Source organism: Euphorbia lathyris, chromosome 2, assembly GCF_963576675.1.
Source record: "Euphorbia lathyris chromosome 2, ddEupLath1.1, whole genome shotgun sequence".
Taxonomy (NCBI): domain Eukaryota; kingdom Viridiplantae; phylum Streptophyta; class Magnoliopsida; order Malpighiales; family Euphorbiaceae; genus Euphorbia; species Euphorbia lathyris.
Window position 1 is genome coordinate 140,714,509 of NC_088911.1, and position 72,089 is coordinate 140,786,597.

Below are 72,089 nucleotides of genomic sequence, written 5' to 3' on the forward strand. Positions count from 1 at the left end.
ACAAGAGCAACTCAGCATAAGAGAAGATAAGCCATCTTCAGAACAACAGCTTCAGGATGAAGCTGATCAAAGAAGCTGAGTGAAACAAAGCTCAACACAAAAGAAGTCTGCTTCAAAAAATAGATCCTACAGAACGAAGCTGACCACGGAAGCTGAGTGGAAAAAGAACTCAATATGAGAATTGGTGACTATCAAAGACAATGATTATTGAAGTGAAGCTGAGTGATCTTCAGGACAGCATGAATGACTCGTTAGCTAAAAGACAAATTCGACAACTGTCTGCACCAATAATAGAAGTCTTAAATTACGCAAAAGCCAAATTCCAAGATGCATGGGTCAACTGTTCGATGTTATAAGACAAACTGCCGCAAGAAGACAAAGTCTGTAGGAAGAAGACAAGTCTGACATCTGAAGAATTCAGAAGACAGGATTGGCCTGCACATCTGAAGCTGACCAGAAGTTTGTCCCCCCCAAAAGAGTCGTTTTAGACTCAACGGACAAATCAATTTCAAATGATTTGTTCCTCACATTTCAACTATAAAAGGGACAAAGATATCATTTGGAAGATTGCTGATTTTACAGAAAATTACAAGTGAGAAAGATACAAATTCAAAGCACTAAAAAACAAGAAAGAAAGCTTACACCAACCTTCTATTCTTTATGTAAATGCTAGATTGATTGTCTGTAATCATCTAAAGTGTTCTTTATATTAAAAGGAACAAGTTTGTGATCAATTGTAATATTGAGAGTGTGTGTGATGAGTACTTGGTATTAAGTACTTAGTGGTAGAGAAATCTAAGTGCTGGGTTATAGCGCTTAGTAGGAGTTGAGTAGACGAATAGAGGAAGGTACTCTTGCATATTCAACTGCCTATAATCGGTTTGTGCTCTACCCTTAAAGAGCTCAGTATTGGATTCTAAAAGCCCGGAGGATTCTAGGGATTGGATGTAGGCGGAGAGACCAAACCAAGATAAGTGATACCGAGTAATTTCTAACTCTCTCAAATATATACATAAGTGCTTGTGTTGCTTGTTTTATTTACTTAGCATATAAACTGTTTGAAGCTGACACTGAGTAAATTGGAGTGCTGAGTTGGAAGCTGGCCACACAAGTGTCAATTCCCAACTCTCAAGTGAAACAGTCTTAGTCAGCATCTGACTAAAGTTGTCTTACATTAAGATCGGCCAAGCTGACCAAAGCTGAGTTAATAAACTCACCAAAATTATTAAGTCAGCAAGATTGTTTAAACAAAAAAGTTATATTAGTTTCTAACCCCCCCTTGGAACTAATCACACGGGACCAACAAGTGGTATCAGAGCCTAAGCTCACTACTCAAAAATATAACTATCTTGAGCTGATCCCGATAAATGGCTAAGAACAGCACTCGTTTCCTTCCCGGGAACCAAACAACACAGATACTCCCTGAGGGATTATCAATTAGTCGGCCTCCCCTATTCTTTGGATCCAATTATACATTCTGGAAGAATAGGATGAAGAACTTTATTCAAGCCACAAACATGAGTGCATGGCTTGCAATAATTCAAGGCCCATACGTGCCATATAAAACTGTTAACAATGAGAAAGTTGTTAAGAGTGAAACTGAGTGGTCAGAAGATGACCTTAGAAAACTTCAAAACAATGCTTCGACTATCAATATGCTTCATTGTGCTTTAGATGTTGCAGAATACAATAAGATTTCAAGTTATGAGTCAGCACAGGAGATTTGGAAAAAGCTTGAAGTGGCCTACGAAGGCACAAGCAAGGTCAAGGAATCAAAAGTAAATCAGCATATGAGATTATACGAGCTATTCGAGATGAATGATAATGAGGACATCTCGGGAATGAATGCTAGATTTACCAACATTATAAATGAGTTGAAAATACTTGGAAAGAACTTCACTAAAGAAGAACAGGTGAAGAAGATCTTAAGAAGTCTTCCCAAAAGCTGGCAGGCTAAAAAGACTGCAGTGGAGGAAGCTCAGGACCTGACTACGTACAAGTACAATGAGCTGATCGGATCGTTGCTGACTCATGAGATATCAATGAAAAACTTTGAAGAAAAAGAGAAGTCAGAGGACAAGAAACAAAAATCACTTGTCATGAAAGCTGACTCCACCAAAGCTGACTCATCAGATGATGAGGAAATGGCAATGTTCACCAGGAAAATGAAGAAGCTGTTCAGGAAGAATGATAGGAACAGCAAAAGGTCATTCAGAAGAAATGACAAATACAAAACTGAGCCCAGTGACAACAAGTATAAGAAGGACAGCTCAAAGACTGTCACCTGCTTCGAGTGCCACCAAACTGGGCACATCAAGTCAAGTTGTCCCATGCCGAAGAAGGACAAGAAGGGCAGCAAAAAGGCTATGGTAGCCACATGGAGTGATAATGATGAGTCAACCTCATCAGAAGCTGATGCAAATGAAACAGCAAATATATGCTTCATGGCCGATGATGCTGACCGCACTTTTTCTGAGCAATCTGACCTCTCTGATGAAACTGACCAGGAGGAACACAGTAATGAGGTAACATCCTTACTTTTGCTTAGAAATGAGATGATAAACGCCTTGAGTGACTTAAATGCACTAACTAAAAAGTGCAATAAGAAAGTAAAGGCACTCAGTAGGCGATGTGATGAGATTGTAGAGGTCAAGCTGAGTGACCTCTGATATCTTCTCCAAGACAACTCAACTTTGCATAGCAACATGGAAATTATGCACAAGTTTGTCTCGGAGGTCCAATCAGATTCAAAGAAACTGAAAAAGGACGTCACTACCCTACAAAGCCAAATAAGAGGCTCAAATAAAAATAAATCCCATGCTGAGTACTCAAGTACTAGTCAGCATAAACAGTTCACACAGTGTGACTGTTGCGGGAAAAAGGGGCACACAAGAGAAGTATGTTGGTACAATAAGCGGACTGTCCAATGTGACTTCTGCGGAAAGAAAGGACATACCACTAAGGTATGCTGGCATGCTCAGCACAATAATGCTGACCACACTCAACATCACCCTGAAAGGGTAATTCATTGTGACTTCTGTGGTAAAAGTGGCCACACTATCAAAGTATGCCGTCACAAATTAAAATATGACTTTGCACCTGTTTATGCTAACAAACGAGGACCCAAAAAGAATTGGGTACCTAAAGATGAATAGTCTAAAATGCAGGTGAGCCTGAGATGCGTGGAGAAATCAAAACTGTGGTATATAGACAGTGCATGCTTGAGGCACATGACTGGTGATGAAACTCAGTTCATCACACTAGAGCTTAAACGAGGAGGAAGTGTAAGCTTTGGAGACAATAAGAAGGGTAAGATAGTCGGCTCAGGTACTATCGGAGGTAACCCAACTATTGAGTCAGTCTCCTTAGTTAAAGGTCTCAAATACAATCTGCTGAGTGTAGCTCAGCTTTGCAATAGCGACAGAAAGGTTGTATTTGATGATACTCAGTGTCAAATAATCGAGGGAAAAACAAACGAATTGATTTTAACTGCCCCTCATGTGGACAATGTATACATGCTGAGTTTAGAAAAACAGTTTTCTAAAAATATATGCTTAGTGTCTAAAGAGGATAACTCCTGGCTGTGGCATAGAAGACTTGGTCATGTAAGCATGGACCTTCTTGCCAAATTAGCTAGAAAGCAACTAGTTGAGGGTTTGCCCAAACTTAAATTTGAAAAAGATCAATTGTGTAATGCTTGTCAGCAAGGTAAACAAACTAAGAAGTCATTTCAAAGTAAAAATATTGTCTCAACCAAGAGACCGTTGGAATTACTACACTTGGATATTTTCGGACCTGTCCAGCCACTCAGCTTAGGAGGTAAGAAATTTTCCTTAGTCATTGTAGACGATTTCTCTCGGTACACTTGGATCATCTTGCTGAGTAGCAAGGATGAAACATTTGAGATGTTCACAACATTGATTAAGAAACTTGAAAATGACAAAGACCTAAGAGTAGCTCATATCAGAAGTGACAATGGTGGAGAATTCAAAAACCAACAGTTTGATGAATTCTGTGAAACCAGTGGTATTGACCACAATTTCTCTGCTCCTAGAACACCTCAACAGAATGGGGTTGTTGAAAGGAAGAACAGAACAATTGTCGAAATAGCTAGGACAATGTTGAGTGAAAATAGGCTTCCAAAGTATTTCTGGGGTGAAGTTGTCCACACTGCATGCTACATTCTCAATAGGGCTTTAGTTAGACCTATTATTAAGAAAACCCCATATGAACTTTGGAAAGGACGAAAGCCCAACATTGGCTACTTTCATGCTTTTGGGTGTAAATGTTTTATACTCAACACAAAAGATAATCTTGCAAAATTTGATGCCAAAGCTGACGAAGCGATCTTTTTAGGGTACTCAACTAACAGCAAAGCATATAGGGTATATAATAAACGAACTCAGATTGTAGAAGAGTCTGTCCATATTGAGTTCGATGAAGCTGACCCTGCAGGAAAGTCAACTCAGCTCAATGAAGATGAACCAAGCTCAGCTTCCGCTGATCAAAATGGAGCCTCTGAGTCATCAATACAAGGGCTGACCAAAGGTAAGCAAGAAATTGAAATAACCTTTGCTGATCAATCTATTCCTGCAGAGATTGTAGAAACACCTGTCCCAAACAACTCAACACTGCCCAAAGAAATAAAAATTCCAAGAGGACATTCGGAGAAGTCCATTCTTGATGCTGCTGACAACAAATTGATGACAAGAGATCAGCTTAGGAAGTATCTCAGCAATGTTGCCTTCGTCTCAGTGCATGAGCCAAAGAATTTTGCTGATGCTGAGCACGATGAATATTGGATCAATGCTATGCAAGAAGAGCTTGATCAATTCACAAGAAATGAGGTATGGGATTTAGTACCTAAACCTAGGAATCAAAAGACCATATGAACTAAGTGGCTCTTTAGAAATAAATTAGATGAGCAAGGCAACGTAGTCACAAATAAAGCCCGACTTGTAGCCCAAGGCTATAGTCAGCAAGAGGGCATTGACTATGGTGAAACCTTTCCACCCGTCGCTAGGTTAGAAGCTATATGCATACTGTGTGCCTATGCAAGTTTTATGAACTTTAAATTAGATCAAATGGATGTTAAGAGTGCATTTCTTAATGGCTTTATAAACGAAGAGGTATATGTTAGTCAGCCTCCAGGGTTTGAAGATCCAAAATTTCCAAACCACGTTTATAAACTCAAAAAGGCCCTATACGGCCTAAAGCAAGCTCCAAGAGCTTGGTATGAGAGGTTGACCACCTTCCTGCTAACCAGGAATTATGTCAGAGGCAAAGCTGACACAACCGTGTTTATTAAGAAAAAGGGTAAAAATACCCTACTTGCACAAATTTACGTAGATGACATAATTTTTGGTGCTACTGACGATTCTATGTGCAAAGAGTTTAGCAAACAGATGCAAACTGAGTTCGAAATGTCTATGATGGGAGAACTCAACTTCTTCCTTGGACTTCAAATCAAGCAAGGTAAGAATGGCATCTTCATAAGTCAGTCTAAGTACGCCAAAGAAATGCTAAAGAAGTTTGATATGGAGGAATGTAAACCCATATCAACCCCAATGGGTACTGACACTGTCCTTTGTGCTGACGAAAAAGGTAAGTCTGTAGACAGCAGGTTATATCGAGGTATGATAGGCTCTCTACTTTATCTTACTGCCAGTAGACCTGACATTCAGTACTCAGTATGTTATTGCGCAAGATATCAAGCTGACCCCAGGGAATCTCACTTAATAACTGTAAAAAGAATTTTCAGATATTTGCAGAGCTCAGTTAATGCAGGTTTATGGTATCTAAATACAAGTGACTTCACACTGATTGGATATACTGATGCTGACTATGGACGAGATAAGCTAGAACGAAAAAGCACTTCAGGAGGATGTCAATTCCTAGGAAGCTGTCTGGTTTCGTGGTTTAGTAAAAAGTAGTCATCAGTGGCCTTGTCTACAACTGAAGCTGAGTACGTTGCTGCTGGAAGCTGTGTGGCCCAAGTCCTATGGATTAAGCAACAGCTTGAGGATTATGGCGTCAAAACAGAAACAATAGAAGTCAAATGTGACAACAAGAGTGCCATTAACTTATCTAAGAATCCAATTCAACACAGCACGATGAAGCATGTCAGCATAAGGCATCACTTCATCAGAGATCATGTACTCAAGGGTGAGATCAAGCTGACCTACGTATCAACAAATGAACAGCTTGCGGATATCTTTACGAAGCCCTTGGCTCGTGAGCAATTTAACATACTAAGGGAAGCTATCGGTATATCTAATCCTCTTCAATAATTCTATGTGCTAAATTGAATGTTGAGTGATTACCATGCTGAGTGATTTGTGATAAATTAGTAATTGTTGCATGCTGAGTTAAAAATGATATAAAATCACCATATGCTGAGTAGATATACATGCTGAGTGATTATCTTAGGCTGAGTTACTAAGTCCACATAAAACTATCCTACGTAAAACTGACTACTCGGAATCTCAAACGCTTGACATTCTCAAAGCCGAGTAAAACCCATTTAAAGCATTAAATGCTGGCATGCGCATTAATTAGCTACCTAGGATGACGCAATCAATAATTAGAAAACCCATGCGCCGAACGTGTCATAAATGCCAGAATCTCTGTCGGTTGATAATCTCGAGGTTAAACGGCTAGTTCACGAATAGGATCAATTAGCACCTCTATAAATAGTGGAAGTATCCCCACTTATCACTCTTTACACTCGAAATCCTTGGCATTCAAATCCTTCTCTCTGAATCCCAAAATCCTCTCAAAGAAATCATAATCATGGTAAAATCCCAAAATCCTTCTAGTGGCGGTAACAACAACGACCACACCGATGAAAACCCTAAGTCACCTCCTCAACAAGGTCAGCATGACCTAACTCCAAACAAAAACCCCAAAACTGACCTAGCAACCTCTTCAAAGAAGAAGAAGAAGGACAAGCAGCCAAATGAGAAATTCTTCGTTAAGGTATACCCAAGTGTCAAGAATCATGAAGTTCTCAGATGTAGATGGTTCTCTCCAAGCTTCATAACACATGAGCAACCATTTTGTGAATGGATTGCGAAAAACGAATGGGCTGGACTCTTTTCGCTTGCTGGAAGAACCTATCCTAGGTTAGTACGTGAATTTTACTCCAACCTCTGTGTTGATGGAAGTGATGCTGACCATCTAGTAACTCACGTTAAAGGTAAGAAGCTCACCATTACCCCTTCCTATCTCGCAACGTTGCTAAACCTTCCAAACACCGGAATGGAATTCAGGACCACTAAGGAAAAGCTTGACCACGTAGCCACTTTCTGTAAACCTGCGGGACACAAGGGGGAAATACTCAGCACGTGCATGGGACAAAACCAAAAGATGGCGCACTATATACTAACCAACTTTATCTTCCCAAAATTCAACGCAGCATCATCCGCTTCAAACTTCGAGCAGTGCTTCATCTGGCACATACTGACCTACAGCCCCCTCAATATGCCCATATTTCTGGTAGGAGCACTCCAACGAAGCACTATCAAGCTCAGGCCGGGTTCCCTCATAACTAGAATCCTAGAAGATCATCAAATCGACTTGATAAATGAGACAGAAACCATGGGAACTGAAATTACGGCTGCGTTATTGTTTGGGTTAGTATATAACCAACCTATCAAGCCCAAGAAGGGAAAAGGGGTCATCGAGGAAGCTCAGGGGGAAGCTCAGGGGGAAGCTGAGGAGGAAGCTGATGATGAGCAACCTCAGGAAGAAAATATCGCTGTAGTCAAAGCTGCTATGCAAACTAAGCGCGACAAGAAATGCAAAGCAATCCAAACCAGCTCAAAGGATGTTGATGTTGTCCCCAAGAAAATTCGGGTTGTCTCAAAGGGGAAGAAAGTTGATGCTGGTCAGGGTAAGTCAGCAGAGAAAAGAAAAAGGCAAGATGAGCCTGACGAACAGGAAAGTGAGGAAACCCCTCTGAAGAAGAAGAAGAGAACTTCTGAGCTGAGTCTAGTAGAAGCTGTCCCTCTTGGCTTTGCTGTTCCTGATGATTCTCACTTCATCAGAAGACAAGAGATTGACCTTGAGCAAATTCCTGCCGATCAAGAAGCAGAAGAACAAAGCAACAATGAAGGTCAGCATGATCATGATGAGGATGTTGAGCAACATCAAGAAGCTTATGCTGAGCAAGAACAAACAGAGAATGTTGAGGAAGTTGAAAGTCCAGCTGTAAAGAATGAGACAGTTGATGATGAGCTCTCAGAACAAGAAATGGACAATGAAGGACTCAACACTGATCTCGGTGTAGAATCATCTCTTGATTCGATTCCTGCTGATCCGTCTCCCCCAAAGACCAAAAAGTGGAAATGGCTTAAGAAGAAGGCCTACAGATCTCCAGTTATTGACCTCCTGGATGATTCGCCTCTGAGGGATGAAATCACAGACCTTACGGATACTCAATTTAGGTTCTTTACATCGCATCCTGAGCTCTCTACACAGGAAAAATAAGCCTCTGTTACTCATACCGAGCAACATGCCAAGACTCCAGACAATCCAAACCAAGCCGAGCAAGAGCTCGAAGTCCTAGCTGCTCAAGGAGACAAGCAAGCTAAGGAAAATTCTGCTCAACCTGAGGTGCCTCTCCCTGCACCAACTCAAGTCCATGTTGAGCAGGTAACTATCTCTGCAGATCCACCTCCTTCCCATCCTATTTTGCAGAACATTGAGCAGTCAGCTCCTGCTGCTCATCAACATCAAAGTCCAGCTGCTGACCATACTGGCACTTCTACTCAAGGACATCACCAAACACCTCCTCACTCAGGTGCTACTAGAATTCTGGCCACTGAGTTAAATCCTGAGGCACAATTTGCCTATCTTCATGCAACTGAGTCCGGACGTCGCATCATTGACTCGGCTCAACATCTTCTCCAGGATATAAACACTTCTCATGCCAATGCAGCTGGGTCTGCAAATGCTGAATCACAAGAGTTTTCGTCTGTCACTCAGCTTCTCAATGAGATCAAGAATCTCAAAGATTTAGTAAGTGTCATGACCTCAGTCTAAACCCAGCAACCTAAGCAAGAATCCTTTGTCAAGCTGACTGAGCTAATATTGATGATGGTGAATCACATGAATTCACTTCAAGGACAGATCAATGCTTTACCAACAGTCAACACGGGCTACGCTACCTCTGCCGATTTAGATCATTGTTTTACCAAGTTATCTTCTGAGCTGACTGGTACTCGTGACCTTCTCTCTTCATCTTCCCAATGTACGATGGATGAAATCAGTGAAGTTGTCCATCTTCTGAATCTGAGTAAAGAGGAGATGGAAACCGATGTGGTCAAAACCAATACCATCCTCCAAACCACTCAAAGCCTCTTTCGCCATGTGCGTCACACAAACGCTCAGCGTGACATTTACGACAAAGTTATACTTCGAATGTACCATCAATCTTATGCCCAGCTCGCGGAAGCAATGTCATGGCTAGCTAAGTCACAGGAATACATGCTCAGCATGATCAGCTCATCTATTCGCGTCCCAGGTACAGTACTGGATGATGGAGTTCCTGTGCTTGATGGGTTATTTGAAAGCACAAAACGTCTCAAGGCATATTCAGTCAAGTTGACTCGTGCTGCTGTCAATGATACCTTCATCCCTCCTCCGCCTGATGGTGGCAAAACGGGGGAGAAAGCACAAGTTGATGGAACTCAGCAAGACACATGTGAAGCTTCAGGCAGTAAGCAGCGGAAAGAAAAAGGCAAAGGAAAATTGTATCAGGCTGCTCATCAAGCACAAGTTAATAGGAAGCAATAGCTTAGTCAACTTAGGACTTAGCTTATTCTGTATTTATGCTTGATGACTCGAATATATATGTTAAGTATCCCTTCATTCAAATTGACTTAACTATATGCGATGCTTATTAATTTATGATATATGCTGATCTGTCTAAAAATTGAACAAACAAATAACCTCAAATTAAAAATACTCAGTACACACTAACTCTGATACCAAAACTATTCATGTATCAAACTGAGTAAACATTAAACTCTTCTGAAAATTGACCTAGGTTCATCTGAAGTGGATCTTAGAAAGTCTAGGATTGAACTAAGTCGGTTTAAACATGTCTTCTCTAATTACTCAGAAGGTTTAGAGTTAAGTTAAGACAATATATGCAACCTTTACGGGGGAGTAATTTCAGAAGAATAAAATGTAATTCAATCATGGAAAATTTCAATACTGAGTTCCATAAATTAAATATTTTGCCAACATCAAAATGGGGGAGTTTGTTGAAACACTTTTCCACAAGATTTTGATTTGACAAAATCATTTAAGTTTAATTCATGATTAAGAGACAATTAAATTTAAGTGCTTTGATTTAATTGTACTAATCCGTTTGTTCAATATTGAGTATAAATATAAATGCAAAAAGAAATAAAGATTAAGACAGGACAAAGTCAGCATGAGAACACAACACAAGAGCAACTCAGCATAAGAGAAGATAAGCCATCTTCAGAACAACAGCTTCAGGATGAAGCTGATCAAAGAAGCTGAGTGAAACAAAGCTCAACACAAAAGAAGTCTGCTTCAAAAAATAGATCCTACAGAACGAAGCTGACCACGGAAGCTGAGTGGAAAAAGAACTCAGTATGAGAATTGGTGACTATCAAAGACAATGATTATTGAAGTGAAGCTGAGTGATCTTCAGGACAGCATGAATGATCCGTTAGCTAAAAGACAAATTCGACAACTGTCTGCACCAATAATAGAAGTCTTGAATTACGCAAAAGCCAAATTCCAAGATGCATGGGTCAACTGTTCGATGCTATAAGACAAACTACCGCAAGAAGACAAAGTCTGTAGGAAGAAGACAAGTCTGACATCTGAAGAATTCAGAAGACAGGATTGGCCTGCACATCTGAAGCTGACTAGAAGTTTGTCCCCCCCAAAAGAGCCGTTTTGGACTCAACGGACAAATCAATTTCAAATGATTTGTTCCTCACATTTCAACTATAAAAGGGACAAAGATATCACTTGGAAGATTGCCGATTTTACAGAAAATTACAAGTGAGAAAGATACAAATTCAAAACACTCAAAAACAAGAAAGAAAGCTTACACCAACCTTCTATTCTTTGTGTAAATGCTAGATTGATTGTCTGTAATCATCTAAAGTGTTCTTTATCTTAAAAGGAACAAGTTTGTGATCAATTGTAATATTGAGAGTGTGTATGCTGAGTACTTGGTATTAAGTACTTAGTGGTAGAGAAATCTAAGTGTTGGGTTATAGCGCTTAGTAGGAGTTGAGTAGACGAATAGAGGAAGGTACTCTTGCATATTCAACTGCCTGTAATCGGTTTGTGCTCTACCCTTAAAGAGCTCAGTATTGGATTCTAAAATCCCAGAGGATTCTGGGGACTGGACGTAGGCAGAGAGGCCGAACCAGGATAAGTGATACTGAGTAACTTCTAACTCTCTCAAATATATACATAAGTGCTTGTGTTGCTTGTTTTATTTACTCAGCATATAAACTGTTTGAAGCTGACACTGAGTAAATTGGAGTGCTGAGTTGGAAGCTGACCACACAAGTGTCAATTCCCAACTCTCAAGTGAAACAGTCTTAGTCAGCATCTGACTAAAGTTGTCTTACATTAAGATCGGCCAAGCTGACCAAAGCTGAGTTAATAAACTCACCAAAATTATTAAGTCAGCAAGATTGTTTAAACAAAAAAGTTATATTAGTTCCTAACCCCCCCCCCCCCCCTTGGAACTAATCACACGGGACCAACAACTACATCCCAATAACACTGGTAAAAACACGGGTTGAAACCATCCGGACCTGGGCTCTTGTCAGGATGCATGCTAAACATAGCCGCCTTCACCTCTTCAGCACAGAAAGGAAGTAACAACTCTTCATTTATTTCAGGTGTTATTTTTGGGGAGACACAGTCCAGTATGCTATCATCATCAGTAACACCTGCAGTAAAAATCTCAGAGAAGTAATTGAATAACAACTCGTCAAGGCCTGTATCCCAGTCATGCCAATTACTCGCCCCATCCTTTAGCTTCTGAATGTTATTTTTCTTTCGACGACCAGATGCCGCTGCATGGAAATATTTAGAATTCAAATCCCCAGCTTGTAACCATAGTTGTCGTGATCTCTGCTTCCAATAGCTCTCTTGTTGGAGAAGCAACACCTCAAGTCTCTGCCTTGCTGCCAGAAACTCAGCCTGCGCCTGATAATTAGACGCCATCTTCCATTTGCGGATATCCACCCTACACAGCCTTAGTTTCCTGCTAAATTGCTTGCGCAAATTATTTTCCCAGCTCAGTAATGTCTCGCTGCACGCCTGTAATCGGGGTAGCAGCTCGGTCGGTTCAGCCTCCCTCCAGGCCGAGATAACGGTCTCCTTAAAACCCTCCCCCCCTCGCCACGATGACTCAAATCAGAATCGACTATTCCTCATACTGCTGGCGTGAGCTACCGATAAGAAAAGAGCAGCGTGATCCGATCTAGCCGCATCTTCATGCTGAACCATAGCCTCAGGGAAGCACGCAAGCCAAGCAGCGGAAGCGAAGCCCCAGTCGAGCTTCTCCTCGATACACCTATCAGTGTCCCGACTTTTCTCCCAGGTAAATCTATGACCCACGGTTTTCACCTCAATCAGTCCACAAACATCGATGGTTTCCCGGAACCCCCTAAGAGGAGATAGCAGATGTCTTTGACCCCCAACTTTGTCCGATTGCAGTAACATATCATTGAACTCTCCAACTATAACCCACGGTAACTGATACTTATTAGGAAGAGATTTTAACAATTGCCAAGATTCCATACGACGACTCCGTTCCGGGAAACCGTAAAAAACTGGTTAATCGATACTCCAGCAAACCTGACATAGTAACTCTGATATCAATAAAATTTGAAAAAAAACCAAGAAGATGAGCATAACCAGGGGACTTCCACAAAAGCGCTAAACCGCCCCCATAATTTATTGGATCAACATAAAAGAGGCTAGCATAATTAAGCTTTCGTTTTATTGCTTCAATCTTAACACGATTACACTTCGTCTCAATAAGAAAAATAAAATCAGGGTGAAAATTGGACACAAAATCTGTTAACATACGAACTGTCCGGGTATTGCCCATTCCCCGGCAGTTCCAGCTTAATACGCTCATTGATGCTCGCAGGTCTGGTCCCTAGAGCCTGCTTGATTAATGTCTGTCACATTGGTGTTCTGTGGACCGCCCTCCTGGCGTCTCCTATTTGCCTCAGTTATCACCACCCCATCGGAATCCATCTGTTCGTTATTCATCATTTGTTCGTTATTCATCTATACATCCCCACTCTGAGTTTCTGTATACTGATTAGTGCTACTACCCGCTGAACCAGTTATCAGTTTTGGGTCTACTGCAGGGTGGCACTGATAACAGGAACTTCGACGGCGGAGGAAGAGCAGTGCAGCGGTTCTGAACCTTCATCCATGGTCTGTACGCTTTAATAGCTTTATTTGGTTCAGACAGCTCCAGGAGATCAACACAAAATTTGTCTGCGTGACCTATCTTACCACAGTAGTAACAGAAGGTAGGCAAACGTTCGTATTTGAACTGCACCCATGAAAACTCCTCACCTTGCTTACCAATCTTCATATTTCTCTTCTGAGGCTTCAACACATCCATTAGGACCCGTATACGCATATAGGTCCTGCCTGTTCCGCTAAAATTATTAGCATCCGCACTCACAAAACGGCCCACAAAGTTACCGGTGCTCTCCGCCACACGAGCAGACATAAAGCCCACACGTAAATCGAACACCTGAATCCAGAACTCTGTCGCAATCAATGGCATATTGTTTGGGCAATCATCTCCCTCCACACAGTTAAGAATCAGCAGGTGTTGTTCGTAGGTCCAAAGGCCCCCTTAGATCACACGGTCCCGTTCTAGAGGGTGATAAAAATCAAAACGAAACCTATTTGTCCCCAGTTCCTCAATAAACATACCTTTGGAAGGCCGCCACAACTCAGCAAATGTGTGTTTCATCATCGGGGTGCGAAAGCTGCAATCCGTGAGCAGACGTCCGACTAAGCTCCAGGGCTTAGGTCTCTGTTTCACTACCACATCCTCAGCCGCCACCTCAAGGCACGACGATCCTTCTTCTTCCAACGTAACGTGATTCTGAAAAGCTGCTTCAAGATCCATGGAGTAAAGCTAGTGTGTTTTTTGGATGTTAGGGAGAGATTTGGTTGAAGAGCGCCGCAAACGGCAAGAAAACGATATGAAAAAACAAGGCAAGCAAGGAGAAACTAGGGTTCACTCGTCAATAGCGAGACAGAACAACCGCTCGTCAATAGCGAGATATTTCCAGAGAAGATTTAGAGAGGGAATGTTTATTTGGACTTTAATGTGACATAAAGTAAACTTCAAAGATTTCTTCTCCCCACATATTATTCTTCCTTAATAGTAACAATTAAAAATATATATACTCATCACCTATTTAATACAACACTAAATTCATGTTTGAGTTTGGGTCAATTTCGTATCAACCAAAAAACAACCCATCACCTAAATTCATGTTTGAGTTCTCATCAATATCAATTTCGTATCAACCCAAAAACAACCCATCACCTATTTAATACAATACAACACTAATCCATAGTGAATTTTGAATTCAAACAGTGACGAATCTAGAATTCACGGTCCCTCGTGATTTATGAGTGCTGAAATGATATTTTTGGCATTTTTAGATAAAAAAATTAAAAACTCAGTACACAATTTTCATAAAAAAAAAAAATTAGTATTTTCTGACGACCAGTAGGTACTCAAACCTCTGGATCCGTTCCCGAGTTCGGGTCATACCTGTACACAATTACCATCTACCATCTCCTCTAGATTAAGATATTTTGGCCTAAATTATCAATTCTATGCACCATATTTATGGATTAAGATTAGGAAAAAGACCTAATAACATGTACATTACCTTTTTGCACTAACATTATAAAATTCATACACATCATTAGGACTTTATACTTATTCATTTCAGGGGTAAAACTGTCCAAACTTAATCTTAATCCTCTGGTGAAATTAGTAAAATTTCTTCTACACTTTAGCTTACGCCATACTTGAGCATCTCCCACCTGAAGGGTCTGAAAACATACAAAACTTCCGGGGAGCTCTTGAATAGCAGAGCGACACAGACGCAGATAGCCGCAATCGCCACCATCGAGAGTATCGCGGGCCTATATGCCAGTGACGCTCTTCTTTGTCCGTAAACCAGCTTTTGTTTCTCACATAACTTGCAATGCTGCTGTAATTTGTTCTTCTCGACTTGCATACCGATGATTTTGGATGACTTGAGCCCCTCTAGGAGAGTTGTCGGGATATCGAGCACCGTATGTGCATTTTCCTTCCTCTGGATTAGATTGATGTATGAGTAGTAGCCTCGAAGACAAGCGTAATCGTAAGGTGTTAAACCCGTACTGTCACGAGATGTCGTCCATGCTTCGATTCCGACCTGAGATAGCACGTTAGTGTTAGCGTTTCAGCTGTATTGAGAAACAGATTAAAAACTGCAGCAGAAAGCATGGGTAAATTATACTAATGGTATAACTTACCCTAGTTCACATTTTGGTACCTAGATTACATTTTGTCCCAAAAATATACTGAAATAATGATGACCGGATAATTTAGTATATTTTACTGGTCAATGACTGGTCGACGCGAGTTTCATGAGTTAATTACATCAATGGTACCTGAACTTACCATAATTCACACTTTGGTACTTGGATTTTATTTTATCCTAAAAACATAACTCAAGTAAAAGTGACTGAAAAGTTTAGTTCATTTAATTGGTTAGTGACCGGATAACGTGAGTTTGACCATTTTGAACTAAACATTGGGACTCACCATACACTCAATTAACATAAAATTACAATAATAATGCCATTTAATATATATATATATATATATCTATATATATATATATATCTATATATATATATATATCTATATATATATGCGAGAGAGAGTTAAATGGTAGCATTGTAATTTTATGTTGATTGAGTATATAATGAGTCTCAATTTTTAGTTTAAAATGGTCAAACTCGCGTTGACCGATCACTGATCGGTCAAATGTACTAAAATATTGAGTCATCTTTAATTGAGGTGTATTTTTGGACAAAATGAAATCTAGGTACCAAAATGTGAATTAGGATAAAGTTCAGGTATCATCAGTGTAATTTACTCGTCAAACTCGCATTGACCGGCCATTGTCTGGTCATCGTTACTTCAGGTATATTTTTGGGACAAAATGTAATCTAGGTACCAAAATGTGAACTAGGATAGAGTTCAAGTACCATTGGTGTAATTTACTTCAGAAAGCATTAAGATAAGGAAAATACCGATCCGGGATCATCTGTCAAGGCGTCCAAGATATTCTCACATCCGGCCCTACTAGCTGCAATATGAAGAGGAGTTAACCCGGCTGGGCCAACGACATCAGGCGTAAATATGAAGCTGTTAGTCCTTTCAACCTCGTGCTTTTGCATTTGTCCGGTTGGCTTGTCGGGGACGAATTTTAATAGTAACTTCACCATGGATGTGGAGTTTCTATGCACGGCTCGATGGAGCAGACACATGTCCAACAATGGAAGCTCGATTGATGAATAACCTCGCGTATCTACTGTTCCATCGAACAGAATGTTCAGGAGCTTCTTCACGACAGCACACCAATCACGATCCATCGAGAACTCTAGAAGCCACCTATACCGTTTGAGCGGGAAGAGGTCCGAGTTGGGATCTGAGAGCCCGAGCCTAAGCTTGGAGCGGTTTCTATGCAGAAGCCAACCCATCTCGTGTATGAAGTCGAGAGCTTGATTCTTGGCTTCTATTCTCTCAGCAATTTCGGGCAATTTATCAGCAGTCTCGGTCACCGCAATTGCTTCCTCCAGCACACAGATCTCGGAACATACTTCTTTCTCTGCGACTATAAACGGAAAGAAGCTGCTGCTAAGTCCGTTGTCCTCAACCTGACACGAAGAAATAACTGAATTTCTCAAAAACGGGCATCATTACTAAGGAAAAGATAGGAAGTGATGTCAATTTCTGATGCGATAACATAATAACACGATTTACAAAGACAAACTCTCACGACTCAGTTTGACACCTATCATTTATATCACATATAATCATGCGGAATATATAGAAAACATAACTCGGTTATGACACGACAATCCATTTTGACACCTCAACTTTCGGCAGTTGCAAGCTAAATTATGATTTAATATTTTATCTAAACAAGTTTTCCAAAGTACTATTATGGAGGATTTCTCAAGCACACAAGCAATCGTACGGAGAAGCAAGAGTCGAGCCGAGCCGAGCCAAGTCGAGCTTTGGCTTAATGCTCGGCTTGTTATAAAATTGACGAGCTCAAGCTCAACATTTTGTTCGTGAGCTGCTCGCGAGCTTGTTCATGAGCTTACTCACGAACTTTGCTCGCGAGAAGCTCGTTAATTATGTTTATGAACTTCGCTCGCAAACAACTTATTGATTATGTTCATTTAAAATTTCTTTAAAACAAAACTATATAGTTTTGAAACAGCAGAATATCCCTTTGGCTTCCTAAGACTTCAAAGTCAATTAGGACCTTAAACTATCAAAATCATCAATCAGGTCCCTGAACTAATAAAAAATCATCAATTGAGTCCCCATTCTAAAAAAAAAAACCAATTGAGGCCTCATCGAAAATCATTCGGTTGAACAATTTCAGATCCTCTTCTCCAAACTCATTTTAAACCAACACAGACATTATTACAGTCTATGAAATAGTCACAGTTTTTTATTTTAGGATAAGATGGGGACCTAATTGATGATTTTTGCTTAGTTCAGAGACCTGATTGATGATTTTGATAATTTAGGGACCCAATTGACTTTGAAACTTTAGTTTGAGGATCCAAATGGGTGTAATGCCGTTTTGAAACCTACAAAACTAAAAATTTACACAAAACTACGTCATTTTACATTTCCTCTTTCATAGAAAAACTATTACTAAAAAATAATCGAACCAGGCTTGCTCACGAGCATGTTCATGAACATTAAATCGAGTTTGTTCATGAACCTATAACTGAGCTTGCTCGCGAGCTTTCAAGTCGAATTTCGCCGCGCTCAAAACTCGCTCATTTATAAATCGAGCCGAACAAGGTCAAGCTTTTATTGAGCCGAATGCGGAGCCGCTCATGAGCGGCTCAGCTCGGCTCATTTACAGCCCTATGATAGAGCTTTTAATCCAATAGACTGCAGAAGATTAAAAACTGAGACCTCGCATTCAGACACGGATGGAGGTTAATAATTCAAATTATTCAGTGAAGGAAAGCAAGCAAGTAGAAAACCACGAGACAGCAAAAGAACAGTGTAGTACCTCAACAAAACCTCTTCCGGTTTTGTTCGGTATAGAGCAAGGGAAGCTCAGAGTTTGAAGCTTGTCGTGCTCAGTGATTGTATCGGCACCGTCTATCAAGTCATAAGAAGTTTGCTGTATCAGATATTCACCTTCTAGAGCACAAAGTAACCTGGAATCAGAAAACGTAACCATAATTGTTATCACGAAATGGCCTTTCTTCCTCCCGAACCGCTTATAAAGGACGAAGAAAAGAATCCGCTACAAAGATAAAGCTAAATGACCTGGTTGTAGGCCGACAGATATTGTAGCCCTTGACGACAAACTGAGCTTGTTCAGACAAGGTTACTGCAATCGGTTTTATACTTAAAATTTTGCAACTTCTATTGCGTTCCACGGGTACCGGTGTGTTCAAAACCACTTGACCTGCACCGAGTACATTGCAAATTAAAATGCGGCTTATACGTCAAATTGAACCTAATTTAGCCACTTCCATTTTCTCGGCCAAAGGGACATCCCGAAAGGCCACGTTGCAAATTTTTATAAAAAGAAAAGTCACATTGCATATGAGAAGTGAACCGAAAGGCGAGTGGTTCTCACGGGTCAATATCTTCTCTGATTGAGGAAAATAAGGGGTGCGTTATGCCACTTTAAGGGAGTTGGAGTGACGAATGGGTTGTCCCGAGCTTAAGTTCGGGAGGCAAAGTGACCAAAATCTACAACTTTAGGGGGCTTAGTATGGTTTAGGCCTTTGTTTTTTCATACATATTTGTTAGGGTAACGGCATCAAAATAGGCCTAACGTTTTTGGGGAAGTATCAATTTAGGCTCCACGTACAAAATAACACTAATGTAGGCTTAACGTTTAAAAAAGAGTATTAATTTAGGCCTCGATAACGAAATAAGATACGTCATTCATATTACTCCATTAGGTTTAACAGACTAATATGAATGACGTGTCATGTTATCAAGGCCTAAATTGGTACTCGTTTTTAAACGTTAAGCCTACATTGGTGTTATTTCATACGTGGGGCCTAAATTGATACTTCCTCAAAAACCTTAGGCCTATTTTGGTACCTTATCCCTAAGAAATATGTACGAAATAACGAAGGCCTAAACCATACCAAGCCACCTAAAGTTGTAGATTTTGGTCACTTTGCCTCCCGAATTTAAGCTCGGGACAACCCATTAGCCACTCCAACTCCGTTAAAGTGGCATAACACGCCCCTTATTTTCCTCAATCAGAGAAGATATTGACCCGTGAGGACCACTCGCCTTTCGGTTGACTTCCCATATGCAATGTAGCTTTTCTTTTTATAAAAGTTTGCAACATGGCCTTTCGGGATGGTATTTCAAAGTGTGTACGAGTTTAGAGAGGTCATTGCAAAATGTGCTCTAAGGGGTAAATTTTTTTCAAGGTAAAAGCCACGTTGCATATGGGAAGTCAACTGAAAGGCGAGTGATATCCAAATCTTCTCCGATTAAAAAAAAAAAAAGGGGCGTGTTATGTCACTTTCAGGGAGTTGGAGTGGCTAATGGGTTGTCCCTTTAGTTCGGGGAGCAACGTGATCAAAATGGACGACTTTAGGGGGCTCAGTACGGATTAGGCCGAAAAACAAACAAACAAAAAGAGAGAGAAGGAACAAACCATTATAAATGAAGGATACACAATGTTGTACCCTAGCATAAACCCATCCTGATCTCCAAAACGGATCAGCGGACGCACCAAGAAGCCTGCTCAAACTGGAACCAAGGTCGAGGCGGATCTGCACTCGGTAATGGTTATAGAAATTTAACAAATCTAGCCTTGGTGAGCATTTTTCAAATAGCAATTTTGATATCAGCTAGCAAGGAAGCATACCTGTTCCCATTGAGGTTTTTCGAGACGAAGATACACTGTTAATATAATACATCCTGGCCTTATATAGCTCTCGATGTCGGTGGGACTGTGGGATAACCAATCAAGTATCTGAAGACGTATCATGAGTTATAAATTGCACCGTATAAAGGCAGACCCGGAAGGAAAAAATTACACCTTAAAAAGTACTCCCTCCGTTTTTTTATTATACGACGTTTTAGCCTTTTCAATTTGTTCATTTTTACATAGAAAGTAGAGATTTAGGAGAGGTGTATCAAGGGTAAATTAGTCATTTTAACAGTATAATACGGAGGGAGTAGTTTAGAAGATACCTGTGTCCGCAGAGCAAGAGGAAAATCATTTGGATCTTTCCCGAAGAGTTTAAAAACAATTCGGTCCGTACGGCTCTGAAAATGAGTAAGAAAGAAAATTCAAGAAATCAAAGATTGCAGTAAACTTAAAAGGTAAAATGCATATTTGAGCCCCTGATCAATTCATTTTTTATTGATAAAGCCCTTAATCTTTCAAATGGATACATTAAGCCCTTGATCAAATTTTTTTTAATACATTAAGCCCTTTGATCTTTTAAATGGATATACTAAGCCCTTGAACAATTACTTTTTAACACATTAAGCCCTTATTTGACGAGCATGTTATATGAATAATTCAAACTCCGTTTAGGATGCGTAAAACTGTCTGGATATCATTTTTCCTCTAAAGTAAAGTAGTTAAGAAATTATCCGGCGTGTAAATCTATTGACGTGTTAAAGCAATGATATATTGACAGTTCTTTTTGTGCTAAATGGAGTTTGAATCACACACGTAATTCGGTCGTCTAAGATGGGCTTAACGCATTCAAAAATAAATGATAAAGGGCTTAATGTCTCCATTTAAAAGTTTAGGAGCTTAATGTGTTAAAAAATAATGGCATAATACTCATTTTGACCCCTAAATTAAGACTTCAAAGTCAATTAGGATCTTAAACTAGCACAATCATCAATTAAATCCCTAAACTAAGAAAAAATCATCAATTGAGTCTTTATCCTAAGCTAAAATCAGAAACTGTGACTATTTGACATGGACTGTAATGATATCTGCGTTGGCTCAAAATAGATTTGGGGAAAAGACTTTGAAACAGTTCAACCGAATGATTTTTTATGAGGACTCAATTGATGATTTTTGCTTAGGATAGGGACTCAATTGATGATTTTTACTTAGTTCAGAAACCTAATTGAAGATTTTGATAGTTTAAGGTCCTAAAGCTTTAGTTTGGGGATCCAAATGGGTATTATGCCAAAAATAATTCATTAGGGACTTACTGTATCCATTTAAAAAATCAAGGGGTTAATCAATAAAAATTAAATTGATCAGGGCTTAAATATGCATTTTTCCAACTTAAAATGACAGAGATCTGCAATCACATAAAAAGAAGATATACCTGAGCTTCTCCACTCGAACTCGAGGGTGACAAAGAAGAAGTTGAATCTGAGTTTCCACTCGTCTGTGACGGACTTTTCTTACGAAAATCTGACTGCATCCATAAAGGGCACGTTACAGAACCTTTCCCGGTGTGTAAAGGCGCGGGAGACTTCTCTATATTCACGACACAGTCTTGTGAACCATCATAAACACTGTTCAGGTCAATGTTACTGCACATGATCCTCTCAATTCCAAAACGTGTTTCGTTTACTTTCACCGGAAGATTGCATTCGGGACTTGGTATAGCTTGCGGAGCTACACAATGCCCATTGTTATTGAATATTCTGTTCTGTGTGAAATCAGAGCCACGTGCAGCCCCGCATTGGCTTGAAGGCCTCACAATATCCTTAGAAATAGGGGAATCGTCTTTCTTAGATGTGGAAGTCGAAGGCCCGGCACATATAGAACTATTTCTAATCATATCCGGCACTTTTTCGGGAGTCCCAGTAGTTGTTTCAGGTCCTTGCAGTAATCCAGTTGCATTCGCTCCATTACTCGTACCAGCCGGATTGGCGAGGTTTCTCAATAGATGTGAAAGCAAATCCTGATCCTTCGCCTGATCGGAGGTATTGGCTGCAATAGAAAACATTATCTCGGTAAGAAATAGTGACTACTAATGTAAATCTATGTTGCACGGAAACTCCTCTTATGTAGCGTTTCCACGTTTCGTGTCCGTTTCCATTTCAGTTTTGTTTCTTTTTCCTAGCTACGTTTTTTTTAGAAATAACGTTTCCCAGTACAGGTTCGAGTCTTAGGAGCGGGGACCCTACTTTTTACCTAACACATTGTTCCGTCCCTCTATTTTGAAAAACACATTATAAGGTCCCTATCATTTGTTACTATTAACCCTTTGATCCTTCTATCTTTTAACTGTTAAAGAGGGCGAGCCTTGGCGCAACGGTAAAACGTTGTTGCCGTGTGACCAGAGGTCACGGGTTCGAGTCTTAGGAGCGGCCTCTTGCCAATTAAATTGGCAAGGGAAGGCTTGCCCCCAATACACCCTTGTGGTGGGACCCCTCCCCGGACCCTCGCTCAGCGGGGACGCGTAATGCGACCGGGCCGCCCTTTTTTTTTTTTTTTTAACTGTTAAATTTGGCATAAACAGACAGAAAATAACTGAGTAATATGGTCATTCTGTATTGTACTATGGCTGTCCTAAAAGCTAAGATATGTTCGGTTAAAAATCTAAAAAAAAATAGACAAAAGGACCAAAGGGTTAATATTGACAAAAAAATAAGGACTTTATAATGTGTTTTTCAAAATAGGGGGACTAAACAATGTGTTACGTAAAAATATGGGGACTAATAAATTATTTTACCCTAAAAATAACAATTTTGAGCATAGCTGCTATACATTTTTTTGGTCCAAGATGACAAAAGCCGGTCCGGATAAGGGAGAAAAGGTATAAACTCATGTCGTTCGAGTAGGGTAACACGGGATTAATTAATTCTACAACCACCAACTTGAATGTAAAACTATGTTGCACGGAAACGGACACCGGGAAACGTTATTTCTATAAAAATATAGCTAGGAAACGGAAATGGAAACGGTAATGATGAAGAGTTTCCGTGCAACGCAGATGGAAAACCGTACACCATACTTGAATCAATTCCGAAGATTTTTATGAACAGTATCCTAATAGTATCTTAACTTCCTATAAAAATAATTACTATAGATAAAACCCAACCGAAACGAGAAACTTAAAAAAAAAAAAAAAAAAAAAAAAAAAAACTATCAAGCACCTTAATGTAAATGATTTTCAGCATTTTTTTCACCAAACTAAATATCTTTAATCACCATAAAACCGTCAAAACCGCCTTATCTCCTACATTTTGAGAAATCAACCCCATCTAAGAGTTGAAAATATGCGTAACCAACCTCGGTAATTTTCTTACCATAAATATTTTTAACACAAATATGGGTAGATTATTGTTTCCTTTTAAGTGAAATTTAATAAGCCGGATAAATGACAGCAATAATTCACATAATTCAAAATTTTGAAACAACGAAAAATGCGGAAAAAGATTAAAAAAAAAGAAAAATAAAGTCGTATAGCCGTTAAATTGCATCATGTTTCGCGAGAGAATAACAAACCAGAACTTGCCACTTGGATAAGCTAAAAAACATGAGAGAACATAAACGTGCATCCGAAAAAGCAACCAAAAAAAGGCGGACATAAATCCAAAATAAATCAAAACTTTATGTAACTACTCTACTCAACACAATGACAACCAATTAATAACGGCTTTTCATGATAGACCGACATATTAGCTGATGTATACATCCAAAAGCTACTTCATACCGTTTTTTAAAAGTACACATGGAGATGTTGCCCATAGGATTAAAGCTGGTTGGTCGAAGTGGAAGAGTGCTACGGGTTTCCTTTGTGATCCCGGCATGCCTAATAGATTGAAGGGAAAATTCTACCGGACGGCAATTAGACCCGCATTGTTATATGGTACGGAGTGTTGGGCAGTGAAACACTGCCACATCCATAAGATGTCGGTGGCGGAGATACGTATGTTGAGATGGATGTGTGGTCACACGAGAAAGGACCGGGTGCGTAATGAAATAATTAGGACAAAAGTAGGGGTCACATCTATTGAGAATAAAATGAGAGAAAACCGACTAAGGTGGTTTGGCCATGTGAGACGTAGAGCGCTTGATGCGCCGGTTAGGAGAACCGAAGAGTGGCAAAGGGATGTAGTGGTGAGGGGTAGGGGAAGACCTAAGCAAACTTGGAGGAGGGTGATCGAGAGTGATATGAGTTTATTGGGAATTGAGGAAAATATGGTAGTGGATAGGACGGAGTGGAGGGAGCGAATCTGTGTCGCTGACACGACTTGATTTTCACGGTTTTATATGATGGTTCATGTTAGCCGACCCCGAATCATTTCGGGACTAAGGCTTTGTTGTTGTTGTTGTTGTTCTGTTTCGTTATCAAGGAAAAAAATAGTTATCCAAAGTTTGACATAACTGCTTTTTCGTGATAGACCGAAGTATCAGTTGCTGTATACGTCCAAAAGCTACTTCAACCGATTCTGAAAAGTACAAGTTCATTTCAGTTTTTAATCAAGTAAAACCGGGAGTGTTTTGTGTCGTTTTTCTTGTTCGTTAGCAAGGAAGCAATTAGTTATCCAAAGCTTGACATATCATCACTTGCAGAGAAAAAAGGCAAGCAAAAACAAAAAAGCCGAACATAAATCCCAAATATTAGCTGTCGTATACGTCCAAAAGAGACTTCATACTGTTTCGAAAAGTACAGGCGGAGAAAAGGATAAAACAATGTAATCATGACATTGTAGGTGCTTGCGATAGGACGAACATTTCACTTTTTAATCAAGTAAACCCGGAGTATTTTGAGGGCGGGCCTTGGCGCAACGGTAAAAATTGTTGTCGTGTGACCTAGAGGTCACGGGTTCGAGTCTTAGGAGCGGCCTCTTGCCAAAAAAATTGGCATGGGAAGGCTTGCCCCCAATACACCCTTGTGGTGGGCCCCTCCCCGCACCCTCGCTTAGCGGGGCCGCGGGCCGCCCTTTTAAACCGGGAGTATTTTGTGTCGTTTTCTTAAGGAAAAAATTAGTTATCCAAAGTTTGACATCATCATCACTTGCAAAGAATATATGATAACCATAACAAGCTATTAAATCCGAAATAAATCAAAACTCCATGTAACTGTTTTAAATGATAGACCGAAATATTGGCTTTCGTATACGTCCAAAAGCGATTCAATACCGTTGCACATTTCACTTTTTAATCAAGTAAACCGGGAGTATTTTGTGTCGTTTTCTTAAGCCAAACATTATTTATCCAATCATCACTAGCAAAGCATATATGACAAGCATAACAACCTATTAACCGTGTCCGACGTTAAATAACTGTCAATGAACCTAAAAACCGCGTTTCAACTGCCATTTCAACGTATAAGTAAAGCGGATTAAGAGTACTTACAGTGCAAATTGGAAAGAATCCTCAGCAGACTTATAAGTAGATAGCTACTACCCTTTTCATCATTCGAAGAACTTCCATTACCGACGTTTTCTGGATGCGTTTTCCTCCTCCGCTGGTTATGGCCCGCCAAACGTCTCCGACAGCTTCGTTTTCCTTCATCAAACTCTTGAAGAAGATGAAACCTGCCATTAAAACAACCGAAATTCGGGTAATCTGAATCAAAATCAACAAGAATCTAAAATTTTCAATCGAAACCCTAAACCGACCTGCTACATTGCTGGCAAAACCGTTGCATAACATTTCCTACTAAAGCTTTACTGGCTTTGGAATGAACACTGCAAACCTTATGCCGCCGGTGATAATCTTTCGCATTGCTCAGATCAACCCTGCAATCCTCCACCTGACAAACAAGGCGGTTCGACGACGAGGAACTCCCGATAAACTTAATTTTCTTACCGGACTTTCCGTCTTCATCCATAATTGGATAATCCTGATCACCAAGCTTCAAATTAAGGGTTGCAGCTTCGCCGATCACATCTTCATCTTCCCCAATCACATCTCTTCTCCTCTTCTCCAATTCTCTTTTCCCCAATTCAGAAATTGAGCCATTGGAGGTTCCTCCGGTCACCGGAATTTCAGGTCTAACCGGAAAAAACTGCCTACTCCTACAATCTGATTGCACAGTATTCAATGAACTAGCTGTAAAAAGATCCCCATCCCATCTCCAATCATTCAAATCCCAATCTAAGCTCTTTTTCCCATAAAAAAGATGGGACTTTCCGGTTACTTTAGCCTCCATATGAAAAACCCCCAAAAATTCAGCTTCAAAAAACTAAAATTCGAACAAGAATTCAATGCTGTATAATCTGTAAAACCCCCAATTTGATGAACTTGAACTCGAAATTCAGCTCAGAAAAGTAAAATCCGAACAAGAATTCAATGCTGTATAATCTGTAAAACCCCCAATTTGATGAACTTGAACTCAAAATTCAGCTCAGAAAAGTAAAATCCGAACAAGAATTCAATGCTGTATAATCTGTAAAACCCCCAATTTCAATTTGATGAACTTGAACTCAAAATTCAGCTTCAATGCTGTATAATCTATAAAACCCCCAATTTCAATTTGATGAACATGAACTCAAAATTCAGCTCAGAAAACTAAAATTCGAACAACAATTCAATGCTGTATAATCAATAAAATCCCCAATTTCAATTTGATGAACTAGAACTCAAAATTCAGCTCAGAAAACTAAAATTCGAAGAACAATCCAATGCTGTATAATCTATAAAACCCCCAATTTCAACTTGAACTCAAATGCAGATAAAGATCAAATTATGACCCCAGAAAAAGAAAGAAAGCAAAACCAAAACATCCATAATCATAAAATCCCCAAATTAAGAAAACCCAAAAGCTAAAAAAAACCCTGAATTATCTCAAGAACTTCGATTCCGTCATCAGTTTACCAAACCAAGACAACTTAAAAAACTCAACAATAATATAAAATTCAAATTGATTATTAAATTAACAGAAAAGGGAAGAAGAAAGTTGCCTAAAAAACGGGGATTAGAGAGAGAGAGAGATGGCGTCTGAGAGAGAATATAGGGGATGAAGAAAAGGCAAAGAGAAGGGAAAAGATCAGGAGAAAAGAGAAAGAAAGGGGGATTTTTATTTAAGCTGTTAAAGAGGAGAAGGGTATTAAAGATGCTAACTTTAGGAATCTTTTAGACCCACAACCGTGTATTTCACTCTCTCTCTCTCTCACTGTAAGAAAACCCACCATTTTTGGTGGGTTGATCTTCAGTTTTTAGTAATAGTATCTCAAGAATTTATTCTTGATGTCTTCTACTTGTTAATATAGTGTTCTTTGTGTGAATGCCATTAACGTTTCGATTTTTCTTTGTCCTATTTCAGTAACAAGATGAAATGTTTATTTAAAGGGTAAATTACAAAAATAGGTCAAATGGGAAGCTCGTTTACATATTTAACCCATTTACTTAACTTACTACATATCTGACTTTTTTGTGTGACTTTCCTATAATACCCTCAATATTTACGGAGCGGCTATCTCCCTCCCGTCTGACTTCGCAGATTCTAGCATATGTGAAACCTGCTAAGCTAATGTTTGGTTTAGTAGATGATTTTAATTAGCATATGCGAAGTCTAGTTGTGTTTTTAACAAAATTCGCTAAGTGGTATATAACAAAAAATGTCAAACAACAACGGATTCTAACATTAAAATCATAACATTATCAAAATTTACAACAAGATTGTCACAATAACAACATTAAAATCATAACATTATCAAAATTTACAATAAGATTGCCACAATAAACTCCTAACAAATCACTTCAAATTGAACCTAACTAATCTAGATGGAAATTTCTCTCTCTACAGGAAGTCCAGACTTTTTGGGATGAGAAATGGAAGTTCAGACCTTTTGGGGATGGACATGTCCCATGGTGCACACCAAGATTGGCACAATCTCTCCTAACCAATCATTTCAAAATGAATGTGCCAATCTTGAGAGAAATTTCTTACTATACAGGAAGGAAAGTCATCTCCTCTGCATCCGAGGACACCGCCTTTGAGAAAGGGATGTTATGTATTCAATCACCTTCAAAAAAAAATTAATCGTGTTAGGCAAGAAAAATGATGATTTGACTTCATGAAATGAGGCTTAGCGAAGCATGCGAATGTATTCAATAGCCTTTCAACTTGTTTAAAATGTCTCGATAGGCCTTTCAATTTGTTTAAAATAGAATCAATTAACCACTCGATTGCAAAAAAAAAAAAAAATAAGTTGTATACGAAAGGTGTGTTGCACGCGCTTTAGAAAAGTAAAACGACCAATTTGGTCGTTTTACTTTTTTAAAGTGCGTGCAACACACCTTCCGCATTTAATTTACTTATTTGCAACTGAGTGATTAATTGACTACATTTTAAACAAGTTGAAAGGACTATCGAGACATTTTAAACAAGTTGAGGTGCTATTGTGACACTTTAAAAGTTCAGGGGACAATCAAGCTTGGAAAAATGATGCATTAAGCCTTCTTCTATCTCTCAACCGTGTGGTAGAGACCTTCAGTCATACACCAGTAGTAATACACCCGAATAAAAAAAATACACGACCTCCCGACCGTTAGAACCATTTCACTAAGAATAATTTCAGTCATCCTATTTTCGACAAATTAAAATTGGGAGTGGTTAATTAGTTCATTGAGATTGTATTTAATTATATAATCCAACTTGATCAATATACGATAGGGGATAAATTTCACTAAATTTGTTCAAAACGACTCAATTTTACTTTTATGTTCAAATCTAGCTCGATTTTGAAAGTTTTACCGTAGTAGAAAAAATTAGTTCTGAACCACTCGAATAATAACATAAATATATAACTATATACATAAAAAAAAAATGGAGCGAGTTCGATTTAGTACATGCAAGTGTAAAATTGGTTCCTAAACCAGAACAATTTTGTATTCGCAACCGCTTATCACTTTATTAGGAAAATAAGATAAGGTATATACGATTTCATTAGAAAATAACAAAATGGTTATAATAGACTCGACCAATAAAAATTCTATATTTTTATCTGTTAGAAAACTCATTTTTTTAACAAATTTTACGATGGACCGGATATAATAAATCTTGAATAATGAAAAATAAAATATATGTATATCAATTTATTAAGAAATAATTAGTGTAAATAATAAATTACATAGTAATATTTATTTCTTCATTGTTAAGATTCTTTAAACTCATACTATAATTTATAAATTTTGGAGATACTTCTCAATGTGAACACTCATTAAACTCCAAAATGGAATTGATTACTGCCATTTCTCTTACTAAATTTGGATTCTTTCTTTATTTTACCTTTTCTTTTTAACTAATAAAAAATCACGTAACTTTATGTATTTACAAGTAAAGAGGAATAGAATGTGATAATATTAGGTAAAGTTAAAAAAAAAAAAAAAAAAAAAAAAAAAACAAACTTTATCGTTTCACGTTTTGTCAAACTAGTATTTATAAAAAAAAACAATCGAGGTTTTTGTTTGCGACCAGAAGATGACTGAGATTTTTCGTTTTACTAAAAACAATAATTTCAAGTGTTAGACGACTTCAAAATTAAAAAACTCAAAAACTTGATGATATTCTAAATAAGTTTAATTTTTGAACTTTTTAATTTTGATGTTATTTAGGTGTCGGTGATAAGAGAAAAATGGGTAAATTACACCCATGGTCACTGAACTTTACCCATTTTCACATTATGGCCACTCAACTTCATTTCTTCCCGGTATGGCCACTGAACTTTACACTTTTTAACACCGCTGGCCACTTAACACCTCAAAACGACCATTGACGGCTAAAAATAAAAAAGCCAAAGTGTTAATGATATTTTAAGGAACTTTAATTCTTGAAAATTTTCGTTTTGAGGTTATTTAAGTGTTGTTTGGTTAGGAGAGAGAAAGTGAATCTTTAGAGAGAGTAATCTCCAAAAAATGTGATTTTCGAAAATAAAAAATGTGGTTTCATGGTAAATGTCGTTCTGAACAACTTTAATTCTTGAATATTTTCATTTTAAGGTCGTTAACAATCATTTTGAGAAGTTAGTTAAAATTGAGTGGCCACCGGTGTTAAAAAGTGTAAAGTTCAGTGGTCATACCGGGAAGAAATGAAGTTGAGTGGCCATAATGTGAAAATGGGTAAAGTTCAATGGCCATGGGTGTAATTTATCCAGAGAAAAAAAGTGAATGTTTAGAGAGAGAAAGCTTTGAAAGTGATGATTTTGGAAAATAAAAATATTTAGTTTCATAGTAAATATGGTACTAAACCACTTTAATTCTTGGAATTTTTTATTTTGAAGTCGTTAAAGGTCATTTTTATAGTGTCAAATTAAACGATCATCATTTTTAGCAAAATGAAAACCTCACTTCTCGTTTGGACAAAAAAAAAATTTACAGATACCGGTTTGATAAAATGTGAAAGCACAAAGGTTTCTTTTAGCCTTTATCCTAAAATATTATAATTTTAGTAGAATAAGTGAATGTTTATAATTTTGTCCGAATATTGAATTAGTATGTAATAAGTTAATGAATAATTGTAGTTTCAGTTATTTTCAATGAATTGCAATTTCGTTTCTTTCTACTTTCTAGTTTTCTTCTTGTGCGTGGCACTACATTAGAGTCATAGGTGTTTGTTGTATTAACTCGCTATTATGCATGATGTCGTTTAAGGTTGTTTCGAGTCGGGTGTGATATCTCCACTCGCATATCTTGTTGATATCATTATCTAGAAACTTTGACTTTTGGGCTTTACTACTTACATGACTAGATCTCTGATCCTGGTTAGGCTAGAAAAACTACTTGAAGACATGAATAGTAAGCCAATAACCTTTGTTGTGGCAATACTGATAAAAGTCCACCATTTGCTCCAACCATCGGGGTAATCTGGCTAGGAGGAAGCCGCAAATCCCGCAAAACCTCTCGAAAAAAATGTAGACAGGAAACTCAAAAACCTTGAATAAGGTGTTCCTCGTAGAGAATAAAGGCATTAACATACATTAGGTTGTTAGCTCGCACGTCCAAACTAGGGGCTTCTAATTCATAAGCACCCCGACACTATACACGATGTTGATCATGACAACGTCCTCATCAGTCAATAAAATCACCATCCTATCCACCGGATACAACTGGGTATTCAAATTAGGGCGTGCCTGGTGTCCAAAGTGTCTCCATCTCTTGGTCCAATTGTGCACATCTATTAGCCACAACTGATCCATGACCTCCCCATACAACTTGCTAAGAGTGATATCTGGCTTGAGAAAATTAGGATGGCCAAGCAACTCCTTGGTATAATGATCCATTGTAGGAAAGAAAGTACATTTATAGCTAACTACGACTTCAAGCTCCTCTGGCTTTTTGGCGAAATAGCTCTCACTGTTCTCACTAGAATCACTAGTCCAAAAAGTTCAAATTTGAAGAAAGTTTAGGCATCTGCGACTAATGGATCCCTAAGTATGGCTTCACATTCGATAGACTAATAATAGAATGCAAGGAAAAGAAACAAAAAAAAATGATGCAAATGAAAAACTAACCTGCTTTGTAGCCTCGTCGAAAAGGCGGTTAATAAAATCCCCTACCTTTCGAGTTCTCTAAGTCACTTATGAAGGCAAAATGGTTCCTGTTGAGCGATTTCCGCAAGTGCACGGTATACGCTTGTAGTAATAAAAGATATCGATCCCACAGAGGACGTTTTTTTTAACAAAACTTATTTACAATCGGTTAAATTTACTTTAAGGTTTATACTATGGAAAAATCGTTTAATCGGTTTTGGTTTTGAAATTGCTAGAATGAGAATTAGATTAGAGTATGAAAACGTTAGAAAATATTCTGACTTAAGAATGAATTTGCAAGATAGGAACTTTTAGTACTTTTTAGAAAAGTAAACGAATGTATTCGTTTGCATTAAGCAAAGAAAACAACTTTAAACTTTGTACGAATTATAAAGATGAAATAAATGACGGAACCTCTAATTAATTGGCTTTGAACATGACAAAACCCTTTCGGGATAGTTGCCCTTAATCAAATTAAAACTCTTTCGAGATAATAATTTGTCTAAGTGTTCAACAAAGTTTCCTTGTAAAGATTTTGGATTAAATACGTTTTAATGAAAACACCAGCAGTCACTTTAGTGGATTGGTTACCATAAGTGCTGCATAAAAATCTATCGAATAGAACGGACTTTATTAGATGAAATATAAATTGATACAAGTTTACAGAGAACATGGAGCATGGAAACATTCAACGGTTTGCAAGTGAACGGGTTGATCAATCATTTCCTTGGGTTTCGTTAGAGTTTGTCAGGCTCAGGGGCGGATCCTCTACTCAATCTTCTCGTTGAATCTTCGTAATAGAGACTAGGTCGGTCTACTACCAAAATGAAAACTAAACTGGAACAATGACTAAACGCTACTAAACTTATTATTATTGAATAAACAATGTGTGTACAGCATATTGCTTTTTACAGAATCGAAATCTAACTTCTGAATCACTTGATTCGGAATTTCTGCATAAATTCTACACTAATCTCTTTTTTCTACATATCTTCAACTCTCCATCAACTCTTTATTTATAGATGTTGAAGAGTCTTGATTGAAGTGTCGTGTCCGTTGTGAAGGATCGCGTCCGTTGTGAAAGGACGTCTTTATCCACCCGAACGATCGCGTTTCGTCGAAAACGAAGGTGTGTAACTAGGCTTCTAAAATCTCCTGCTCGTACCGAGAATGGGGGAGCATCAATTGGTCTTTAAACGAAGGAAGGAAAAGCTGGGGAACGCGTGTTGCGACCGTGAATTTGGGGGCCGCGGTCGCGACACAGAACATTTTTCGGTCTTTCAGCTTTCGTTCGCGTCCTCGATTTGGCGTTATTAATTTATGTCGTCTTCGACTCCTTTTGTAGGGTTTTTCTTCTGTTTTCGAGCTCTTTTCATTCCTATTTGGATCTTATCAAATATTTATGTACCTTACAAGAAAGAAACATATTCGAGAGTAAAAGCTTCCTAAACAGTTATAAATAGCATAAATTCGTAGCAATATTGATGTAATTAACGATGATATTTTAGGTATATTTTGGGCTTAACAAATCTCCACACTTAATCTTTTGCTAGTCCCGAGCAAAATTTCTCTGAATTTATTCTCTAACTAATCTCTTTATAAAAATAAAACATATATCTCTGTATTACCTTTTGAATTAGTTAAGCCGAAAAGACTTACTTCGCATGGCAAATTTATACGCAAAACATCAAACTAACTGAGTATAAATACGATATATCATTCGTCTTGTATTTCCAATTTTGAATTGAAGCATTCGAGACGATATAAGCACGCATGTTATTGAGTCTTTCGTCTCAAGGCATTTCAAAGCACAAAATTTCTTTTCTCAAACCTAAACTAATATTAAAATGAATAAGTACTTGATTGTAATTTATTTGCTTAGTTACGCCCGAGATAATGGTGGTCTTGATCGTAACTTTATACGTATTTTATTGCTTGGTGTTTGCTTAAGAGGTACCGACCATGCCATGGGTGGACGCAATCGTTACTTTAAACTTATACACGCTTATAATTTTTGCTTTAAACGTTCCTTCCATACCTCGATTGTGATAAGGGTGGTCGCAACCGTGGCCAAAAGTAAACGGTACTTAATTATTCTTCCCTTTCATACCTCGATTGTGATAACGTTGGTCTCAATCGTGGCCAAAAGTTAAGAATTCAACTAATTGATTAATTAATATGAATTATAAAATTGAATTGTAAATTGGGAAAAAAAGAAAGATAGCACATTCATCCTATATTGACTTAAAATTCAACATGTATTATGGCTAAAGTTTCCTTAAAAACTTCAATTAGTGTTAATGTAAGACGAAATCAAACCGAGCTAAAATTGTTAGTTCAATTTAATGCCTATAAACCTAATTGAAAACTTAAAATAAGATTATTGTATCATGAATTGCATGATATAAAATAGAGATTGAAATAAAGAATTTATTAACTTAAATACATTCACTCGAGACAATTTTACTTAAAATCGTATCGGAGATTTGAAAAAAATTTTGAAAAATATTACCCGTATAGAAATATTATTTCTAACGATAATGGTAACCTAAAAATAATCATAAGTTAAAATATTTTTAAACATGTGAAAATATAAAGTTTTATAAAAATAATGTTAAATAAATTGTGTTGCAATATATGTTGCACGAACATAAAACAAGTGTTGCTTTTGAAAATGTTGCTTAAAAATTATTTATTCTTATTCTTTGCATAAAAATTTATTCGTACTAAAAATAAAATGATATATGCAATATCTCCTCCCACACTTAAATTGGACCATGTCCTCATGGGTGTAAAAATAAGGGAGAAAACATAAAAAATAAATACGAAATAAGGCATATGAAACAAAGAATTGAAATTGTAGCAAATGAAACATTCAACATAAAATAAAAATAAAAAAAACGGAAAATTGTACCAAACATAGAAAAATGAAAATTGTACCAAATTATAACAAGATAGAAATAAAATGAAAGAAAACAACCTATTCTTGAGGTGGGGAATCCGGAGGTGTAGGTGAAGTCTCCACATTTCGGCGTCGGAAAAAGGAAAGCATCCGATGCCGAGTCGATCTATGCTCACGCCTCAAAAGGTTGAGGTTGTCATTCATCACCATATTGTTTTCCACCAAATCATCAATTCTCAAGTTCATTTGACGATTGTTGGAATTGATTTGGTTCAAAATCCTCCGCAAATCCACCGGATCATCCGCTTGAGGTGCTTGGGGTTGTGGTTGAGCTTGGGGTTCATCTTCCTCTCATACCGCCTCTCCGCCGCCTTCGGTACCTGCAAATTGAGAACTTGAAGCGCCACCACCCATAGTGCCACGAAGGTGGGCAATACGGGAGGCATACGAAATAAAGACGGGGGGACCTTGTGGTAGCAATAAATGAGCTCGCTCAAGAGCCGAGATGTCCAAAAGTGGAACATACCCACGGTAGGTGGACATGTCAAAATCAGCCAATTCACCCCGAGCTCCCAACACAATAGCGGTGATAAAATTACAAAGAGGAATCTGAATGGTAGTAGCCCTCGAAGCACGGAACAAATTATCGAACAACATACCAATGCTATCAATCCTCAAACCTTTAAACAAGCTATCCAAAACATATAAATCCCAAACTTGAACCTTTGAACTCTCAACATGACCAAATAAGGAGAAACTCAAAAATTTATGAAAGAAGAACACACAATTGTCCTTATCAACTTGCTTGAAGTGTTCTTGGAATTAAAATAGTCTTGGTCCGAAAGAGTTTGCCAAACCGCATTATTATCAAAATCTTTAGGCTTATCATAAAAATTAGAGGTAGGGAAACAAAACATATTTCCCATTGCATCATAATCAATGGTGTATGTGATACCATTATTCCTAAAAGAGATTGAGGTTTTCTTCTTATTCATGGTCAAGGTGACCAAAAATTCCACCACATATTCATTAATACGCGGAAAACGCATATTAACGAATTCTTGCCAACCCAATGCCTCAATAAAAGCATCAATTCGAGTAGAGAAATTCAATGTTCTTACCGAATGGAAGTCTAAGAAGTGCATATCCACAAATTGGCGGTCGGCTTATGAAAAATGTTTGAAACGAGCGGCTTCTTCCTCCGAAGTGATGTCAAAATAAGCTCCACATTGAACCCGAAGGCGATTAGCTTCCGTAACAGCGGGCTTGTTACCAACACGCTTAGTCCTAACCATGGTGATGGTGTTTAGTGTTTTTAGGGTTTGAGAAGAAGAAGAAGAAGAAGAAGGAATTGAGAGAAAGAGTAAAGCTTGAAGATGAGTTTGGGGTTTGGAATATGGAAGTGATTGAATAGAAAAGAGGATAGAAATTGGAGTGAATAAATTGGGAAGAGTAAAAGTAGATTTTTGGGGAAGAGTTTGGAGTAAGGGATTGGGTAAAAATAGAGGTGATGTGAGGTTTGTGTAAGAGGTAGGGTTATATAGGGTGATTAGGTGATTGTATAGGTAGAATAGGAATAGGAATAGGCAAAAAATTTGGCAGAATCGGAATCAATAGGGCATAAATCACGCGTGTCGCGACCGCGAATAGCAAAGCCGCGGCCGTGGCACTTGATTTTCAGAGAATTTTTCTCCTGAAATTCGTCCAAGTTTGCTGCTTATACCGAGAATTATTAATTCTCGGTAGAGAATTGGTCAAAATGGCCTATTTGGGTGCCTTTTGACATGGTTTGTGCAAATCTGTTGATGATTTGGTTCCTGAACTTAATATAAAGTGTCCCTGCACTTAAAAACTAAAATAAATGACATTAATTGCAAGGAAAACCAAAGGTTTAACCTTAATAAATTGAATTAAAGTGTAATAAATTGGTTTATGAATAATTAATGACACTTAAATGTCATTGATGCATATAAGTTAAGAGAATCATATTAAGTGCATAATAAGTGCATATAAATATATATTAATTATAGGAACTTAGTCAATTGAATGAATTAATGTTTTAAACTCAATGAATGAAGTTTGTGAAAATTGGATTAAGTGTGAATATATGTGTTAATTAAGAAAACCATGATTTATTCAATATTATAGATTTTATATAGATTTAACCATGATTATATAAAAAATGTAATAAAACATATATCTAACCTTGTAAAAAAAATAGTAAATGAACTAAAATGAAATAGAACTTTATTGAATAAAACAAACTATAAAAGCAAAGAATGAAATGAAATAATACAAAAACACACAAAATATTGACAAAAAGAAAACCTATAAACCTAAACTATTCTATATACTCATCCCTATCAAGTGGGATATTTCTGGCCTTAATACGATCAATTTGAAACTGCACGAAAGTTTCACGTTCCGGTGCAGACAGAAAGTGAGGCCCTGCTCGAAAGACACGTTTTACAAGTCCTTCGTGCTCGAGAAACTCATAGTCAATTGTCGGGAAGAATTCATCATCACTCCAGGGAACATCAATGGTACCCTTTGTACCGAGAATTATTCCACAGATTATATTATCGAACCCAATCTTCTTATCCTTGGATCGAGAAGCGGCGACAAGACCCTCCATCAGAATCTTTGAAGAATCTACTGCATTTCCCTGGAATATATCTCCAAGGACATAGAGATCTGTGTCACGGACCACACTACTGAACGTGCGACCGAATAAACTGTGACACGGGAATTTGTGCAGATACAACATGGAGTTGGAGCGAAAAGAGTGATTATAGGCGAGTTTTGAATTGAATCGCCAGAATCGAGTGAACATTCTCCAAATGTCCGAAGATGTCATGTCTCTTCCAGGATGACGTTTGATTGTATCCCTCGGGGGAAAACCAAACCAAGCATGCAACTCGGGATAACCGAAAGTAAAGATTTCGCCTTCTCGACAAAAACTGAGACGTACACGTCGTTTATTAGTGAAACGCACGGTACAGAAGAATTCGAGTATCCAGTCGCCTATTATTGGAAATCGCATTTGGGCGAATTTTGTCCACCCTAGGCGTTCCATATAGCGGCTCATGTCATCAGTAATGCCTAATTGGCTGTTAAGAAATTCATCCATATACAACATTCCGGTGAAGAATTTGTAACGGTGATTCCAATAACGCCTACCTTCATCGTGATTAAAGATAGGAAAAGGCGCCCATATCGCTTGGATAAGTCTGGGCGTTTATTGCTTGAGGCAGCCTTGTGCCTTGAAGTTTTGTATTTGGTAGGCATGGTGGTTGTTTGAATGAAACAAAGTTGCTGGTACTAAATAGAAAATGGTGTTTTAAAGAAATCAGAGTTCTAATAAAGATGAAAAGAATTGTAACAGAACTTGAATCCTCTAGGATTAATTTATAAGAGTTTTAGATGAAAGGAGGTGTTGTTTTAATCATGAAAAGGTATAAAATGACACCTAGAATTCTCGGCAGAGAATTCCAAATTCTCGGCAGAGAATTGCCTGAAACTTCAATTTCATTTTAATTTCCTAAAATTAATTCTAAAATCATGAAATAAACATATTTTATGCATATAAATCATAACATAAAGTTATCTAATCACAAAAATTGGCATTTAAAAAAAATAAATTAAATTAAATAAAATAAAATAAAATAAAATAAAATGAACAAAAATATGAAAAGAAATAAAACAAAATAAACTGTGATCGATAAACTGGGTGATTTATACGTCAGAAAATCTTGTTACGGACGAAATCTCTAGTTGTGAAATATTTTCGTAATAGATTTTACATCGATTACCACTAACTTTGAAACGAATTCCGTTTGGACCTTCCAGTTCTAAAGAACCATAATCGAATGTTTTGACGACTAAATATGGTCCTATCCATCTGGACTTAAGTTTTCCTGGAAATGTCGTGAATTAAATAACAACACTTTATCCCCAACATTAAAGTGTTTGACTTTAATTTTGGCATCGTGCCATTTTTTCACTTTTTCTTTATAAATTTTTGCATTTTCGTAAGATAGATGGCGTAACTCATCTAACTCATTTAAATCGAGCAAACGTTTCTTACCTGCTTGTTGTAAATCAAAGTTAAGTTCCCTAATAGCCCAATAGGCTTTATGTTCTAATTCGACTGGCAAATGACATGCCTTCCCATACACTAAGCGGTATGGAGTCATTCCTATTGGTGTTTTAAATGCAGTACGGTATGCCCATAACGCATTATTTAGTTTACAAGACCAATCTTTTCTTGAGGATGAAACTGTTTTCTCTAGAATCCATTTGAGTTCTCTATTTGATATCTCCGCCTGACCATTTGACTGAGGATGGTATGGCATTGATACGCGGTGGCGTACTCCATATTTTTTCATAAGCGTTTCAAAACTTCGGTTTATAAAATGAGCACCACCATCACTGACGATGACTCTTGGACAACCAAATCTACAAAATATATCGTCAAGAAAATTAACGACAACTTTAGAATCGCTCGTCGAGGTTGCAATTGCTTCAACCCACTTTGAAACATAATCAACGGCGACTAATATGTAAGTTTTACCATTAGAAGGGGGAAAAGGTCCCATGAAATCTATTCCCCACATATCGAAGACTTCAACTTCTAATATGGTTGTGAGGGGCATCTCATCTTTCCTTCCTAGATTTCCTGTTCTTTGGCACTTATCACAACGAGTAATAAATGAACGGACGTCTTTAAACATCGTAGGCCAAAAGAAACCACATTCAAATATTCTAGCTGCTGTTTTGGTAGCTCCATTATGTCCTCCATAAGGGCTAGAATGGCATTCCGACATTATGGATTCATATTCATTTTCACCAACGCATCTCCTAATTATCCCGTCACCACAAGTTTTGAACAGAAAAGGATCTTCCCAAAAATATTGTTTAATGTCGAAGAAAAATTTCTTCTTTTGTTGGAAATTTAATCCTTCCGGAACAATATTGGCTGCAAGATAATTAGCAATATCTGCATACCAGGGTGACATGACGCTTTTCATTTGATAGAGATGTTCATCAGGAAAATCATCTCGTATACCGTTAGTTTCACCTATGGGACCGTTCTCATCTTCAAGTCTCGATAGATGATCGGCGACAAGGTTTTCTACTCCCTTTTTGTCTTTTATTTCTATATCAAATTCTTGTAACAATAAAACCCATCTAATTAGAAGTGGTTTTGCATCCTTCTTAACAAATAAATATCTTAATGTTGCATGATCAGTGTAAATAATAACTTTCGAACCTAACAAGTATGACCTAAACTTATCACATGCAAAAACTACAGCTAACATTTCTTTCTCAGTGGTGGTGTAGTTTAATTGTGCACCGGAAAGTGTGTGACTTGCATAATAAATGACATGAAGTTTCTTATCCTTCCTTTGTCCTAAAACACATCCGACAGCTAAGTCACTTGCATCACACATAATTTCAAATGGTAAATCCCAATCGGGTTTAGCAATAACAGGTGCACTGACTAAAGCTGTTTTTAATGTTTTGAAAGCTTTAACGCAATCTTCATTAAAATCAAAGGTAGAATCTTTCATGAGTAGATTAGTGAGTGGTTTGGAAATTACAGAAAAATTCTTAATAAATCTTCTGTAAAAACCGGCATGTCCTAAAAATGATCTTACTCCCTTAACAGTAGTTGGAGGGGGTAGTTTTTCTATTACTGAAGTTTTTGCTCTGTCCACTTCTAATCCTTTTTTAGATATTTTGTGACCTAAAACAATTCCTTCGTCAACCATGAAATGACATTTTTCCCAGTTTAATACCAAATTTGTTTCTTCACACCTAGACAAAACTTTATCCAAGTTTTCTAGGCACGAATCAAAAGAATCTCCATAAACTGAAAAATCGTCCATAAAAACTTCCATGATATCTTCAATGAAATCATTAAAATCACAGTCATACAACGTTGAAATATTGCAGGTGCGTTACATAGACCAAAGGGCATTCTCCTATATGCAAATGTTCCGTAAGGACATGTGAAGGTTGTTTTATCTTGGTCATCCGGGTAAATGTATATTTGAAAGAATCCGGAGTAACCATCTAGAAAACAGTAGAAAGTGTGACCAGCTATCCTTTCGATCATTTGATCAATGAAAGGAAGAGGAAAATGATCTTTCCTAGTTGCTTTATTTAAATTTCTATAATCTATACAAACCCTCCAACCAGTGGTGGTTCGTGTAGGTATTAATTCACCTTCTTCATTCCTTACAACTGTTATGCCTCCCTTTTTAGGTACGCAATGGATTGGACTAACCCATTCACTATCCGAGATAGGGTAGATGATTCCATTGTCCAGAAGTTTAGTAATCTCGTTTTTTACTACTTCTTTCATATTCAGATTTAGGCGTCTTTGCCTATCCGCTTTAGGTGGCTTATCTTCTTCTAAGTGAATTCTGTGCATTACGATGCTCGGATTAATACCTTTTAAGTCTGATATTTGCCAACCCATACTTCCTATCCTATTTCTAACAACTTCTTTCAATTTCTCTTCTTGGACTTGTGTTAATTTGTTAGAGATAATAATAGGTAGAGAATCGCCTTCGCCTAAGAAAGCGTACCTCAAATGACTTGGTAATTCTTTAAGTTCTAATTTAGGTGGAACTATAATTGAAGGCGGAACTCGTCCATCTTCTCGAATCAAAGGTTCTGGTTCCTTATCTTCTAGTTCCTTACTCATTATAGGTTCTATTATTTCTTCTTTTTGAACAATGTCATTTACACATTCTTCAATTAAATCAAGTATCATACAAGCGAAATCCTCCATAGGATATTCCATTGCTTGATTCATATCAAACTCAATCTTATCATCGCCTATTCTTAAAACTACTTTCCCTTCCGACACATCAACTAGAGCACGTCCCGTGTTCATAAACGGTCTACCAAAGATTAGCGGACAATTTACGTCATAAGCAAAATCTAAAATAACGAAATCGGTAGGAAAAATAAATTTGTCAACTTTAACTAAAACATCCTCAATTATACCGTATGGTCTTTTAGTGGTTTGATCCGCTAATTGCAAAACCATATTGGTACGTTTGATGTCTTCTTCTAAGCCTAACTTATTAAAAATAGATAATGGCATCAAGTTAATGCTTGCTCCTAAATCACAGAGACAACTGGGAAATTCAATATCTCCCAATTTACACGGAATGGTAAAACATCCAGGATCCTTGAGTTTTGTGGGCAAATTACTTGACACAATTGAACTACAATCTTCAGTTAGCGAAATGGATGAAATTCCTTCCCAACTGATTTTCTTCGAAATTAAATCTTTGAGGAATTTACCATAATTGGGAATTTGTGTAATCGCATCCATAAATGTTAAATTAATATGCAAAATTCAATTAAGTTTGTCTAAAAATGTTAAAAGTTGTTTGTCATAGTCCTTATTACGGACTTTGTGTGGAAAAGGTGGTTTGGGTACAAAAGTTTTTGTACTAGAGTCAATTGGTGCATCTTTTTGTTTTAATGTATCTTCTTTGGGTTTTGATAAATCAGTTCCAGGTAAAGTTGAATTTTCGGGCATTTCCGGGCCTGAGTAATTTTTCCCTGAACGAAGAATGATAGCCTTAACATGCTCTTTCGGATTTTCTTCCGTATGGCTTGGAAGACTTCCCTCTTTGCGGGATGGAATTGATTTAGCGAGTTGTCCAATTTGAATCTCCAAATTATGGATGCTGCTGATCGAATTTATTCTCGATCCGTTTAAAACCATCGTCGTGATTACTTATTTTTCCGCTCATAGCATCAATAATTTTGTCGATTTTAGAAGATAAAGTGCTAATCGTGTCTCTGGATTGATTTTGATAATTAGTAGTACGATTTTGATTAGCATTAGCATTATTATTATCTGTCTAGTTAAAGTTAGGATGATTTCTCCATCCAGGATTATATGTATTGGAATAAGGATTATTATTTTGGTTTTGTCCTTTGACAAAATTTACCTGTTCAATTTCACTCATACCTTCGTAATCCACATCTGTTTGGATTGGCTTACCATTAGAATCACACGGTGCCATAAACCTATCAATTTTGTGCGATAAGGCAGAAAATTGGGCTTGCAACATCGTTACTGGATCAAGATTCATTATACCTTTAACTGATGAAGTAATTGAGGATGATGGTTTCGCTGATGGTACGTGTCCACGTTCCGCGGGCCACATACTACTGTTGATTGCCATTTCCTCCAAAAGTTCTCTTGCTTGGGCAGATGTTTTCTTCATGAATAACCCTCCAGACATAGCGTCCAATGAACCTCTAGTTGTAGGATTTAGTCCATTATAAAATGTTTGCATTAAAAGTTCAGCGGGCAATTGGTGGTGTGAGCATAAACGTTGAAGTTCTTTAAAACGTTCCCAAGCCTCATAAAGAGTTTCATTATCATTTTGAGAAAAAGATGTTAACTCTTTAATGACTCTTGCGGTTTTTGCTAAAGGAAAATTTTTTTATAAAAATGCTTGGGCTAATTGCTCCCAAGTCTCAATTGATGCGGCTGGCATAGAAGTTAACCATTCTTTGGCTCGATCCTTGAAAGTAAAAGGAAAAAGGCGAAGTTTGATTGCTTCTGCAGTTACATCAGTAATTTTAAAAGTGTCACAAATTTCTAAGAAATTTGTCAAATGGGTATTAGGATTTTCGTTAGGTAACCCGTAAAACGTTACATTATTTTGCAACATATTAAGCAACGCAGGCTTAATTTCAAAATGATGTGCATTAATTTGGAGTCTAACTATACTGTTTGTTACACCGGCCACTCCTGGCCTAGCGTAATCCATAAGTGTGGCCATAACTTCTGGCTCGGTAATTTTAGTTTTTACTGGGGTTTTGTTTTTCTTTTTCTTTTCTTTCTTGTTCTTTTTAAGAGTTCTTTCAATTTCTGGGTCAATAGGATCTGGTGACGTGCCCGAACTTCGAGAACTGCGCATGAACTTGAAATTTCGCACGAACCGAAACTACCTAAAAAAACAGAATTTGAAAAATAAATATGTTAGTAATTGAAAATAAATAAAATATAAAAGTATGAATAAACCTAGATTTGTAATAAAACACGAAAAATTTAAAATTTTATCAAAAATTTTGGCGTTCCCCGGCAACGGCGCCAAAAACTTGTTGAGCGATTTCCGCAAGTGCACGGTATACGCTTGTAGTAATAAAAGATATCGATCCCACAGGGAACGTTTTTTTTAACAAAACTTATTTACAATCGGTTAAATTTACTTTAAGGTTTATACTATGGAAAAATCGTTTAATCGGTTTTGGTTTTGAAATTGCTAGAATGAGAATTAGATTAGAGTATGAAAACGTTAGAAAATATTCTGACTTAAGAATGAATTTGCAAGATAGGAACTTTTAGTACTTTTTAGAAAAGTAAACGAATGTATTCGTTTGCATTAAGCAAAGAAAACAACTTTAAACTTTGTACGAATTATAAAGATGAAATAAATGACGGAACCTCTAATTAATTGGCTTTGAACATGACAAAACCCTTTCGGGATAGTTGCCCTTAATCAAATTAAAACTCTTTCGAGATAATAATTTGTCTAAGTGTTCAACAAAGTTTCCTTGTAAAGATTTTGGATTAAGTACGTTTTAATGAAAACACCAGCAGTCACTTTAGTGGATTGGTTACCATAAGTGCTGCATAAAAATCTATCAAATAGAACGGAATTTATTAGATGAAATATAAATTGATACAAGTTTACAGAGAACATGAAGCATGGAAACATTCGACGGCTTGCAAGTGAACGGGTTGATCAATCCTTTCCTTGGGTTTCGTTAGAGTTTGTCAGGCTCAGGGGCGGATCCTCTACTCAATCTTCTCGTTGAATCTTCGTAATAGAGACTGGGTCGGTCTACTATCAAAATGAAAACTAAACTGGAACAATGACTAAACGCTACTAAACTTGTTATTATTGAATAAACAATGTGTGTACAGCATATTGCTTTTTACAGAATCGAAATCTAACTTCTGAATCACTTGATTCGGAATTTCTGCATAAATTCTACACTAATCTCTTTTTTCTACATATCTTCAACTCTCCATCAACTCTTTATTTATAGATGTTGAAGAGTCTTGATTGAAGTGTCGTGTCCGTTGTGAAGGATCGTGTCCGTTGTGAAAGGACATCTTTATCCACCCGAACGATCGCGTTTCGTCGAAAACGAAAGTGTGTAACTAGGCTTCTAAAATCTCCTGCTCGTACCGAGAATCTTAAATTCTCTACCGAGAATGGGGGAGCATCAATTGGTCTTTAAACGAAGGAAGGAAAAGCTGGGGAACGCGTGTCGCGACCGTGAATTTGGGGGCCGCGGTCGCGGCACGAAACATTTTTCGGTCTTTCAGCTTTCGTTCGCGTCCTCGATTTGGCGTTATTAATTTCTGTCGTCTTCGACTCCTTTTGTAGGGTTTTTCTTCTGTTTTCGAGCTCTTTTCGTTCCTATTTGGATCTTACCAAATATTCATGTACCTTACAAGAAAGAAACATATTCGAGAGTAAAAGCTTCCTAAACAGTTATAAATAGCATAAATTCGTAGCAATATTGATGTAATTAACGATGATATTTTAGGTATATTTTGGGCTTAACAGTTCCTCCTCGCTCAATTAAAAGCTAAACACCCTTTCATTGCCATATTACAATAAATGATCTATAAATCATAGACTGGGGGGGACATCTATTACGGATCCTCTAAATTAAAGACACAAGACCAAACATGCATGAAGCTCTCAAGAGGATCCCACTTATAGATCCAGAAAGCTCTTTATTCCTACGACGGCCTATAGCCACCGCCTTACCTAGAGGCATCATGGTAATTTCGTTCCTAGGACAGATTCTACTTTTCACTTTTAATATATTTTTCCTGACAACCTTATTGAATTTGGCATCATAGTGTACTCAGAGGGTCCACCCTGGTGCAAGTCAACCTATGAAGATAGAGTCAGCGATCAAGCTCTTGAGAGAGACCCAACAGGAAGGAATCCTTGAGGAAATCTAATTCCTCTAAAATAGGATTATCTCCACTAACACGAGACTCCTAATTAACATGGGACTCTATATTCCCAATCAGGTAATACATGTTTATAGAAACATGGGTGGTTGTTTTATGTCTCCCTATATGAGTGTTATCGTATTTCCCTCATTGAAAAACATGAGAGTTTTGTCTATCATCACATAAATTTGACTCATTGAAAGATCACCTTATTGAGTGCATTTCGTTTAACACAATGTTGATAGCTGAAATTGGTATTAGGTCCATGACAAACAAGGAAAATTTTCAATGAAAATCGGCTATAAAGAATTGATGTCTCAAGCCTAGTCTGGTTTGTTGATGTTAACAGCTCCCTCTAGAATAGCGTATGAAAGCTTATTGTTCCCCAAAAGTCAAGAACATTGTTTGGTGGGTTCTTTCCTCTTGCCTTCTTATGCTATCAACGCTAACACATCATAACCACTAAATCAACTTCAAGCTTGCTCCTATTAGAGATGATTAACTGCTAGAAATCCTTAAAAGGTATTAAATAAACCATTAATGTCACCATTGTCTATACAGATCCAAAGTTGTCTAGCCAAACTACGCTCCACAAGGACGTGGTAATCATTCTCTTTATACACAACACAGAGGAGGAAGGCATTGTAAATAGGAATATGGAAGTATTGAAGCATTGATAGCGTAGGAAGGTAAGAGGAAAGAACCTGCCAAACAAGGTTCTTAACTATTAAGGAACATTAAGCTTTCATACGTTTCATACGCTATTCTAGAGGGAACTGTTAACATCAATGAACCAGACTAGGCTTGAGACATCAATTCCTTATAACCACTTTTCAATGAAAATTTTGCTTGTTTGTTATGGACCTAATACCAATTTTCATCTATCAACCATATGTTAAGCAAAATGCACTCAATAAAGTGATCTTTCAATGGACAAGATTTATGAGATGATAGACAAAACTCTTATGTTTTTCAATAAAGGAAAATATGATAACACCCATATAGGGAGACATAACAAATAAAGAAGAAACTATGAGATCTATCATCATAGATGAATACAAAATCTATGCAATAAAGAAAAAGAAAAAGAAAGTAAAGAAATAGCTTATCTTCTGGCTAGAAGCTGAAAGAACACCCCAAAGAAAAGATAAGTTTTTAGAACTTCACTTTCCTATTTAATGGCTTTAAAGAAGAGATATCTATCATCTGCAAAAAAAAAAAAAAAAAAAAAAAAAAAAAAAAAGAGTTACTGACGGAATAAACCTAACTACTCGACCACTATAGATGAAACCATTCTTTTTCAAGCTTTGTTGGGGAGGCAGACAAACTTTCTGCATAAATTAAGAAGATATACAAAGAGATCATGTCACCTTGCCAAAGGCCTTTTGAGGATTAATTTTCCCAATAATATGTCCACTATTAACTATGTGATACCTAACTTTGCTAACGCATTGCATAACTAGATTAATCCAGTTTTGATTAATTATCCGAGCTTATCCATCAGTTTCTTTATAAAAACTCATTCCACCATGTCATAGGTTTTAGACATATCCATTTTAATCGAAGTAATGTCCATCTTCCCCTGCTTTTTTTTTTTGTAAAAAATGATTCAACTCAAAAGCGAACATCACATTATCATAAATTAGTCGCTCTCGGATAAAAGCACTCTAATAAACTGAAATAATATTAGGAAGGATGCGCTTTAATTAATCTATTAGCATGAACTTTTAGGATTATTTTGTAAATAATGTTACACAGAGCAATGAGCCGAAGATCAGAGATTTTACCAAAGGGTTCTTCTTAGAGATTAAGATAATATTGGTGTCATTTATGTTATGTGGAATAAAAACTGAGTTGAGCCAACGTAAATAGGAAGCTGTAACATAATCCCAATAACATTCCAAAAATTCGGATAGAAGTATGGATTAAAATCATCTGATACTAGGCTCTTGTCCGAATTGAGTACTGATTTGGTTATTTATGAATATGTATGATTGGATTTTTGAATGAAGTTTTTGAAACTTTTGATTTTCCTTCATTTGAGACTCGTGAAACACCTTTTAAGTGGCAGGTCTCAATTATAAATGCTAATTGGATAGCTTTTTGTCATTTATAAATTATTTATTTACCAAAATTTGTTTAGAATGTTAGATATAAAATAAATTGTATTGGATCAAAATAATAATTAAAATATAAATTTGACTTTTGTAATCCAATTTAAGTTTGGATGTATCTCATAAACAACATATATAAGGTTAACTTTTAAATGTGAATATCTAGTGCAATTACTAGGTACTATAAATATGCAAGTTTCCTATTGATAACACTAATTTTTAAAAACTATTTATCATTTTTTATATACTTAAAATATTTATATTGAATTGGTACTTTAATAAATAACATTGTAGATACAAAATTTTAATTAATTTCTTAATTATATCAAAATATTTAAAAATAATGTTTCCAAAATGCAAAATGATAAGTACGCTACATGTCTTCAATTAGATAATTTCTCCCAAGAAGGTAATTGTACGGGTTATACATGTTCAACCCGAGTCTTTTGCAGTAAATTGTGGATCACAATTACAACATGTGTAACCTTATCAAGTTGATAGTCAATCTCCACCACTAAGTGGTTACCACGTGGAATACAGCTCATATAGGGTTCACAATCATGTTATCTATATATCCTATAAATGAAAAAGTACCCAGCTTACAAAAGGTAATATTTACATACTTTTTCGTATCTTTCCCCTTTAGTTTTGCTAACTTAAGCATCAGAGTGGGTCGTTGATTCTCAGTCCTCCTTTATCTTTTTTATGTCTTATCTCAAGCATTATAAGGACCCTAAAAAGCTCAACTTAGATTGTCTTAGATCAAATTAGTGCGGTGAGCGTGGATCGAAGAACTAAAGCCATGACTCAACTTAACAGTATGGTGATCCCTCTATCATCAAAGTTTTGTTTAGCAACTCCACGAGCGTCCTATTCCATTGGAAACAGCATGGCCATTCCTAGGTCTGAGCCTGGGCAGAAGGGGTGTATGCCTAGAGCCTAATAGAGGAGGAGCCCAAAATTAACATTTTTATAAAAAAATTTGTATAAATTAAATCTCAAAAGATGCAACGATAACAATCCAAGATCCAAACAATTGCAACACACATCTACGCTCCAAATGAAGGATTTTGGAGATGGATATCTCCTACGGGGGCAACTTCAGACGATATGATGTCTAGTTGAACAAGCAACAGAGTCCTATCTCTATGGATGCTTGTTGGCCTCTATACTTCATTGAGCTCTACCATGACATTCGCCATCTATATCACGTGGTCAACTTTGAGGATATTCATAGATTTTTGCACGGATCCCATATTATAGATGAGCCATTTGGTAATCTCATTTATAAACTTTCTTTATTCGACATCAAACAAACACAAACATACTTCCATGTGCAGATCAAATTATAGGTTGATGGTAGAAGTCCGAGTGGATTATCATTTGCATCCAAAGGAGTTCTAGATCTATGTGGAGGATTTAAGGGTGAATGGATGTTTGATGACAGAGGGATCACCAGACTATTAAGTTGATTCATGGCTTTATTTCTTCGATCCACATCGCACCAATTTGATGTGAGACAATCTAAGTTGAGCTTTCTAGGATCCTTTCAATGCTTGAGATAAGACAGAAAAAAGATAAAGGAGGACCAAGAACTAGCGATCCACACTGATGCTTAAGCTACAGAGCTAAAGGAGAAAGATACTAAAAAGTATGTAACAAAGGTATACAAGAAAAATGTTACCTTTTTGTGAGCTGAGTACCTTTTCATTTATAGGATATACAGATAACATGGTTGTGAACCCTAAATGAGCTGGATTCCACGTGGTAACCACTTAATGGTGGAGATTGATTATCAACTTGATACAGTTACACATGCTGTAACTGCGATCCGCAATTTACGGTGAAAGACTCGGGTTGAACATGTATAACCAGTAATCCCTCTTGATTGGTCCACGTGACACTAATAGTTACCTTCTTGGGAGAGATTATCGTATTGGACAACGTGTAACGTATTTATCATTCTCCATTTTGGAAACATTATTTTTAAATATTTTGGTATAATTAAGAAATTAGTTAAAATTTTGTATCTACAATGTTATTTATTAAAGTACCAATTCAATATAAATATTTTAAGTATATAAAAAATGATAAATAGTTTTTAAAAATTAGTGTTACCAATAGGAAACTTGCATATTTATATAGTAACTAGTAATTGCACTAGATATTCACATTTAAAAGTTAACCTTATATATGTTATTTAACCCAAACTTAAATTGGATTACAAAAGTCAAATTTATATTTTAATTTAATTATTATTTTGATCCAATACAATTTATTTTATATGTGACATTCTAAACAAATTTTGGTAAATAAGTAATTTATAAACGACAAAAAGCTATCCAACAAACATTCATAATCGAGACATGTCATCTAAAAGGTGTTTCACGAGTCTCAAATGTAGGGAAATCAAAATTTTCGAAAATTTCATTAAAAAATCCAATTATACATATTCATAAATAACCAAATTTGTGCTTAATTCGGACAATAGCCCAGTACCAGACGATTTTAATCCATACTTCTATCCGAATTTTTGGAATGTTATTGGGGATTATGTTATATCTTCCAATTTACATTGGCTCAACTCGGGTTTTATTCCATATAACATAAATGACACCCATATTGTCTTAATACCTAAGAGAATCCTCCCGTAAAATCTCTGATATTCGGCTCATTGCTTTGTGTAACATTATTTATAAAATAATCCCCAAAGTTCATGCCAATAGATTAATTAAAGCGCATCCTTCCTAACATTGTTTCAGTTTATTAGAGTGTTTTTATCCCAGAGCGACTAATTTATGATAATGTGATGCTCGCTTTTGAGTTGAATCATTTTTTACAATAAAAACCCAGGGGAAGACGGGCATTGCTTCGATTAAAATGGATATGTCTAAAACCTATGACATGGTGGAATGAGTTTTTACAAAGAAAATGATGGACAAGCTCAAGTAATTAATCAGAACTGGATTAATCTAGTTATGCAATGTGTTAGGAACGTTAAGTATCACATAGTTAGTAGTGGATATATTATTGGGATAAGTAATCCTAAAAAAGGCATTAGACAAGGTGACACGATCTCTTCTTATCTCTTCCTAATTTGTGCGGAAAGTTTGTCTGCCTCCCCAACAAAGCTTGAAAAAGAATAGTCTCGTCTATAGTTGTCGAGTAGCTAGATCTACTCCGTCAGTAACTCATATTTTCTTTGTAGATGATATATATCTCTTCTTTAAAGCTACTGAACAGGAAAGTGAAGTTTTAAAAACTTATCTCTAATATTATGCTTCTCCTTCAGGCCAACATAATAATTTGGAAAAGTCTTCATTTTTCAGTAGGAATTGCTCTAGTTCAGTTCAACAAGAATTGAATGCGTTCTTTGGCATTCATACTAACCAAGTGGTGGCGAAATATTTAGTGTTTCCTTCTTTGATTGGTCATAATAAAATTTAAATAATCTTTCAGTATGTCGGAGATAGAGTCAAAGATAAGCTTAACAGTTGGAAGTCCAGACTATCCCTTCATATGTTACGTCTCTCTTTCTCATTCCTAACCTATTATGTGCGGAGCTAAAACGTCTTATGAATTCTTATTGGTGGGGATCAGGTAATGATAATAGTAAAGGAATTCAATGGAAGTCCTGTGACAGCGTATGCCAAAATCTCAAGGTGGTATAGGTTTCCATAAGTTTCAACCATTTAATTTAGGTCTTCAAGGTAAACAAGATTGGAGGCTTTTCTCTTGTCTGAATTCTCTTGTGGGTCAAGTCTATAAGGCAAAATATTATCTCGATTCAAATTTTCTTAAAACTAAGTTTAAAAAATATCCAAGCTTCTTTTGGAGAAGTATTATGGCTGCCTATGATCTTATGAAGGAAGGGGCTCGGTAGTTCACCATCTCTAATAGGAGCAAGCTTGAAGTCGATTTAGTGGTCATGATGTGCATATCCTACGGAGAAATGGAAACTCTATGGTTTGGAAGAATAAATATGATCTGATGGGTGTTTTGTTTAGCAACGCCACGACATTCCTCTTCTAATCGAAATAAGCTAATGGTCTACAAAGTTCTCAAATTTCGAATGGGTTTGTCTCATCTTGTTGGTCTCTTCCTAGCCATGCCTTGTTAAAGTGCAACATAGATACTTCTATCTTCTCGGCTGTTAACTTGGCGGGGTTTGAGATGATTGTTAGAAATTGCCCGGGTTTGGTTGTTCAAGCTAGAAACGGTTTGATGTCTTTCTCATAACACCCGCTTCTTGTGGAAGGTCTTAGTATCAAAGAAGCTCTTAGCTTTATTAAGTGATAATAAAATGTGATTGTGTAATCTAATTCACAAACTGTCGTAAATGCTATCAGTCGTAAAAAAGATATAAATTCTATGTTTGAGCTTATTATCTCCGATTGCAAATTCATTCTCAAGAAATTGATTAATTGTTCTCTTCACTTTGTAAGACGATCTATAAATCAAGTTGTCTTTACTTTAGTTAGAGTGACTGATTCCGAGTCTTTCCGTAGTTAAGAATTGAATAAAAAAAATTATTTAAAAAAAATATAAATATTCAAACAAAAGAAATATAATTAATAAAATCAATATAAGTTATATATCCACAAAATGTGCAATGAAACTTCACTTTTGGGAATTGTTTTTTTCGGAAGTTTGTAAAGTAGCTTTCTGCTTTACTTTATATATATATATATAAATATATAAATATAAATATATAAATAAAGTATTTATAGTCATTTAAGTTCAGACTAGGTAAAAAAAAAAGTTCAGACTAGGTAAATTACACCCATGGTCCTTGAACATTATACTTTTTAATATTATGGTCACTGAACATTATACTTTTTAACATCGGTAGTCACTTAACGTCTCAAAACGACCATTAATGGCTTCAAAATAAAAAATTCGAAGAGTTAATGATATTCTAAGTAACTTTAATTCTTAAAAAAAATCATTTTGAAGTCATTTATGTTTTAGTTGATTAGGAAAGATAGTGAATTTTTAGAAAGAGGAAGCTCCAAAAAAGGTGATTTTGGAAAATAAAAAATGTGGTTTCAAGGTAAATGTAGTTCTGAACAACTTTAATTATTAAAAATTTCATTTTGATGTCGTTAACGGTCATTTTGAGGAATTAGTTAAAGTCGAGTGGCCACCGATATTAAAAAGTGTAAAGTTCAGTGACTACTATACCGTTAAGAATTGAAGTTCAATGACCACAATGTTAAAATAAGTAAAGTTTAGTAGCCATGGGTATAATTTACCCTTAAAATCACTTAAGTTTGCTTTTATTCCAATAAAATAATTTTAAAACATTTTTCAGTCATCTTTTTTATCAAAATTGTTAATGTAGCATCTCAGCATCACGTTAGCGTCACCTGTTATATTAAAAAAATATAGTTATACATTTTTAATTAACAATCAATATGCTACGTGGGTTAATTCATGGTTAAAATTTTAATTGATAATCCTTATTTACATGAATTAATTTATGGTTAATTTTTTTTAATGCTACGTGATGTTGAGGCATGTGATTAGATTAGATATCATGGAATCAATCAACTATGGCGGAAAAATGATCAGAAGACATTCAAAATGACTTTATTAAAACAAAAATAAATTTAAGTGATTTTATTAAAACAAATTAAACTTTTATGATCTTTTAAAACATTATCAACTTTTGTGATCAACGATACTAATTACTCTACCGGAATGGTAACCTGGACGGTGGCCAAAAGAATCATATCTCAACTATCTATTGGTCCGTCTTAAATTTTTTTGAATGCTTCGTGTTAAATTTTCATCGGACATTTAATATTTAATAGAAATTAAGTAAATAATAATTTTTTTTTGATAAATTCTAATAATGTAAATTTTAAATGATTAAATATCTAAATTATATCAGGAATAATGAAAGGAGTAGAAAAAATGAATTTTATTATAATATATAAGGGTAAATTATATTTATAGTCACTGAACTTTACTTATTTTAATATTATGGTCACCAAACTTCAATTTTTAACGGCATAGGCGTCAAACTTTATTTTTTTTAACACCGGTCGCCATTGAACTTTAACTAATTCTTTAAAATAACCGGTAATGATCTCAAAATGAAAATATTCAAGAATTAAAGTTGTTCAGAACGACATTTACCATGAAACCATATTTTTTATTTTCCAAAATTACCTTTTTTGGAGCTTTCTCTCTCTACAAATTCACTCCCTCTCCTAATCGAAAAACACCTAAATGACCTCAAAACAAAAATTTTCAAGAATTAAAGTTCTTCAGAATATTATTAACTCTACGAATTTTTTATTTTGAGGCCGTCAACGTTCGTTTGAGACGTTGAGTGGCCACTGGTGTTAAAAAATGTAATATTCAATGGCCATGCTGTTAAAATTTGAAGTTCAGTGACCATAATATTAAATGGGTAAAGTTCAGTGGTCATGGGTGTAATTTACCCTAATATATTATTTATTTTTTCAATTTAAGTTTTTTTCAAATTAATATCTATATTTAATTAAGTAATTATAAATTGGGTAATTAATTTATTAGTCCCTATATTTTGACAAAATATACTGTTTAGTCCTTATATTTTCAAAAACACGCGGTAAGATCCCTAACCTTTTTCTCGATGAATTGTTTAGTCCCTAACGTTTTTTCGGTGAACTGTTTAGTCTCTGATGTTAGACTCTCGTGAAGATTCTGTTAGTCAATTTGGATTAACAGAAACATCTTTCGTCATCAGTGAAGCAGTTAGCAGTAAACATGAGTTGAAAATATTGAGGAAATTAAACTCACCAGAGGATTTCCACCTTCAATTCTAACAGAAAGAATAAGCGAGAGAGATTTGAGTCGATTTCTACCTTCAATTCAAACGGGAAGAGTGAGTATGAGTGATTCGATTATGGATTCAATCTTTTCTCCTTTTTTTTTGTGAGCGCGGGTTGTGAGAGAAAGACATAGAAGTGTGAATTGTTTTTTACTAATAAATAGTAAAAGGTAATTTAGTCATTTCTGAATTCATAAACGGTACAAAAATCTAACAGACAGACGGAATGACTAAACAGTTCATTTAAAAAAAAGTTAAAGACCTTATTATATGTTTTTGAAAATACAGAACTAAACAGTATGTTTTGTCAAAATATAAGAACTAATAAATTAATTACTCTTATAAATTTGAGATCCTTATAATTTTGGAGCCTTTGCGATTTACACATGTCTACCATATGACAATGAATTTTTAACCGTGGTTACTCCCTAAAGAATAGACATAACATATCGGTCTCTCTACTTTTTTTTTTTTTTTTTTTTTTTTTTTTTTTTTTTGCTTAATACATCATTTTCGTGCTGAATTTGTCCAAGAAACTTGATTGACCTCCTGAACTTTTAAAATATCTCGATAATCCTCTTAGTTTGTATAAAATATTTAGTTAGATCTCTAAACTTGTACAAAATATAATTAATTAATCATTCGGTTGCAATAAAAATAAGTTAAATACGGAATATGTATTGCACGAGTCTTAAAAAAAGTAAAACGACCAAAATCGGGGTATACGGTTCTTGGTTTAAAGAAGACAAGTTCTAAAGTTGAGCAAACAATAACTTTCTTTTTAATTTATTTTTTTAATTATGTAATAACATTCTAAAACGCGTGGAATACATCTTCCGCATTTAACTTACTTTTTTGAGACCGAGTGATCAATTGATTACATTTTACGCAAGTTCAGGAGGTTAACTGGATATTTTATACAAGTTGAGGGGGCTATCGGGATACTTTGAAAGTTCAGGAGGCCAATCAAGCTTTTTGAATAAGTTTAGGGGGGCAAATGATATATATTAAGCCTTTTTTTTTTGCTTAAAATTTTATTTAGCTCCGAACCTATTTAAAATTTTATTATGTGACTCCTAACTTATTATTCGGTTACATTTGGCTTTTGAACTATCTTAATTGGTAAAATTTCACCAAGTTTAAATGGAAACTTGACAAAACCGTGCTATATGGTGATATTTTAACACATGTACTTAACACGTCGCATGTTTTAAAATTTATTTGCTGCATAAAAAAATATATGAAAATAATTAATCAAATAAAAAATGATAATTCATAGCCAAATAATAAAATTTACACCTATGGATATTGTATTTTATTCAGTTTCACGGTATTACAGTTGAACTTCAAAAGATAATATAACTCAACTCTACGCTTTCTAACATTATGGACACTAAGATTCAATAAACGTCTCAAATTGATTGTTAACAATTTCAAAATAAAAATTCTAAAAATTTAAGATATTCTAGACGAATAATTCTTCAAAATTTTCATTTTGAGGTCATTTAAGTGTTTTTTTGTTAGAAAATAAAAAAGTGGATTTTTAGAGAGAAAACTCAAATAACGAAAGATGTAGTAAATGTCGTTTTAACAACTTTAATTCTTTAACGTTTTCATTTTGAAGTTATTAATGGTCATTTTAAGATATTGATTAAAGTTCAGTGGCTATAATGTTAAAAAGTAAAGTTCGTTTATGATATGTTTTGAAATTTAGTGTTTTATGAAGTAAAGTTGAATGACTATAGGTGTAATTTACATGTGGAACAATAGGAGCTTCAGCAGGAATTCTTCACTGTAGCAAACAATCTAAGGTTTTTCTTTTTTAATTTTAATTCATTGTCACATGCTAGGCACGTGGCACAGAATTTCATGCATGATAGACCGTTTACATGGCTTAATACATATTTACACCCTTGAACTTAGCACGTTTTACCTATTGGCACCCTAAACTTTTAAAATAACTTATCACATACCTATAGTTGGTTTTAAAAACCTATCGCACACCTATAGTTGGCTTTAAAAACCTATTACACATCTATAGTTGGCTTTAAAAACCTATTACACATCTATAGTTGGCTCATTCGGACCTTCTACACACAAAATCGTTGATCTTTCGTCTTTAACGAACGAGGTGGTATACATGTTATAGAAAAAAAAATCGCGTGAGTTCGTTCGGTATGCCACCTCATCCGTCAAAAATAAAAGATCAACAATTTTGTGTGTAGGATGTCCAAATGAGCCAACTATAAATGTGTGATAGGTTTTTAAAGTCAACTATAGGTATGCGATAGGTTTTTAAAGTCAACTATAGGTATGCGATAGGTTTTTAAAACCAACTATAGGTGTGTGATAGGTTATTTTAAAAATTTAGGGTGCCATTAGACAAAACTTACAAAGTTTAGGTGTGTATATATGTATTAAGCTCAGTTTACATATACTCTTTTGGCTAAATACACATCATCACTGTAGAAAAACTAAGTAATAAAGTGAAAAATATCCCAACGTTTACCGCTGTTTAAAATAATATAATTTTATCTGTAATATTAACAAATTTGGTCAATTTAAAATATAATTCATCAAATTGTATTTTTGAGATTATGAATTTTTTTCATTTACAATTCAAATGTACGTCATTTTATTACTAATTAGTAATAGATCACAATCATATGATTAGACGTGGAAAAAAATATGTTACATTTTGTATGAGAAAAAAAAATATTTAAATATTTCACTGAATTTAAAAATATTAATCTCCAATTCTATTATTAAATAATAAAAAATATGATTTTTTTAAGAATCAGTAGATATAATAAGAAATAAAATATATGTATTTTATAATAATGTTTAAAATTAATTAAATTTTATTTACTTTTTATATAAAAAAATCTAGGTTAATTTTATTTTTTGCAATTTTAATTCATTGTCACACGATAGACACGTGGCAAAACATTTCATGCATGATTTAAAATTGGCATATAAACATGGCATCCAGGGGTGCTTTTACCTTTAAATCTAAATAATGGAGTTTTATCTTTAACGTTGGTAGTGAAAAACAAATTTATCCCTATTAACAAATTAGATCAATTTGACACATTGTTATAAATTATATATATTTTGTTCTTTATTCTACATAAGTTATTCATCAGTTTATTTTTAAAAAAGATTTCATATTTTTTTTTGTAATTTAATAATATAATTGGAAAAATCATATTGAATATTTTTTGTCCAACTCGTACACAATATAATTTATTATTTTTTTCACGCCTATTCATATAGTTGTGATTTGTTACTAACTATTGATAAAATATAATCAATTAATCACTCGGTTGCGAAAAAAGTAAGTTGCATATGGAAGGCGTGTTACACGTATCTTAAAATGTTATTACATAATTCACATAATATGTTAAAACATATTAAAAAAGAACTTATTACTTACTTAACTGTAAAACATGTCTTCTCTGATATTAAGACCTCACACCCCGATCTCGATCGTTTTAGTTTTTCAAAACGTGTGCAACACATTTTTTGTATGTAACTTACTTTTTTTTTCCAACCGAATGATTAATTGATTGCATTTACGCCAGTTGAGAGTGCTATCTATATATTTTATGCAAGTTTAAAGAGCTATTTTCAAAACGTCAATCAATCTTTATATATATATATATGGGAGGGATCAAGTGAGAACCCTCCTTTAGGTGAGAACACTCCTTAGGTGAGAACCACCTAAAACTACGTAGTTTTGAGTGGAAAATTTAATAAAAAAACGCTGATGCCTGATGGGGTTCAAACCTTGGCCTCCTCACTTACACTCCACACTGCTTACCACTGAGCCATTTACTTTCCTTATGTATTCTGCCGCGCGCTGATTAATATACCAATGCCCAATTGTAACGTCCGTGTCTAAAAATTCTAATATTTATTTATTTCGAAATAAATAACGCTAATTAATTACGATTTTAAATATATTATTGAGTTCAATTTAATGTTTTAAGTGTTAATTAAAAGTTTTAAGTAAATAAAAAGTTAAAACTAAAAGGACCAAAATCATTATCCTTCTAATTAGAAATCACACGTAAATAATTATATGTATATTTTGTACATTCAATTTCATGTGATGCCAAATGAATAAAATGTGGCATCAAATTAATATACACTAAAACCACTTGTCAATAATTTAGTTAATCTTATGTACACATGTCAATATTTGGAATATAGGTGTCACTCATTTAAGTGTTTTCAAAAAATTGTATCAATTTAGTTTTTCAAAAACGTATATAAAAACATCATATATATATATATATATATATATATATATATATATAAAAGAGTTATTGAGGAAAAACGTTTTTGGCTCACAATGGAGTACACCGGTTAATTTTCGGTGACTGACGATGACGTTTAGAAGTAGCTATAAACGGATCATAACGATGATTTTTCGGTGACCGACGACGATATTTCGGTAACTGTATTTTATATCTAAATTATTTTTAAAATGTTATAAGTATGATTTTTAAGTCTAGTTTCGATAGTTTCGTCAAAGATTTACGATTAATGATATAACGTCTATCAATCACTAATAAAAATATAAATTTGAGACTAGTTGTCCTTTAGATTTAATAACGTGAAATTCAATATTAATACTCTTAGCAGTGTCACGAGTTTAAAGGTATAATGAGTCCAGAAACAGCTAAGTCGATTTAAAGTTAATATCTCAACGACCGAAAATAATCCAATAAGAATGTTTTGCTTTTTTTAAATGTTATTAATAAAATAGTTTGAGCAACCTTAATTTGTCGAGAATGATTAATACCGATATTTGCCAAGTAGAGTCGGTATAAAGTCGAATGTAAAATTTGTACCAAAATTTGAATATAAATTAGTCCAAGTAACTTATCCTAATATAACGAGTCTAACTGAACCTTCGGTCGGAACTAACGATGCCGGTCTAGTATTATACGTAGCTATTCCGAATAAGTCTCGTAAAAGTATTTGGTTTAAAATTTAGTTTTAAATTATTTATATATAATCTTTGAGTTATTTTGAATATTTTGATTAAATTGTTTGAAATATATTGTTTATATATATTTGATTTTGATTGTAGAATAATTATTTACGATTGGGATATTTTGAAAATTAGAAAATGAATTTGACAATTTTATTCGAAGTATTTTTGGATTGAGAAAGCTGATTCGATTATTGTTATTATTTATGTGATTTGGATTGAAGTCCAAATGTGATTTTCATGTTGCAATATTTTGAAAGATCGATAAAACGCTTTTGTCCATCTAGGATTGCCCGGGGTAGGGATAGTAGTTGTAAGACCATACCTAAGGGCGGTATGGCCAGAGTGCACGGCTGGTAGTCCTAATGTTAGGCAAGGCGGGATATAAATGAGATATCTCGATTATTGAGATGTTTGATGTTTTGATAAGCTACACGGGTGGAATTCGAGGATGGACACACACTCAAATTTTGTATTACGCTTTGAAAATGCTTGATGATTTGACATATAATTTTACGTTTGTTTGATTATGAAGTTTGTTTGATTATGAATTTTACGTTGTTCGATTTGATTGCATTTGATGATACGATGTTGAATTTGATTCGTTTTGATAAAACGTTGTTCGATTTGATTCGTTTTGATAAAACATTGTTCGATTGGATTGTTTTGATCAAACGTTATTCGATTTGATTCGTTTTGATAAAATTATTTATATAAATTAAATGATATAGTAATAAAGTGAAAAATACAATTAAGTTATTAGCGTGTCAATCAACGTGTCAATAAGTTAAAATGAGTTCATAAGTTAAGAGAACTACCTAATTAAAGAGAACTACCTAAAATAGGTAGAACTACGTGGCTTTGATTCCCGATTTAAAGATTTAAAGAAGTTCGGGATACGTAGGAAGCTTGATAGAATTATCAAGTCCAAGCCAAATAATTAAATAAATTTTAGGTAGTCCAAATAAATTTCTATCTATCAGAAAATAAGTTTGGCTTTTAGACTCTTAGAAGTTCGTTATCCGGTTTTCCTTTTCATGCCCGATGCAGTTTAGGGTCGGGTGTGACACTTGTAGCTTCTATTGTTTAATATTTGATGCATGCACTTATTAATATTGATTAAATTCGCATAATAATTATTAATAAAAAAATAAATGTGCATAATAATTAATTATTAATAGAAAAAAACCAAGAACATTCTCTAATTTCTTATTTATTTAATTCCTCTATATTTTTGTAATTTATGTTTTAAATTGTTAAGGACGATGTTCTAAATATTGTTACATATGTTCTAAATTTTATAATTTGTGTTCTAAAAATTAAGATAATGTTTTAAAAAAATAGTAAATATATGGGCCATTTTTTTTGTTAAAAAAAAACTCACATTCTAAATAACATAACGTATGTTCTAAAAAACATAACATATGTTCTAAAGTTTATAGTTTGTGTTCCAAAAATTAAGTATAATTTTCTATAAAAAAACAGTAGATATCTGGATCGTTTTTTCACTTGTTCTATAATATAATTTATAACTCATGTTCGAAAAAACATAACACGTGTTCTAAAAGCATAACGTATGTTCTAAAAAATATGTCGTACATTCTAACTTCATAGTTCGTGTTTTAAAAGTTAAAATATATGTTATAACGTATGTTTTAAAAAATATATAGTTTGTGTTCTAAAAATTAAGTATAATGTTCTAAAAAATCAGTAGATATCTGGATCGTTTTTTCATTTGTTCTATAATATAATTTATAACTCATGTTTGAAAAAACATAACACATGTTCTAAAAAAACATAACGTATGTTCTAAAAAATATGTCGTACGTTCTAAACTTCATAGTTCGTGTTTTAAAAGTTAAAATATATGTTCTAACGTATGTTTTAAAAAATATATTTTCTTATATAACATAAATTACAAAAATATAAAGAAATTAAATAAATAAGAAATTGGAGCATGTTTTTGGATTTTTTTCTATTAATAATTCACTATTATGGACATTTTCTTTCTATTAATAATTCATTATTATGCAAATTTCTTTTTTTTCTATTAATAATTTATTATTATACACATTTAATCAATATTAATAAGTGCATGCATCAAATATTAAACAATAGAATCTACAAGGGCATTGGTATATTAAGCAGTGCGCAACATAATACACAAGAAAAACAAATGGCTCAGTGGTAAGGAGTGTGGAGTGTAAGTCAGGAGGTTATGGTTTAAACCCCAGCAGCATTAGTGTTTTTTATTAATTTTTACACTCAAAACTACGTAGTTTTGAATGGTTCTCACCTAAGAAAGGGTTCTCACAAGAGCCCTCATATATATATATATATATATATATATATATATATATATATATATATATATATATAAATTATATATATAATTTATTTATATATGAAGTTTTTTATTAATTTTTACACTCAAAACTACGTAGTTTTGAATGGTTCTCACCTAAGAAAGGGTTCTCACAAGAGCCCTCCTCTATATCTATATATATATATATATATATATATATATATATATATATATATATATATAATTTATATATATAATTTATTTATATATGAAGACAATATATGGAGGTTATGTAACTTATTTTTTTCCAACCGCATAATTAATTGATTACATTTTACGTAAATTGAAAAATTATCTGAATATTTTATATAAGTTAGGAAGTTAAGCTTTTTGGTATATATATAATTTATTTATTTGTATATGAAGATAATATTTGGAGGTTACATAAAATTATCTGAATATTTTATATAAGTTAGGAAGTTAAGCTTTTGGTATATATATATAATTTATTTATTTGTATATGAAGATAATATTTGGAGGTTACATAAAAGTGAGAGGTTTATAACATAATTTATGCAAAAACAAAGTACTTGTTTTAGGGAGAAGTTAGAGTAATGGAATCCACACCTCTATACGACACAGTATTGTCTTTATTTGGGTTTTTTTTTAGGCCTAATGCACAAATAACCTCCTGAACTTGTTTAAATGTTGCAACTGTCCCCTCCAAATTTCAATTGTAACAACTTACCCCTTAAACTTGTCCAATTGTAATAACTTACCTCTTAAACTTGTCCAATTGTAAAACACAACTTCAAATTGCTGACATGGACTGCAATTGAAGAAACACGTGAAATACAAAATTTACAACGCTCGTGGAGTATGATAATCAGATCTTTGGCGTGATATATATCAGGGAAAACTTTTTTACGGTTGCTTTAAATACGGAGTAAAAAAATTCTCAATTTAGGGTTATATTTTACAATTGTACAAGTTTAAGGGGTAAGTTGTTATAATTGAAAGTTGAGGGGGCAGTTACAACATTTGGACAAATTCAGAGGGTTATTTGTGTATTAGATTTTTTTTTTTTTTTTAAGAAGTAGAATGTGAACACAAATTGAAGTAGTATGTCATTATATATATATGACGTATTTGTCCTTTGACATTAAATTACTAGTTTAATTAATGTTCTTATACTCTCTCCTTTCCAAGGAAATTATAGCAAGGACCTGGTCTTTACAGTTCGAATAAGCAAGGTTAGGATTGGTAATTCAGCCGAATCATTGATCTATTCAAACTTAACATTAGCAAGCTTAATATTATATTTGCAAGCTCCGGCTCGAGCTTAATATTTTATTTGTATATTGTTCATACGCTTTGCTTGTGAGTAGTTTATTTTTTTGGTAGGTAAAGGAAGAAAAAAAACAAAAAACCAGAAAGAAATTAACCCGGGATTAGCCTGGGAAAGCTAACCCCAACCTGATCAGTAGAAAGCAAAAAATAAAGGAAGTCCGGAAGCGAGGACAAGGTAGAGACACCCAGCATCCTCTCATGTCCCTCAGCAGCAAGGCGGTCAGCAACCCTGTTCTGCTTTCTGAAGATATGCTCAAAAGTGATGGTATCGAAGGAGGAGCATAACCTTTTGATCCCTTTTAGCAAATTTTGGCTGCCTAAACATAAGGATTTATTTTCAGAGATAATTTTAACTGCTTCTAGGTTGTCAGATTCCATAAACAACCTTTTTAAACCCGGGTTCTTAGCGAGACTAAGCCCAGAGAATATTCTCCAGAGCTCCGCAGTGAAGGAAGAGCCCACCCCTAGGTTCTGAGCATAGCCAGACACTTAAACACCTCCAGCGTCTCTCAAGACTCCACTAGCTGCGATCCTACCATTCGAGAGACAGAAACCATCAGTATTTAACTTCACCGTCCCTTCCCTGGGTTTGCTCCAACCCAATAACTGAACCACCTTCCTCTGGCAAGTATTAGGTAAACCCTCCTCCTTAAAGCTCTCAATAATAGAATTAATTTTTTTAGAAAAAATGCAAGTAAGTTAGGAAAGATAACTGCTCCTTCTCCAAAGATATCTGCATTCCTCCACTGCCACAGCTTGTGACAAACAACAGCAAAGAGAATAGCACCATGCTCAAGCTCAGGAAGTAACAAACCTTTAACTCCATCAATGAACCAATCCTGACCAGGATAGGCCAAGAATTTAAGCTCGTGAGTAGTTTTTTTTTTTTTTTTTGGTAGAAAAGGAAAGGAAAGGAAAACAAAACAAACAACTACACCGGGATTAGCCTAGGAAAGCTAACCCCAATCTTATCCTCTAAAAGAAGAGGAGAAAGAGCGATAGGGGGAACGGTAAGGGTAGAAACACCTAACACCCCTTCATGGCCTGCCGCCGCCAAGTGATCTGCAACACGGTTCTGCTCTCGGAATATGTGGCTGAACTCAAGGATATCAAATGAGGGGCTAAGCCTCTTAATAGCTTTAATAAGGTTGCGGCTATGAAGACCCATGTCATGACTACCCAAAATCATATTGATGGCCTCCAAGTTATCTGACTCCACAGAAAGCCTCTTCACACCCAGCCTAATCGCCAGCTGGATCCCAGAGAGAATGCCCCACAGCTCCGCAGAGAAGGAAGAACCCAAACTCAAATTCTGGGTAAACCCAGAAAGCCAGGCGCCTCCTGCATCCCTAAGAACACCTCCGGCAGCAATCTTACCATTACTGAGGCAGGAACCATCAGTATTCAGCTTCACAACCCCCTCTCTCGGCCTGCTCCAGCTCACGAGGTGGACATCACTACTCGGGGAAGATCTGGCAAGGGACTCACTTTTGAAACTATCAATAATAGAGGAGAGTTTCTTCAAGAAGAACTCAGTTAAGTTAGGCAAAAGCACAACTTTATTATAAAAAATCTCCTCGTTCCTCCATTTCCACACTTGATGACAGATAATGGCAAAGAAAATGTTCCCATGCTCCATATAAGACAATAACTTTCCCCTAATACCATCTGAGAACCAGTCGTTCACAGAATGGGACATGAAGGAAGAGAAAGTATGATAAGGGAGAATTTTCTTCCAAACCTCTTCACTCTTAGGGCAATCCCTAAGAGCGTGGCACAACGATTCAACATGGCCTCTACATCTACCGCAAGCTCCAGAGGTCGCCAAATGCCTTCTGTATTTATCTGAGTTAGTAAGTAACCTGTCTTTAACGCCCAGCCACAGGAAGCTCCTTTATTAATTATGTTCATGAATTTCGCTCGCGAATAATTTATTAATTATGTCAATTTATTTTTTTTTCCACACAAAATTACGTAATTTTGCAATATACAAAACTAAAAATTACCTAAAATTACATTGTTTTATATTTTCCTCTTTATAAAAATACTATTATTAAAAAAAATCAAACCAAACTTGTTTATAAACATATAACCAAACCTGCTCGCAAGCCTTCGAATCAAGTTTCGTCATACTCAAACTCGGCTCGTTTATATAACGAACCGAATTCGGTCGAGCATTTTTTCAAACCAGACATTGAGTACTCATAAGGATTCTCACACATAAGCAAAGTTATCAAATCCGGACCAATCCAACTGGTTCAATCGGGTTGAACCAGACCCAATAGCTTTTATCTTAAACTTACATATATATTTTTATATTAACAACTTTTATTACGTTGGCATTTTATTTTATTTATATTTTTTATTAAAAAAATATTGTTATAATTATTAGTATAATTTTTATTGATATTGTTGACATTTTAGTTTTACATTTTTGTTATGTTTGAAGCTTAAATAAAACTAAAATTATTATTTTTCAGAATTAGTTGAATCTCAGTACAATATTGGTTGAATCTTAAATCCTTAACTTTTTGACTCTTTCGGTTCTTTGATCGGTCCGACTTTGATAACCATGACAATAAATGTTCTTAAATGTGTTGGAGTCCTCCAATGTCTCTCACGATTTATGAGTATTAAATTCATATTTTAGATGTTTTTACATAATAAATAATAAATCCGTACACAATTTTCATAGAATTTTTAGCATTTTCTGACGATCAAAGTCTGCTCAAGCCCCCCTTCTGAATCTGTCCATGGGCCTGATCCTTGTTATAAAAACTCCCCCATTTCATGAATATAAACCAAAATGTAACTTCACATTGAACTAAAAAACGGTTTTGCCTATTTTGTTTTAGGAATTGTGTGAGCGTGCGAGTAATTTGTAGAAAATTTACAAAAATATTAAATCCGACTTCTAAATCAAAAGATTGAGAGAGACTTGAGTTGATTTTTGGTTGATTGTTGTTGAAATCTTTTTTCTGCTGCCAAAATCTGTATTTATGCTGTAAATAAAATATGCAAGTAATTGCCCAGCAAGAAAGCTCCATGTTCCAGCAAGAAAGTTTCACGTTTCAGCAAAAAAAAAAAGATTCTGTAACTGCTCTCTTCCACTAACTAAAAAGCAAGGCTGCTCCCAACTGTTCTCTTCCCCTATCTATTTTCTACTGTTGAATTATGTATTTCTTCTCTAGATTTTATTGGCAAAAAAGTTTCACGTTTCAGCAAGAAATCTCCGTAAGTGCCAAGGATGCTCCCTAACTCTAAAGTAAGGTTGCTCCCAACTTTTTTTATCCCCTATCTCATTTCAACCTCCACTGCCTCCCACATGACCATCACTTCGAACCAGGCCCGTCCATGAGCATGGACATGAGGGGTGCTTGCCTAGGGCCCAGAGATTAGTGGGGGCCCAATTATAGTAATGTATAGTATTATTATAGGTTTTTAAACTATACTTTATAAAATAAAAAATAATATATACTTTGATTAAAAATATTATCATCATATTCTTTCCAAATTAAAAACTTTGGAATTAGATTAAATTCAAAAAAAAAAGTATACTTGATTAAAAACATGGGCAAATTTACCCCTAAATTTGTTTCCAGTAATTTACCTCAGCTTCTTTCCAAATTTTCTAATAAAAATGTTGGACATCAATGTTGAAACACCTTTCCACATAATTTTGATTTGACAAAATGATTTAAGCTAATCCATGATTAAAACAATTAAATTTAAGTGCTTTGATTTAATTGTACTAATGGGTTTGTTCAATGTTAAGTATAAAAATATTTATAAGAACAGGAATCAAGTAAGACAGAACTTAGTCAGCATGATAACATAGCACGGGCTGAGTAAAGAATAACTCAGTACAAAAGAAGGAAAGTCTTCTTCAGTATTGAAGCTTACAAATGAAGCTGATCACAGAAGTTGAGTAGAAAGCAACTCAGTATCGGAAATAGCAACGATCAAAGACCACGGCTATCAAAGTCAAGCTGTGTGTTTTTTAGGACAACACCAATGATCCGTTTTCTAAAAGACAAAATCCGACAGAGATCTGCGCTAAATCAGAAAGCTTTGGAAAAATGCATGGATATAGTTTCAAGACGCATGGGTCAACTGTCCGCTAGCTAAAAGATGAAATCTGTGCTAGAAGACAAACCTGCGAGAAGAAGACAAGCCTGGTGCCTGCCGAATTCAGACGACAGGATTGGCCTGCAAATCTGAAGCTGACCAGAACAATGACGCAAGCAAAGAGCCGTTTGAATTCAACGGATAGATCCGAATTCAAATAATTGTGTCTTCAGATTTTAACTATAAAAGGACAAGTACACTTCTTGGATCCTTGGCCGAAATACAAGAGAAAAAGAGTATACATACAGAAGCACATCAAAACAAGAAAAAGATCTTACACCAAATTTCTATCTCTGTGTAAAAGCTAGATTGATCTTGTAATCATCTAAAGTGTTCTTTTTCTGAAAAAGAACAAGTTTGTATCAATTGTAAAATTGAGAGAGTTGTGCTGAGTACTCGGTTTTAAGTACTTAGTGGTAGAGAAATCTAGGTGTTCGGTTATAGCACTTAGTAGGAGTTGAGTAGACGAATAGAGGAAGGTACTTTTACATATTCAACTGCCTTGTAAACGGTTTGTGCTCTACCTTTAAAGAGCTCAGTATTGGATTGAAAAAGCCCGGAGGGATTCTGGGGACTGGACGTAGGCGGAGAGGTCGAACCAGGATAAGTCGTACTGAGTAACTTCTAACTCTCTCTCAATATATATTCGTATGTGTTGCTTGCTATATTTACTCAGTATATAAATTGTTTAAGCTGACACTGAGTAAATCAGAGTGCTGAGTTGGAAGCTGACCACAAAAGTGTCATTTCTCAACTCGCATGTAAAACAGTTCTAGTCAGTATCTGACTAAAGTCGTCTTACGCCTCACTCTGCCGTGCTGACCAAAACTGAGTTGTGAAACTCAAAGAATTATATTAAGTCAGCATAATTAAAAATAAAAAGTTATATTAGTTCCTAACCCCCCCCTTTAGAACTAATTACACGGGACCAACAAGTGGTATCAGAGCTTAATAGCTCACTACTCAAAGATATAACTATCTTGAGCTGATCCCGATAAATGGCTGAGAACAACCCTCGTTTCCTTCCAGGGAACCAAACAACACAGATACTTCCTGAGGGATTATCAATTAGTCGGCCTTCCTTGTTCTTCGGATCAAATTATACATTCTGGAAGAACAGGATGAAAAACTTTATTCAAGCCACAAACATGAGTGCATGGCTTGCAATAGTACAAGGCCCATACGTGCCTTATAAAACTGTTAACAATGAAAAAATTGTTAAGAGTGAAACTGAGTGGTCAGAAGACGACCTTAAGAAACTACAAAACAACGCTTCGCCTATCAATATGCTTCACTGTGCTCTAGATGCTGCAGAGTACAATAAAATTTCAGGTTGCGAGTCAGCACAGGAGATTTGGAAAAAGATGGAGGTGACCTATGAAGGCACAAGCAAGGTCAATGAGTCCAAAGTAAACCAACATATGAGACTGTACGAGCTGTTCGAGATGAATGAAAATGAAGACATCTCAGAGATGAACTCAAGGTTCACCAACATTATAAATGAGCTCAAGAGGCTCGGAAAGAATTTCACCGAAGAGGAACATATGAAGAAAATATTGAGAAGTCTTCCCAAAAGCTGGCAAGCTAAGAAGACGGCTGTGGAAGAGGCTCAGGACTTGACCACGTACAAATACGACGAGCTGATCGGATCTCTGCTGACTCATGAGATCTCTATGAAAAACTTTGAAGCAAAAGAAAAGTCAGAGGACAAGAAACAAAAATCACTTGTCATGAAAGCTGACTCAACCGAAGCTGACTCATCAGACGATGAGGAAATGGCCATGTTCACAAGGAAGATGAAGAAGTTGTTCAGAAAGAATGAAAAGAACATCAAGAGGCCATTCAGAAGAAGCGACAAATACAGAGCTGAGCCCAGCGACGGTAGATACAAAAAGGACAGCTCTAAGCCTGTCACATGCTTCGAGTGCCATCAAACTGGGCACATTAAGTCAAGTTGCCCTAATCTGAAGAAAGAAAAGAAGGGAAGCAAAAAGGCTATGGTCGCTACATGGAGTGACAACGATGACTCAACATCATCAGAAGCTGAAGCCATTGAGTCGGCAAACATCTGTTTCATGGCCGATGACGCTGCTGACCACACTCGATCTGAGCAAGCTGACCTTTTAGAAGAATCAGAACAAGAGGAACACTCCAATGAGGTAATGTCCTTACATTTTCTTAGGAATGAAATGGTTAACGCCCTGAGTGATCTATATACACTGACTAAAAAGTGTAACAAGAAAATAAAAGCACTCAGCAGGCGGTGTGACGAGATTGAAGAGGTCAAACTCAGTGACCTTCGATATCTTCTCCAAGACAACTCAACTTTGCATAACAATATAGAAATCATGCACAAGTTTGTCTCGGAAGTCCAATCAGATTCAAAGAAACTGAGAAAGGATGTCACAACCCTACAGAACCAAATTAAAGGTTCAACTAAAAATAAATCTCACGCTGAGTACTCAGGTACTGATCAGCGTAGACAGTTCACTCGGTGTGACTGTTGTGGGAAAATAGGACACACAATAGACGTGTGTTGGTATAACAAGCGGACTGTCCAATGTGATTTTTGCGGAAAGAAAGGCCATACCACTAAGGTATGTTGGCATGCTCAGCACAATGGTGCTGACCAAAGACAAAGTCACCCTAAAAGGGTAATATTTTGTGGCTTCTGTGGTAAAGATGGCCACACCATAAATATATGTCATCACAAACTAAAATATGATATAGCACCTGTTTATGCTAACCAACGAGGACCCAAAAAGAATTGGGTACCTAAAGATGAATAGTTTAAAATGCAGGTGAGCCTGAGATACGTAGAGAAATAAAAACTGTGGTATATTGACAACGCATGCTCGAGGCACATGACTGGTGATGAAACTCAGTTCATCACACTTGCGCTTAAACGAGGTGGAAACCTAAGCTTCAGAGACAATAAAAAGGGTAAGATAGTAGGTTCAGACACTATCGGAGGTAACCCTACTATTGAGTCAGTCTCCTTAGTTAAAGGTCTCAAATATAACCTATTGAGCGTAGCTCAGCTGTGTGACAGTGGTAGAAAGGTTGTATTTGACAACACTCAGTGTCGGATACTCGAGGGAAAAACAAACGATTTGATTTTAACTGCCCCTCGTGTTGAAAATGTATATATGTTGAGTTTAGAAAAACAGTTTTCTAAAAATATATGCTTAGTATCTAAAGAGGATAACTCCTGGCTATGGCATAGAAGACTTGGTCATGTAAGCATGGACCTCCTTGCCAAATTAGCTAGAAAGCAATTAGTTGAGGGATTGTCCAAATTGAAATTTGAAAAAGATCAATTATGTAATGCTTGTCAGCAAGGTAAACAAACGAAAAAGTCTTTTCAAAGTATAAATATTGTCTCAACTAAGAGACCATTGAAATTACTACACTTAGATCTTTTCGGACCTGTCCAGCCACTCAGCTTGGGAGGTAAGAAATTTTCCTTAGTCATTGTAGACGATTTCTCTCGGTATACTTGGATCATCTTGCTGAGTAGCAAGGATGAAACATTTGAGATGTTTACAACATTGATTAAAAATCTTGAAAATGACAAAGACCTAAGAGTAGCTCATATTAGAAGTGATAAATTTAAAAACCAACAGTTTGATGAATTCTGTGAAGTCAGTGGCATTGACCATAACTTTTCTGCTCCTAGGACGCCTCAACAAAATGGGGTTGTTGAAAGGAAGAACAGAACAATAGTCGAGATTGCTAGGACAATGCTGAGCGAAAATAGGCTTCCAAAGTATTTCTGGGGTGAAGCTGTCCACACAGCATGTTACATACTGAATAGGGCTTTAGTTAGACCTATACTCAAAAAAACCCCTTATGAACTTTGGAAAGGACGAAAGCCCAACATTGGCTACTTTCGTGCCTTTGGGTGTAAATATTTTATACTCAACACAAAAGATAATCTTGCTAAATTTGATGCTAAAGCTGACGAAGTGATCTTTTTAGGGTACTCAACTAACAGTAAAGCATATAGGGTGTATAATAAACGAACTCAAGTTGTAGAAGAGTCTGTCCATATCGAGTTCGATGAAACTGACCCTGCAGGAAAAACAACTCAGTCTGCCGAAGATGAACCAAGCTCAACTTCCGCCGACCAAAATGGAGCCTCTGAGTCATCAGTGCAAGGGCTGACCAAAGGTAAACACGAAACTGAAATTACCTTTGCTGACCAATCTACTCCTGCAGATATTGTAGAAACACCTATTCCAGACAACTCAATATTACCCAAAGAAATAAAAATTCCAAGAGGACATTCGGAAAAGTCCATTCTTGATGCTGCTGACAACAAGCTGATGACCAGAGATCAGCTTAAAAAATATCTCAGCAATGTTGCATTCGTCTCAGTTCATGAGCCAAAGAATTTCGCTGAAGCTGAGCACGACGAACATTGGATCAATGCTATGCAAGAGGAGCTTGATCAGTTCAAAAGAAATGAGGTATGGGATTTTGTACCAAAACCTAGGAATCAAAAAACCATAGGAACTAAGTGGGTCTTTAGAAACAAGCTAGATGAGCAAGGCAATGTAGTAAAAAACAAAGCCCGACTTGTAGCCCAAGGCTATAGTCACCAAGAGGGCATTGACTATGGTGAGACCTTTGCTCCGGTTGCTAGGTTAGAGGCTATACGTA

The 72,089-nt window shown here is 35.7% G+C and overlaps 1 protein-coding gene and 1 non-coding gene across 2 annotated transcripts; one reads left to right on the plus strand and one right to left on the minus strand.

Annotated features, from left to right (window-relative positions):
* Positions 1–14,922: 14,922 nt before the first annotated feature.
* LOC136220150 (squamosa promoter-binding-like protein 1) lies at positions 14,923–27,510 on the minus strand. The gene is made up of 10 exons (XM_066007866.1): positions 25,922–27,510; positions 25,656–25,837; positions 21,664–22,277; positions 20,558–20,632; positions 20,229–20,336; positions 20,016–20,133; positions 18,653–18,794; positions 18,390–18,540; positions 16,375–17,001; positions 14,923–15,488 (listed from the first exon to the last, which is right to left on the minus strand). Exons 1-10 carry the CDS (start codon positions 26,452–26,454, stop codon positions 15,081–15,083), a joined length of 2,958 nt encoding a protein of 985 aa, XP_065863938.1. The 5' UTR covers positions 26,455–27,510; the 3' UTR covers positions 14,923–15,080.
* Positions 27,511–43,025: 15,515 nt separating this feature from the next.
* LOC136221230 (small nucleolar RNA R71) lies at positions 43,026–43,132 on the plus strand. The gene has a single exon (XR_010685008.1). It is a non-coding gene; the product is annotated as a small nucleolar RNA R71 (small nucleolar RNA).
* Positions 43,133–72,089: the final 28,957 nt, after the last annotated feature.

Excerpts from the sequence above, each read along its gene's own strand:
- LOC136220150 (XM_066007866.1), bottom strand. The coding sequence starts at position 26,454 with ATGGAGGCTAAAGTAACCGGAAAGTCCCATCTTTTTTATGGGAAAAAG. Across the intron at positions 20,134-20,228 it reads AAAAACCTCAATGGGAACAG|ATCCGCCTCGACCTTGGTTC; the intron begins GTATGCTTCCTT and ends TACCGAGTGCAG. Across the intron at positions 18,795-20,015 it reads TGTATCCTTCATTTATAATG|GTCAAGTGGTTTTGAACACA; the intron begins GTTTGTTCCTTC and ends TACTCGGTGCAG.